This window comes from Meriones unguiculatus, chromosome 16 (assembly GCF_030254825.1).
Source record: "Meriones unguiculatus strain TT.TT164.6M chromosome 16, Bangor_MerUng_6.1, whole genome shotgun sequence".
Lineage (NCBI taxonomy): Eukaryota > Metazoa > Chordata > Mammalia > Rodentia > Muridae > Meriones > Meriones unguiculatus.
This window is the reverse complement of record NC_083363.1, coordinates 30,788,784-30,858,243: the sequence shown is the minus strand read 5'-3', so window position 1 is coordinate 30,858,243 and position 69,460 is coordinate 30,788,784. Positions and strand designations below refer to the sequence as shown.

Genomic DNA, 69,460 nt, shown 5'->3' with positions numbered 1-69,460 from the left:
CCGCTGCTGGCATACTCTGGGCATAAAAGGCAGAGCTACTTGGATGGCTACAGAGAATTCCCCAGGGGTGATCCCAAGAGTCTGTATTAAGGTCTATTATTTAGCTGGGTGGGGTTTGGCTCTTTGCGAGATCCTGAACTGGCTCACGGGGAGTTCCTTCACCCTTGTCCCCTCCCCGGAAGACAACTGTGGCATATGTCACAGGTTTGGAGGACACCAGAACCTTAGGTGGCAGAGAGGGTTGTGGAGGTGGGGCTGGGGGCTTCCCTGGTGGAGGATCAAGAGAAAAGCCCGTGTAGGTGGCGTCAAAGGGAGGTGGCGAGTCGAGCCTCACATACGGTATGTCTGTGGGCAGCCCGGCAGCCAGTCCAGGGTCACTGCTGTGGTGGGCTGCTGAGGAGGGGTCCTGGAAGGAAAGCAGGCGAGTCACACAAAAGCGTGCCTGAGTTTCCGGATCTGCTGTAACAATCCCAGTATGTCAAAGGGACAAGAGGGCATTGCTTTGGCCAGGTATGGTGGCGTGCGCACATGCACGAATACACACACATTTAATCCCTACACTCAAGGGTTCAAGTTCAGCCTGGTCTACGTAGTGAGTTCCAAACTGGCCGATGGTACCTAGTGAGTTCCAGGACTGACTGGTGGTGCACGCCTTTAACAGCAGCACTCAGGGAGGCAAAGGCAGGTGGCTCTCCATGAATTTGAGGCCAGCCTGGTCTACATAGTAAGTTGTAGGCCAGCCAAGTATAAAGAGACCCTGCCTCATTGTCAAAAAAAAAAGTGGCATGGGGGACTTTGAAGAGATCCTAACCCCCATGGTACTCCCCAAATATAAACAGGACAGAGGGTCTGGACCATGATGGGTCTGTAGATTATTTCCACCTACTCAGCAGTGTGACGGGTGAGGAGAGCCTGCAGAGGTCTCTTACCATGCTTGAAACTCCACTGCTCTGGGACCGGCCACAGACACCAAGCTTGCTCCCTGGCAACACAGAACGGCAGTCTAGTTGCTTGCAGAGTAGCTCCAAGCCTTCCAAAGCCTCTAAAACCTTCACTAGCACAGAACTGTTTTCCCCACTCCCATCTCTAAGCCTATACCCCTTCACCTCTGCACCCCACAAGCCTGCCTTGGCTCCCTGACCGTTTTCTGCTTCTCCAGCTGCCTTGACACCTAAACCTGCCACCCGGAACTTGCTCCTTCCTTCCATCCTTTCTCCTCCACTCACCACTCACCACTCTTCACTGTCTCTCCCCAGGGCCTGCCCTAACTGGGTCCCCTCTTCTGCTCTCCCTATCAGCCACTGGAATTCCACTCTATGGAGAACTCATTCATCTAAGGACTAGCAAGGTCTTTCCTGTGGGAAACACGCCTAGACTCCTAGCCTCGTCTCCAAAACTGAGCTGCTGGAGTACATGGACCTACCTTTCTTTCTGGCCATCACAGCAAACAGCACCACAGCCACCACCAGCAGGCCCAGTAGTAGCACAGCACCCCAGACCAGGGAAATACTGGGAGACAGAAAGAGATAGGCTGGTTGAGCCCTGAGCCCTCAGGGAAGCTGCAGATTAAGAGCCCTGGAGTAGTGGAGAAAACTGCCACTTTCTTTAGGAAGCAAAATTGAGAGCAGATGGAATGGAGGGAGGAAGGCAGATCCAGACGGGGGAGAGGAGAGACACATTTTCACGGTGTCTTTGATGGAATCTGCCACAGTGAAGGGACAGTTGCCGAAATGCATGGAGTCTGTCTGCTGAAGAGACGTTCCCCAGCAGTGGAATGAGTTAGCAGGGTACCCCATTTGATTTGAGGTGATTTTTTAAATTTTGTTTGTTTAGGTATGTGAGAACATACATGTACATGCATGCAGGTGACTGCACACTCCTGGGGAGAGCATCAGATCCCCTGGAGCCGGAGTCACAGGCTGCTTCAACCGTTGGGGATGAACTCCATCCTCTGTAGGAGCACGTGCTCATTATCGCTGAGCCACCTCCCCAGCCCTCCACTGGATTCACAACACAGCTCAAAACCAGTGTATGTTTAGTGCCCAGTTCCTTCCACACCGCTGTCTTCACACCTGTTCTCACGCCGTCTGAACTCGGGAGGACTTGCACTCCCAGAAGAGTCCAAGGAAGGGTCCTCGGGCAGACTTCCGTTTCTGTAGGTCTCTTTCTCTTCCTCTTCCTCCACGTCCTGTCCTTCTCCTGGGCTAGGAACTGAGGCAGAAGGAAACATTTAGCAGTGCACAACATTGTGGAGCAGCTTCCACTGCCTGTTAAGATCTGAAGAACTAGGGAAAGGCAGCTAAGGGAAGAGAGGCCCGAGGAAGGCAGACTGACTGGGAACATCCCTTCCTTCACTCTCTGAGTTAGGAAATGGCTTCCACTCTTTACATCTCTGTCTGGTTGTGAGCACAGCCATTTCCCCCTCTGCCACCAGCTCCTATCCACAGCCCCCTGCTTTTCTTCATCTCTGCCAGCTCCATGACCCATATGAGAATCCCTCCAGGTCACTCACAGTATGTCTGACCATCAGTGTATGATCTGTTTGCGTTTCCTTATCATGCCAGAATAGATTTTTTTTCCTAAAGTTATGTGGTAGGGGGGTTGTTTTTATGTTTTGTTTGTTAAAATTATTTTATTTTATGTGCATTAGTGTGTCAGATCCCTTGGAATTGGCATTACAGACAGTTGTGAGCTGCCATGTGGGTGCTGGGGATTGAACCCTGATCCTTTGGAAGAACAGATGGTCCTCTTAACCACGGAGCCATCTCTCCAGCCCTCCCCCCAGGATAGATTCTATTACTGTCACCCTCACAGTACTGTCACAGCTTCATCACCCTCAACACCAACCTTGCTCGTTGACTATCATGGCTCTCCACTGAGGGCCTCCTCCCATGTACCTGTAGCCCTGTGAGCCCGTCTTCAGGCTGATAGGATCTCATCCTGAGCTCTGCCCTCAGATTTAAGGGGATTCTGGCTCAGCACTAATGGGAGGCAAGATTCAGTGACCTTTCTGAAAACCCAGCTATTGCCTGAACTCCAATGTGCTAAGTCCTCTGTCATCCCTACAATGTCATGGACTCTAACTGTCTGGAGCTGTAAGTGCCCCCCCCCCATTTTTTTTTTCCATAAGCCGCTCTCTCATCACACCAATAGAAAACCAGCTGAGCTACTCTCTGAAAGTAAATGCTTGCCTAAGGGACTGGCCATTCTCTCCCTGGACACCATACTCTGCCGACCTGCCTGGGTACCCCTTTCATGCAGTGCCTGCCCCACGGCAATAAGGGGATCTCCAGGTACTTGCCCCCTCCCTCTCTTCCCTCCTCCCCTCTTCTCAGCCAGACTGGTATTATTGCAATCTGTCTTTTAGGGGGTTAGAAGCTGGAGTTACACCAGGCACAGTGGAGTATGCCTGTGATCCTAACATTTGGGAGGCAGTGAGAGAGGGTCTTTCCAGTTTGAGGCCATTGAGGTTGATGTTTCGAGCTTTGGGTTAGTTGGGATTACACAGACCATGTCTTTGAAAGTAAAAAGGGACAGGGGAGATGGCTCAGTGGGTGAAGAGCCTGCCGTCGAAGCACGGAGACCTGAATTTGGATCCCTAGCACCTGTGTACAAGCCAGGTATAAAGCGCATGTCTGTAATCCCAGCCCAGGGACAGGATATAGATGGACACAGGAATGATCCCTGAAACTCATCAATCAGCCAGCCTAGCAGAGTCCCAGGTTCAGTGTCTTCAAAAATAAAGTGGAGAGTGAGACACCCAACATTGACCTTTGTCCTCCACAGGCACCCATGTACACACCCACAAGAACGTGTGTGGAGACCCTAGATGCCCAAAAAAGAGGGAAAAAAAAAGTGAAACAAGACAAAACCCAGAATTACTAGACTGTGTAAAACGACAGCCGTGGGCCAGGAAGATGATGTGGCAAGTACAGGGCCTTACTGCCAAGCCTGATGGTCTGAGTTTGAACCCCAGAATCCACACAGTGAAGGAGAGGATCAGCTCTCACCAGCTGTCCTCTTACCTCACACGTGCACTGTGGCACGCGCACATGCACACACACGTGAGAGAGAAAGAGACAGAGACTGAAACAGAGAGACAGAGAGAACTGCAAATTTTACAGTACTAGTCATGGAGTGAAAGTGAGGGCGAATCCAGTGATCCACTATTCTTACTTGCCCAGCAAAACCAAAGAAAGAAGAATGACTTTATCATCAGGATTAAGACACAAGCCGTAGGTCACAAAAGATGAAAGGCGCCACTATCTAGAAAAACATCAGTCACCTCCAGCCTTCCCCCTCCAGAGCAGGTTTTTGTAGCACTCGATTTCATTTGTTTGTTTGGTTGGTTTTGGTTTGGGATTTTTCTAAGACAGGGTCTCTCTCTGTGTACCCTTGGCTATCCTGCAAACTCCCTCTGTAGGCCAGGCTGACCTCGAACTCACAGAGATCCGCCTGCCTCTGCCTCCCAAGTGCTGGGATTAAAGGCATGCGCCACCACTGCTTGGCTAGCACAGTTTTTAAATTCATTTTTTATTATTTTATGTTATGTGTCCATATAGGTGTACACCATGTGTGTACCCGGTGCCCAAGGAGGCCAGACGAGGACATCAGATCCCCTAGAACTGGAGTTTCCGAAGATTGTGAGCTGCCCTGTGGGTGCTGGGAATCAAATCTTGCTCCTCTGGAAGAGCAGCCAGTGCTTTTGACCACTGAGCCATATCTCCAGACCTCTAGCATCCTACTTTTAAATTACATTTTTATTCTAATAAATACCTAGAAAGATGTGACCTGAAAAGCAATATGCTTTCTATATTAAGATTGCTCCATGAACTTAAACATTAATGTATTTAATATTAATAGATAAATATTAGATTTAAACATTTTTAATTTTTTAAAAAAGTTCCCCCAGTTTTAAAAACTGGATGCAATCAGGCACAGCATTTCACACCTATAATAGTCGCATTCAGGAGGCTGAGGCAGGAGGATCCTGAGTTTGAGGCCAGCTTGGACTACATAAATGGGTCCCATACCAGTCTGGGCTACACAGTGAAACTTCTGAAGACGAAAAACAAATCCTGAATGAGTTGAAGTCCAGTCCCACCTGTAGGTCAGGCCCTTACTAAACTCTGTTAAGATAGACTTTAAGTCATTCAAGGAAGGCAGGGCTGGGGAAATGGCTCAATGGGCAAGCATAAGGTCTTGAGTTCAAATCCCCAATACCCATTAAAAATGCTGACTGTGAAACCCCAGTGCTGGGGGCTAGAGAAAGGCACATCCTTATATGGCTAACCAGTCTTTCCAAAATGGCGGACTTCCGGGTGAGCGACAGATACTGTCTCAAGGTGGAGAGACTTAGAGCAGGACTCATTCTCTGGGGCTGTACAGGTGTTGCATGGGCACATAGACCTACACACACACACACACACACACACACACACACACACACGCTGGAAGGCACAAAAAAGAATTTCTGTTAACACGATCGAACTTCAAATAAAGTAAAGATAATCAGCTTGGGAGAGTTAGAGGAAGACACAAGGACCCCCGAAAGCTGCTGCGAGGGAGAGAGGAAGGGGCTGCTGCCCAGCGGGTTATCTGCTTCCCAAACGCTTCCGCTGCCACTCAGCCCCGCAGAACCCTCAAAAGATAGCTCACCCCAACGCCTTCCTAGTTGGCCCCAGGCCCCAGGGCCCCGCGAGTCCCCGTCACAGGTCACCCTGACCCCAGCTTGAGACAAACTCACCCGGTGGCAGCACCAGCAGGGAGACCCTGTGCAGGGTCTGCGGCCCTGCGGCTCCCTCCACCACGCAGCCGTACTCCCCCGTGTCTTCCTCCTGCAGGGTCACCATCTCCACCTGCAGGAGCCCCCCACCCAGGTCAGTGAGGAATATGCGTCCGCTCCCGGGAGCCCTTCGGTCCACGGCTGATGTCACCAGCGGCTGGCAGGCTTCCTGCGAGAACCGGCACCACACCTTGCGAGCCCTCACGTCCTGGAGCCGGTAGTGGCACTGCACCAGAATGGCCGACCCCACTGGAGCTTGTAGCACCTCGGGATGGCTGTCCGCTGAGCCCTGGCCTGGGGAAGGAAGAGAGGTGGGAGCGAGGGTTGGATGGCAGCAGGCAAGGCCCCTAGCCCACCGTCTGACATAGTGGTGTGGGGCTCCAGAGGGGAAGCTGTGGCGTCTGTGGTACTTCTGGCTGGTGAGGGAGGTGTGGTTCCGTCTGCAGCTTACCTGCCAGTCCCAGGAGCAGCAGCAACAGGTAGCAGCCCATGGCTGGGCAGATGTCAGTTCTGAGGGTGGCCTCCTCACTGATCCTGCAGGCCCCCCGGGGAGCAGGAAACATCTGTGTCACACAGTCACATGGGCTCTCCAGCAGCCAGGGGGGCCGACACGGTTACACTGGGTGGGAATCTCCAGGACTGGGGGCAGGGAGCGTCTCCAAGGCTTGCTTGGCTCAGAGCTCAGAAGATCCTGAGAGACGAGAAGACATGTGGGAGAGAGGTTGGAAGGAGGGGTTTTGACTTCCCCACCGAGGGAATGGGGAGAGGACCCAGCTGTGGGAGGGCAGAAGGATAAATCTTCAGTCTCCCAAACACAGATCTGAAGAAACAGCCACGAAGGAGGAAACTCATCCTTCTATGTGGCCCAAGGCCATCTTATTCTCAAGTCTTCATGGGAGACTCCCTCATCCTGGCTCTACCCAGCTCCCAGGAGACCCTCACTCCCTCACTACAACCTCTTCCCTGGAAACCCACTGGACCTGCCTTTGCCTATGTCTTACCTGGATTCAGTAGACCCTTTCTTTCAAACCCACCCTCCTCAATTCGAGGGAACGTGGTTTTCTTCAGGGTGGGTGCGTCCTATTCTTTCCTCTCTTGCTGTTCTGAAACCCCATCATCCCTTGGCCTGAATCCTTGCTTCCTTAGGTATGCTTCCTGTTTTCCTAACTTTTCTTTCTTAATGTTCATCTCTTTATCCATGGCATTTTGGCTTCTAGGAAACTTCTTCTTCCCTCTCCTCTATTATCTTCATTCTTCATTTTCCTTTTGGAGACAAAGTCTCATGTGGCCCAGGCTGGCCTCAAATTTGTTACCTAGCCAAGGGTGATCTTGAACTTCTAATCCTCTGAGTGCTGGAATTCCAGACTTAGGTCACCACCTGGGTTTATGTGCTGCTGGGATGGAACCCAGGGCTGCATTGCATGCCAAGCAGGCACACTGCCAATGGAGCGGCATCACCAACTTTTTTTTGTCTTTTTTTAATTTTTATTTTTTTATATTAATTACAGTTTATTTACTTTGTATCCCGGCTGTAGCTCCCTCTCTCATTCCCTCCCAATCCCACCCTCCATCCCTCATCTCCTCCCTGCCCCTCTCTAAATCCACTAATAGGGGAGGTCCTTCTCCCCTTCCATCTGACCCTAGCCTATCAGGTCTCATCAATCAGGTTGCAGTGTCCTCCTCCACGGCCCAGGAAGGCCGCTCCTCGCTCGGGAGGATGGCAGGTCAAAGAGCCCACCACTGAGTTCATGTCTTTTCTCTTTTTAAAGGAGATTTATTTATTTTTATTTTATGGGTGTGAGTGTTTCACCTTTATGAGACCAAGAGTGGGTGCCTGGTTCCCTTGTAAACTGTCATGTGGATTCTGGGAACTGAACCTGGGTTCTCTGTAAGAGCAACAAATGCTAACCATTGTGCCATCTCTCCAACCCCATATTCCTGGATATTTTTTTTAATTCACAAGTTCTCTTTTTTTATTCTTCAAGCATTATTTGTTTTTCTTCAATCATACTTTGGATCCATGAATGCTGTGTTCTCCGTAAATATTTTCACCTTTCTACTTGGTTCTAACAGTATGTGCAAAGAGCCCTCGTGCTGAATGTGATTGAGCTATGAACATTCCTCAAAATTGAGAGCCTGGGAAAACACCCAGAAATACCTGTGTCCTTTATTCTCCTTCCTAAAATCATTTATACTCCATAATAATGGTATCTGTCTGTTTCTTTCTTTGTCTTTGTCTCTCTGGATGTCATGGTGCTTGCTTTTAACCCCAGCACTTGGGGAAGCAAAGGCAGGAAGATGGCTGTGAGTTTGAGGCCAGCCTGGTCTACACAGTCCAGGACAAGTCCAGGATAGCCAAGGCTACACAGAGAAACCCTGTCTTCAAAAAGCAAAACAAAGCAAGACAGACAAACGAACAAACAAAAAAGATGAGTCCATGAAACTATGTATTACTTTTCTTATTGCTATGAAAGAATCACCTTAAGGAAGGACAGGTTTATTGGGGTTCACCATTTCAGGGGACTGTTATGACAATGAAGATGTGGCTGCAGAAGGTGAGGTGGCCATACCAGGAGGCAAACAGAAAGCAAAGGCAAATTAGAGGCAGGACCTACTCGCTGTGACGCTTACAGATTCCACCCTCCAGCCCCTGGCACCACCACCATTAGGGGGCGGTTCAAAACCCTAGCAGTCACTTGTTTCTTGAATTGCAAGACTCTTTGAGGTCCTTGAGATTCAGACTCCGAGGAAGCATCTGGTATCAAAATTTCCCTGGGGAGTTGGGCTCTGGGGAACCAGACAGAACACGTGATAAACAGTCTGTCAGAAGCAGAGCCTGAAGGAATGCACACATTGCCCTGGTGTGGAAGATGAGCTCCAGAGAATGGCAATAAGACTTCTTCCTTGTCTCCCTCTCTCCCTTCTTCCTTCCCTTCCCTGCTGTAACTGTTCTGGTAAGAACGAAGGTAATCTAAAGAGACACTCGTGCCCCTTCTTTCAACTATCGGACTCTTGAAACAATAGACCCCGAAGGAATTGGAATTGCTCCTGGAATCTCACAGTGGAGGAAGGGAGTGACAAAAGCCCCAGTGCCATCTCTCAGAGGGAGGATTTGTCTCCCAGGGAGACACCTTACACTGTGAAAGAGACTGAAGCCCAGATGGTGATGGTGGGCAGAATGGCACCTTGGCAGAGACAGACTCATTCATGCCTCTTGTCCTCTATTTAAGCCCAACTTTATGTTAAGATCCCAAAGATGGGTGCTGGGTGGTGATTCAACAGATAAAGCTTTCTGTGTAAGCACAACTGGGGTTTGGATTCCCAAGAACCCATCTTAATGTGCTATAGGTGTGACACCCTACCTGTAACTCCATCCCTGGAAGATACAGACAGGGGCTGCCCAGAGCAAGCTAGCTAGAGAGACTAGCCATATCAGGTTTGATAGAGACCTTGACTCAATAAATAAAGTGAAAGAACCCTCAAGGATGACTCTCTCCCTCTCTATCTCTCTCCCTCCCTCCCTCTCTCCTTCCTTCCTTCCTTCCTTCCTTCCTTCCTTCCTTCCTTCCTTCCTTGTTTCCTTCCTTCCTTCCTTTGTTTCTTTCTTTCTGGAGACTTTGTAGCTCTGGCTGACTTGGAAACTCTCTACATAAACCAAGATGGCCTTGAACTCAGAGAACCTTGAACCTCCTGCCTCTGCCTCTCTAGCGTGGGCCTTAAAGGTATACCTCACCATGCTCAGCAAGGACAGTTATTGACGTCACCCTTGGGCCTCCAACTATACAAACACGCACGCACATATGCATGTGCTCACACACATGCAAAAAAAAAAAAACATGCAGATGCATGAAAAGTAGAGGGAAGAAACCAATATTGAAGATGGTTTGCAGAGGCCACTGGACCTTTTTGATCCTATTCCCACTGTGGCCACCTTGGATACATTTTCTTTCTCTGCTTTCCCCAACATTTGTGTTTTTAGTTGCCTTAACTGAGGACCCAGGCTCTGACCTTAGCAACTGAGTAAAGTGTCTGTCCTCCCTCCCTCCCTCCTCCTACTTCTTTTCTTTCCTTCCAGGCACAGTTTGTTAATAGCTGGAAGTTGCTGAGATCCCACTGTGCATTAAACTGAGCCTAGTAGAAGGGGTGACAGCGTGACCCCCTGCTCCTGTGCGCTGAGGACCAAAGTGTTTCCCAGGACACCGATCTCTAGCAAAGCGGGACTTTCCCCTGTCTGGACAATGCAGGCGAGGCTTTGACGTCTTATGGCCACAGAAGTTTTATGTGCATTGGGATGGTGTCATACATTAAACTGAGATCTTCAGATGAGTATGGTTCAGTGCTGGACCAGAGTAGGCCCCTGGCCTCCAAGGAAGCATGGCGTTGCTGGGTTTTTCAGTGAGGGGGCCAGTACTTCTTGATGACCTATAATGTTCTAGACACCTTGCTAGGGGTGTCCAAAAATGTCTTTTTACTTCACAGAAATTCAGTGAGGATGCAAGATGACTCAGCGGGTAAAGCTGCTTGCTGCCAAAACTAACAACTCGAGTTTGATTCCTGGGACCCATGTGGTGGAAAGAGACTAAGCTGTCCTCTGACCTTCACATATGCACAGTGTGTGTGTGTGTGTGTGTGTGTGTGTGTGTGTGTGTGTGCACGCGTGTATTAGAAGGGTACCCAAGGAGGTCAGGGGAGGAGGTCAGATCCCCTGGAGTTGGAGTTGCAGGAAATCAAGCAGCCTAATTTGGGTACTGTGTCCTCTGTAAGAACACCAACTGCTCTTAATCACTGAGCCTTCTGTGGTGGTTTGGATGAGAATGACCTCTACACATCCATCTATTTGAACGTTTCTTTCCCAGATAGTGGACTGCTTAGAAAGTTACTGTTCTTTTGCTATGGAGAGACATGATGACCAAGGCAATTGTAATAAAAGGAAGCATTTACTTAGGTGGGGGTTGCCTACAGTTTAGAGGGTTAGTCCATGATCATCATGGCAGGAAACAGATAGGCAGAGCACTGGAGCAGTAGCTGAGAGCTTTACATCCTGATCAGCAGGCAGCAGGCCGGGGGTGGGAGGAGGAAAAGGGAGAGGGAGAGACTGGGTCTGGTGTGAGCGTTTGAAAACTCAAAGCCCACCCTTAGTAACACACCTCCTCCAAGAGGCCACACCTTCTAACCCTTCCTAAACAGTTCAGTCCCTGAGGACTAAGCATTCAGATATAAGAGCCTATGTAGGCCATTCTCAGTCACAGGGGGATAGGGAGCTGTGGCCTTGTTGGAGAATGTGTGCCACTTGGGAGTGGGCTCTGAGGTTTCAAAAGTCCATGCCAGGCCTAGACTTGCTCTCTCTCTCTCTCTGCCACTTGCTTGTGAATCAGATGTTAAGTTCTCAGCTACTGCTCTCACCATGCTCCAGCAGCGGGCTTCCCCAGGGTGATCATGGACTAACCCTCTGAAACTGTGGTAAGCCCCAATTAGATGCTTCCTTTTACAAGTTACCTTACTCATGATATCTCTTCACAGCAATAGAGCAACAGTAAGACACCATCTCTCCAGACCCCTAAGAATAATTTTAAAGCCCAGTGAAATTGACAAGGAGAGTGTTGGTTGACTAACTAATTGCTTGCTTGCCTGATCTATTTTTGCAACCACACAACCGCTTCCTTCAAGTTGTCAAGAGGCAGAGATGAAACTGTAGCCCATGAATCTATCCACCTTTCAGTCAATGGTGATCCTTAGCTCAGGGCATCCCAATGGTCACTCTAACCTGGATGCACATTTTGGACATGATAGAGCAGGTAAAGAGTGAAGGGCAAACTCCAAGAGAAGAGTGGGCACCATGCCCCAGCATCTGTCAGGGAGCCTTTCAGGCCCACTTCCCAGCCCAGTGCTCAGGGTGCAGGCCGCTGAATGGGCTTGGCTAGACTGTGGTCTGGATTTGTGGGGCTGAGGCAAGTGCCTCGGGACATAATGAGGCAATCAAAGAGACCCGAAAAGCAGGCTGACCCAGAGCTCCAGGCCAGGGTTAGCGGAGTAACCCAAGTAGGAGTGGACAAGGGAGGGTTGGAACTCAGGAAGGGTCATGTGGAAGAAAGGCTGGAGCATGCGTACCGTGAGGGTTGTTTCCCATAATTCCAAGCTCATGTTAGATGGTAAGGCATGCACATGTCACCGTGGCCACAGGGATTCGTGGATGCCTACATTTGGGGCCTAATAGAAAGCTCGAGTCTCCATTAGGCTAGCTTGATCCCTCTTCATTCTGGTCCATCGGGGACTTTCTGCCCCAGGCTCCCTTACTCTTGCCCAGGGTGTTAGGTGTGTGTTTTGTGTTAACAGTCGACTTGACCCCACCTAGAATCATCTGGGAAAGGAGTCCCAAAGAGGGATTGTCTAGAGGAAGTTGGCCTGTGCGCATGTCTGGGGGCCATTGTCTTGACCGTTAACAGAGGTGGGAAGACTCAGCCTGAATTCAGACAGCACCGTTTCCTGGACTGGGTCTGGAACTGAACAAGGGAAGAAAGCTAGCTGAGTGTGGGCACAAGAAAGCAGGCAGAATGAATGCATTTGCCTCTCTCCACTTTCAATGGAAGATATGATGTAACTTTGCCTGAGTTTGCCTCAACTTCCCCAAATCGATGGGCTTACTTGGAGTTATAAGCTACACAAGCCTCTTTCTTCCTATGTGGCTTTTACCCAAGATGTTTCTTCTCAGCAACAGGAATGAAACTGTTATGCTGACAAGGTCCTCACAGCCCCCCCTTTGCTCTCAACTTCCTGCCCACAGTTACCTCATATATTTCCTTATCTCTTCCAGGTGTCACCTTTGACCACCCTACTCAAAATGGTACATTCCATCTCGGCTTTATTATTGCATCTTCCTCAACACTCTTTTGCCTTTAGACATAACTCCCTTTGTTGTGTTTATTGCCATCCCACCAGCTCCTCTCCCTAGAGAACAAGAGCTCCAAGGGCAGAGTCTGTGCTGTAGCTCAGGCTCAGATCATGCTCAAAACAACCTGGTGAAATGCACTTTTTTACCACTACACTGGCAGGATGGAGCTAGCGAAAGGGGTGCCATGAATTTGAGGGGGAACTTGGATTTCCAGGCTCTCGTAGAGACAGTGAATAAGCCCCTCTCCTTCTCTGAGCCTCCATGTCCTCTCAGTACATCTAGGAATGTAAACTGTTTGCAGCTTAGATACTGGGATTCGATCTTTGTCATTTCTCTGGAGGGAAAGTAGCAGATGAAAGTGCAGCTCTGGGAGGTGAAAGGATGATGACTCAGTGGTTGGATGTCTCTGAGTGGCAGAAGTCTGGGGCTGGGAAGGGAGTGACTGTAGCCCGAGGGTAGCTAGTAAAGAAAATAAGATGAGGGATACGAGATGACCAGCTTTCCCACAAAAGGACTTGATGATCAAATTTAAAGAAGGGAATCAAGGATGAAAACATTGACCTGATTGGAGCCTATGAGATGGAAGACATGGGACTTGTAATGGTTAGTTTTAATTGTCATCTTGTTACAATCCAGAATCACCAAACAAAGTCTCAAAGAGGGGTTGTCTAGATGAAGTTGGCCTACGGGCATGTCTAAGGGGATTGTCTAGATTATAAACTGATTGATGTGGGAAGACCCAGCCCACCATGGGTAACACCATTCCCTAGGCAGGGGCTCCTGGAATTATCTCAGTGGTAAGCTCATGCCTAGCATGCATAAGACCATTAGTCCCATCACTGAGACTATGCTTTATGAGGCACAGAACCATCTAGAAAAAAAAATGGGTATGTGAGAGTGTTTAATGTTCAAAGTGCAGAAGTTGGCCATCTGGAGCTAGATAGTGACCACCTAGCTCTCGTCCCTCCTCAACACATATGTACACACCAGTATTCCTGCTTCCAGGAGATGCGGGCTTTGGGCAGAGTTGGCCTCTGAAGCAAAAGTAGCAGAAACAGAAGTCTTGGTGAGAAGGAGGGGAGAGTGTGAAAGCTGGAATGGCTCCTGGGTGGACTTCAGCTGGGCTTCTCCTCCCACTTGGAGCTCTCTCACGTAGCTCTCAGTCCTGCAACATATATGGTTCAGTCCCTCCCATCCCTTCCCTGTTGGTGCTTAACATCCCCCCTCCCCTCTCCAGCTTGCCCTACTCACCAGTCAAGATCTGAAGCTGGTGCCCAGCAGCATGGCCACAGTCCAGCTCACTGGCCACAGGCGTCTGCAACTTCTGCCTTCTCCTGGCCACAGCCCAGAGAATGCTGGCTGTAAGAAGCTTGCTGAAGAGGATACAAGCCAGGAGGAGAAGAAGGGAAGTAGGTGGGAAGGAGATCTCTCCTGACTGGCTCCTTGGAAAGAGGAAGAAGATGGTAGACCAGAGGTGATCTACAGGACCACCCACGGGGGAAAGGAATAGAGAGAAGCTGGAAGTTCCTAGGGCCTGGGAAGGAACTTCATGGGGCTCAGGGGGACCTGCAGTCAGTTTTAGGATGTACTTTATGTGCAAAACACACCCATTTCTCTGCTGAGCTGTTGATTGTAGGATGGAATGTGAGGCACAGACACACACCTCACATGTGCTCGGGGGTTGCACAGCACATTTCTATAGTATTAAATAGGAATGGACCATCCAGAATAGATTCCGGATCTCCCAAAAAAGCAGGGACCCAGCGCTCCCAGTTTTAAGCAAAAATATTCAGACTTATTGCTGAATTGTGGGGGCTGCCCTTTTAGAATCTTGGAGTGGCACTTCTGTGAACTGTTACAAAGGACTCCAATTTCTTAATTTCTAGCCCCAAAACATCAATACGCTAGCGAGTGGAAAGGGTACTCAGACAAGACAGTATCTGGGCCCTCTTTGTCTGGTCTGTTTGCCCTGGGACCTCCATCCGCAGTCACGGCCAGGAGTCTGAAGAGAGACTGCTACTGTACCTGGAGGTGCTGTGTTCCACTTGGGCACCCTCAAAACTCCCCGCTTCCTCAGGAACCCAGAGATCTCCAGCATCTTGGTCATCTAAAGGGTCTGTGAGAGACAATCCAGGACGTCATATCCCTCTATTCATTTAGGCCACTGCCAGGGGGTACCTGAATGTGGATTGAAGCCCTCAGGGCCTGTGCAAATCTTGTCATTGGCCTTGAGCCAGTTCTCTAGCCTGTAAAGAGGGGGTGTTGGGGGGCTGGGCATATGGCTCAGTTGATAGAGTGCTTGCATAGTATGCACAAACCCCTAGGTTTGAGCCCCAGCATAACATAAGCACTGGGAACCCAGCACTGGGAAAAGGCAGGAGGATCAGAAGGTCAAGGTCACCCTCTTCTGGAGAGTGAATTTGAGGACAGCTTGGGCTACATAAAACCCTATCTCATAAATAAAAGGGCCTACAGGGAGCACCTCCTTAGTGGCAAGGTGTCAAGGTTCAACCTCAGCTGAGTACTAACTACCGCACCAGAGCCAAGGGCCAGCAACTGTCATCCTGTCACCCAGGCTTATGAGTGAATATTGGGAGGCCTGAAAATCTTCTGCAAGCCAGGCATGGTGACATAGCTTATGACCCCAGCGCTAAGGTACTGAGACAAGAGGGTAGATAGTTCTGGGTTAGCTTGTCTCAAAACACACCAAAACTCTACCTCTCCCACCGCTGCCACCAAACCATATGAAAATGTTATGCAAACTATGGGGTACAGGGCTGGGTCATTGCTACTATGCTAGACCCTGAGAGGAAGGTCATGTCTTTTGAACCCCTCTGCAGGAGAGTGATGGGCCTGTGGATTATTGAAGAGCTATTGAGTCTCTCCACCTCAGATGAATACTGAAGCTAGATCAGTTCCACCACAGAGGCCACAGTGCGGGCAGGGACCCAGATCCTGGCAGCAGCTCTCCTGTAGGCCTCTGCTGGTCTGGCAGGTTAGGCAGAAGGCTGGACTCCCTTTTAAGAGGACAGGGACCCAACTCAGTTCAGAGCAGCAAACAGATAACATTATTTCTCTTCAAACCTGTTTTTCTGGGGTGTGTAGGTTTTTCTGTGTATGTTAGGCAAAGGCATGATCTTTTTGGAAAGATGATGAAATGGAGGCCAGCACAACAAGAGGTGTTTTTCTGCACTGGGCTGTCTTATTGAGTGAGTGGATGAGCTGATCCGCTCTCTTTAAGAACCACACACAGTGCTCATACTAATGGATTGCCGACTGGATTAACTACTTCAAAAACAAAAGGCTGGGACCAACTAAATGTTTTGATATAAACTAAAGAAAGATGCCCTTTCTTCAGGTGAGCACAGCTCTGTCCTGGGGAGCATAGCCTGGCATGAAGAATGCACGCTGGATTTTAGCTGCTTTGTCCAGTGAGTATTTTAAGCAACTATCCATGAAATCCAGTTTCCTAAGAGCAAAAAGATAGCCTTGCACATATATGCCTGGACTTGAGTGTTGGAAAGCCTGTTTCCTCTGAACTGAAACATATGCTCATGGAGGAAGGAGGGAGGGCCATATAACTCAGTACATAAAAGACAAACAAACAAACAAACAAACAAAACTTATAAGGCTCAGGAACCTCACGAAACTTACAAGATTTATACACACACCACAAGATTATATAAGCCATTACAGTTGCTGGGGAGAGGAGGCTCTAACTGGGGCCTACAAGTTGTTCAGGGAGCTCCAGAGATGTGGGGAGCACCAGGGATGTGGGAAGCACCAACGATGTGGGGAGCAACAAGGATGAGGGGAGCACCAGGGATGTGGGGAGTTGCTGTTCTTTTATGACTCATCCACTCTGGGAAGGGTGTTTTGGTGATGCATCTGCTCTAGAGTTGCCTCGCCCACAGTCTCACAAGTATCCCCAGTAAACTCACTAGTTCACTAAGCTAGCCCTGGATGGAATCATTTCTTAGATCTATCAGTGGTGGCTAATCCAGCATAGACATTTGTTTATTTCTCTCAGGAAAGGTCACACAACAATGAGACCTGACCCAAGGACGAGCCAAAGGTTCACCCAGCCACTGTGCTCACCTGCCAGCACCTCCACCAGGACCTTCCGTAGGACATCAGCCTCTCCGCCTCTGAGGCTCTGGCACTGGTAGAGCCCCGAGTCACCGGCTTGGAGGTTCCGCAGGGTGATGGTGAGGGTCCCAGCAAGGGTGTCATCTGTGATGACCGTGCTCCCGTTCCGTACCCTCAGGAAGGCCAGCACCCACACACTGTGTGTGCTCACCACACGCTGGCACGGGCCCTCCTCACGCAGCTGGCGACACCAGGCCTTACGTCGCCCCCAGTGCTTAAAGGTGTCATAAGTACATGATATGCGTAGGGACTGGCCGGCCACAGCCTGCAGCACCGTGGTGTTGAGGGCTTGGGACAACTCTGCAGAGGAAACAGCCATTGTCACTTTTGTGAGCCTGCCAAGGGTCCACTGAGCATCTACCAGAAGCAGCAAACCAAACAGATGAGGAGCCGCCCCTAAAGAGCTTAGGGGGAACTAGGCCTCCCTCTACCCGAAGACAAGGTTTTTCTATGTAGCTCTGGCTGTCCTGAAACTTGCTCTGTAGATCAGGCATGCCCTGGAACTCAGAGGCATCCCTCTGCCTCTGCCTCAAGTGCTGAGATTAAAGGTGAGTGCCACTACTGGCCAGCCATCTGGGAACCAGGAATCTGATTTTCTTACTGTGCTTCCGGGCAACCTTTGAAATCGGCTCCCGGGATGCAAGGAGCACAGTGTACACCTGGTCTTCGGGATAAGCTTGGTCCTCAGGCTCCTTCAAACCCTTTGTTTGAAACGGGCTATCTCACCAGCGTGCAAGATCGTTAATGTTGATTATCAACTTGACAGGCTCTAGAATCATCTGGGGGCCAAGCTCCTGAGCTCGCCTGTGAGAGATTTTCTAGATCAGGTTGGCCATGGGAATATCAGTGAGAGAGTATCTGGATTCAGTTAATTGGTGTATGAAGACCCACCCTGAAAATAAACAGCAACATGCCATGGGCTGAAGTCCCCAGCTACAACTAAAAGAGAATGAGGTTCGTCTCTCAGCTTCCTGACTAAGCATTAAATATAACAGTTGCCTTCTGCCACCACATCTTCCCTCCAGGTTGGATTGTGTCCTCTGACACTACATGACAAGATGGACCCTTCCTTTGCTGAGTTCCTTTTGTGGGATGTTTTGTCACAGCAACAAAACAATGACTAATACAGGGCAGAAATTCACGATGTAGACAAGCCAACCCTGTGAGCTTCTAGGGATCTCTCTCTCTTCTCCATTCTTGGGTGACAGGCACATGCCACTGTACCTGGCTTTTCTCACGAGTTCTGTGGGCCCAAACGTAGGTCCTCATGCTTCCAAGGCAAGCACCGTACTGAGTAAGCCATATCTTGTTCTTGAAACCCCTCTGGGCTCTAGTTTAAACATCTTCCCTCCTGTCATGTGGAACCAAGATATCTATTTTCCTTTCTTCATCTCAGGAGAGCAGGGTTATTGGGTTCTCGGAGCTCAGGCTGGTTCCCCAAGAGTCAGGATGGCCCCCTCCCTGCCCCTGCCTCGCTGCCTACTCTTCAGTCAGCCACACTGGATGGCTCTCCCTTCCTAACTTTTAACTCCCAGCTTCCTTATTTCTGCAGCTCTGTTCCTCTTTTAGGAAGGACTTGTCTCAGAGCTATTTTGGGGGGAGACATGAGACTGCTATTTTGGGCATCCTCATGGGGTAGAGGAGATGGCACTGAAGCACCCACCGTGATGTAGCCAGGGCAGGGGCACAAGGGCTCACCCAAACTTTCTGCCTCTTGCATCCTGCCTCGAGCCGTTACTGAGATGGGAACATGAAAGGTGGGATCAGGGAGCTGGTAGCTTGCCTCTAGGAGCTAAAGACCCCAAGTGTGTTCTTTCCACACATCAGCCCCTCCATCCCTCTGCCTGGAGGCAGGTTAAGCTGTCCTACCTCTCCTTCCACTTCCAGCTGAGATGCTGCGGGGGCAAGACAGAGGGCAGCCTCTTCTCTTACCTGGGTTTGCCCATTCCTATTCAGGAACAGAAGGCAGCCAGACCACAGTGGAGGAGGCGGTCCACCACAAGTGAGGGTGCAGTGATAGAGCCTTCAGCATCCTTACCTTCCCCCCAGTGCCGAGGTTGAATATAGGAGGGGCTCCAGGAGGATGCAAATTCCAGCCCAAATCCTCTTTTCTTCCTTCTCTCCCACTCTGCATCTCCACTTATGCTTAAGGGCTTCTTTAGTGTGTTTAAGGGCTCTTAGCAGTGCTTCCACAGGACCCCCACCTCGCAGCTAGTGCCACCCTCACAGCTCCTTCAGCGACCAAGTCTAGCAGCCTTTTAACCCTTCCTACACTTGGGGGGTTAATACTGGGGAGGGTGGTGTGAAGAACATGGGCCAGTGGAGAGGAAAGCAAAGCCAAGCAGGACACCTGAGCGTGCCAGTTCTTCAGCCTCCCTCACAGCTCCCCTCCACGCCATCTGCACTGCGCCCAGACGCCTGCTCAAGAAAGATGAAGAAAAGAAAGCATTGCAGAGAGAGGGTCCCACCTGTGACCAGCAGCAGGAGAAACAGGTGGAGAGGCTCCATGGCACCCTTCCTCAGCCAGCTGGAGGGGACAGACGCCGGTGGGGTCGGGGATGTCCCTTGTGCACGATCTCGCCTTTCCCTTGAAGCGCAGAAAAGAGATGACCAAGCAGGTCAGGCTCAGCCCACAGGAACCATGCTCCTGGATTGAGCAACAGTCAGGACTAGGGTGGCTGCTATGATTCAAGGAGGGAGAGGGCATGAGGGAGGAAGAAAAGGACGCTTCTACAGTGAAGGTCAGCTGCTCTCCTGCCATGCTGGTCAGGGTGGCCCTACATAGCTGGCCCCAGACAGGCTTTTAGGTTGTTCTGTCTCCTCCCAGAGACTCTTCTGTGTTTGCTGTCCTCACACTGGAGCCAGGGTGTCTGCCACCTCCACTGATCCCAGCCTCTCCCGGGATGGAGGACGGCTGCTTCTTAGGAGGTCAGCACGCCACCAGCTCACAGTCCTATTGTGTAAACCAGACTTCCTGTTCGCTGTGTGCACGCTCAGGGCTGTAATCTTCCCATGTCTCATTCCACACATCTGTAAAATGGGACGATCTGTGATTCCCAACAATCAAGGGTCCAGAAGCACAGGAGCCCTCAGCAAGCGCTAACTATGTCTATCACACCAATCAGCAGGGGATGGGGAACTGGGCAATCTCTAGGTGTGTTTCAAGAATCCCCTTCCTGGGAGAGACAGAAGATCTCAGCGACAAACCAAAGTAGGCTCCACCAAAATTCACCCTGGCGAATTGTGGAGGATTGGATGAAAATAGGCCTCTGTCTTAGTCCCCATTGTATTGCTGTGAAGAGACACTATGATCAAGACAACTGTTGTAAGAGAAAACATTTAAATGTGGGTTTGCTTACAGTTTCAGAGATGTAGTCCATTATCAACATGGCAGGAAGCAAGGGAGCATGCAGGCAGGTGCCGGAGCAGCAGCTGAGAGAGAGAGAGGAAGAGAGGGAGAGAGTCTGGGCTTCTTTGAAAAGAAGCTTTTCAAACCTCAAAGCCCACTCCTAGTGACATACCTCTCCAACAAGGCCACACCTAACTCTCCTAATCTTTTCAAATAATGCCACTTCCTGGTGACTAAGCATTCAAATAGATAAGCCCATGGAACCATTCTTATTCGAGGCACCGTACCTTCATAAACTCATGTATTTGAATACTTCATCTCCGGTTGCTGGAATTATTTGGGAAGGATGAGGAGTTATGGCCTTGTTGGAGGAGATGTCACCGGTGGGCTTCAAGTTGTCAAAAGCCCATACCATCCCCAGTGAAAAAAAAATTTTTCTGCCTCCTGGTAATGTCTCAAGATGTGAGCTCTCAGATCCTGCTCCAGCACCATGTCTACCTGCTTCCATTCTCCCACAATGATGGTCATGGATTTTAGCCCTCTGAAACTGTTTAGCCCAATAAACTCCTTCTTTAAGTTGCCTTGGTCATGGTATCTTATCATAGCAATAGAAAAGTAACTAAGACCAAAGTCATTGAGTTTATTTATTTTAGATTCAGTTTTATTTATGTATATGGATGTTTTGTCTGTCTGTCTCTGCCCCATTGTGCATGCAGGGGCCAGGAAAGGATCTGGAGTTATGAGTAGTCATGAGCCTCCATGGGGGTGATGGGAACTGAACCTCTACAGGAAAGGCAAGTGCTCTTAACCACTGACCCTTCTCTTCAGCCCTCAACAGATGAGTTTATTAGGCTTACTTACAGAGCACAAGTGAAGGCTTATTGGTAGGGTCATGAAGGCCCTAAAGCAGCTGCACTGGAAAGTCTTCTTAGAGTGTGAATGATGGCTTCCCTGAGGTTGCATTGGTGGACCCTCCTCCCAAGTTAATCCTCCCCAATCTGTATACTATAATCCACCCTCCCCCCAAAAAAACCCTCCAAGGCCTCATGCGGTAAGGGCTGAACTGAATATAGGAGGCTGGGAGGATGGCTGATGCTCAAGTGGGTCTTCATTGTTTTTCTCAGAGAATAGTTCTCTACAACACACAGAGAGAGACAGAGACAGAGACAGATGGACAGACAGACAGAACCTCTGTTTTCCCCTGAACTTCTTTCTCTGAGGAGCTGAGTGGCCCCAGTGCACACAGGTCCACACATCTCGGTCTTAACTTCTGACCATCCAGTGAGACACTCCCGGCATTTCCTGGCATTCTAAAGGACAGGGATTCCACAGGTGAGGGTCCCCATGAGGGATGGTCCAGGCATAGAGTCCTGAACATATTAAGACACAAGGGTGTCTAGCAAGTCAGGATGGAGCTCAGATGTGAAGGCATTCCCAGCCTGGAAACTGACCTGGGCCAGAGGTCATGAGGAGCCTCAGGTGCATTGGCTTTGCTTCTAGTCTCCGTCTGTTGCCATGATTGTGTCTGCTCATTTCTCTAAATGACAGGCAGTGTACCTGGAGGTAGAAATTCCCGGGGAATAAAGGACAGTACATCAGAACAGGACAAAGTCCAGTGTGGGTCTAATGCATGGAGTGGTCATTCTTGGGTCGTGTGTGTGTGTGTGTGTGCGTGTGTGTGTGTGTGTGTGTGTGTTTGTGTGTGTGTGTGTGCATGCATAAGTAAGTGTGAGGAGGCCAGAGGTATAGCAATAATTAATTTTTAGGGAGATTGCTATGCCCCCTTCTGTTCCTAAATATGTGTTTGGGTTTTCTACCTCACTTTAGACCCTTTAGTTCCTAAATAAAAAAAAAATCCAAAAACCACAGAGACCTTTTGGATTTATAAAAGCTTTGAGGTACAAGAACTGGGCAGATATCAATTCTCTAAGCTGGTTTGCTATTTTCCAGCCCTGTACCCCAAGCTGCTTGCCATAATTGTTCCTGCCTATGCTGCTTCTGTTCCATCAGGCCAGTTCTCATGGCCACAAGCTCGTGGTCCATGCTGCCCCACTGTGACCTCCTTCCCCAGCTTCTCCTCCTGCTCCATCTTCTCCTTCCTCTCTTTCCTCCTACCCACCTCATGGTCCCTCTCAGACCCCAAGCCTGGAAACCGAAACTCTGCCTACCTCTCTTCTTCCTAGCTATAGGGTCTCAGCAACTCTATTTAACCAGCCAGAGAATCTTGGGGAGCAAATTTACACAACATCACTTGGTGTATGTGAAAATGTGCTCCTCTGGGCTGCAATCTTGGGAGGCAGTAAGTTAGCATTTGAATACATAGCGCTAGACTAACTGCCAAAACAGAGGTGGCTTCCTCAGCCACCATCTACCTCATCTTTTGAGTCAGGGTCTCTCACTTGGCATGGAATTCACACTGTCTGGTCAGTGAGCCCCAGGGATTCACCTATCTCCACCTGCCAAGAGCTGGGTTGTATGTACACACCACCATGCCTGGGTCTTTTTTTCTCCAATGACTGCATCCAACTTTAATGGTTAAAGAGTTATGTTATATAACTTTATATACAATGAATAACAATTGTTAGTCTTGGAATTCACTGGAGAAAAAAACCTAATTCCACCATTTGGGGCCAAATTTGAAGCAAGCTTTATTAAATATGAAATACTGACCAAGTGATGGACTTTGGTCAGGGCCATTCCCTAGCATTTCCCAGCTGAATGGCCGGGAGACATGTGTTGTAGATGTTTGTAAGGGCAAACCTATAGCCCACCATACTTTCCCATGAGGCTTTGTTATTTTTCCAAGAACTACAACTCCCAGCATTCCACGAAGTCACCTAATTCTTGGGCAGGAGGAGCTTATAGCTAAATTTAGGGCATTACATGCCATGCTTAATAATATATCCATTCTGACCTAAGAATATGAGGAGCTGTTTTCTGAGTTTTGCTGTCAAGACCCACCCACCGCTTGTTGCACATTTTGGTTAGGTGTGTCCCTCACCAAACATCTTAGGAAACACTGAGAAAGCATGCAGGGTTTACACCTGGCTCCTTATGTGGGTTCCAGAGGTTGAGCTCAAGTCCTCACGCTTGCAAAGCAAGCACTTCATGACCGGAGCCATCCTCCAGCCCTCACAATGCCATACGCATTCTATAGGTTTAAGAAAACAGGAATACAAACTAGTCAGCACACAGAGTTGGCAAAGTCCTCTGTGCCTATTTTAGTCTCTAGTTCCCTCTATTTCTTCTTCTTCTTCTTCTTCTTTTCCCCCCTTCCCTTGTACTTTATTTGCTAAGGAAACCAGATGGTTTATCCTGCAGGGTTCCTACAGTGTGTGGTCTGCTGATTCACCCCCGCCCCCAATGTTGCTTCCCTTTCCCTTCTGGGCCCTGCATTTCTTTAAGTTGACTGTAGTGGGTGGGGCTTTTAAACACGGGTGGGGTGTGCTCCCAGAGGGCCTCAGCTGAGGGGCTGGAGCTTCTTTTCTGTGGCAGTAGCAGTTTGTGCTCAATTCATCTGAGGCTGTGGAAGCAAATGCTCCTTCTTCAGGGCTCACTCATCACTTCTGTGAGACACGACTTGCTCAGAAAGGCAGGAGATGGGGCAGGTGAGATGGCTCAATGGTTAAGGCAGTTGCTTCGTGAGTCCAATGACCTGAGTTCAATCCGTGGGACCCACCCAAGGGAGGAAGGAGACACAGAATTGTCCTCTGACCTCACACACATGCCCACACATACACATTAATATGTTTATTAATAATAAGTAATTGTAATAATAGGTAACTTTTTAGGTGACAAAAAAGAAGAGTAGGCTTTGGTGCACACCCATAATCCCACCACTGGGGAGGAGGAGACTGTGAGGTTCCATCCCAAAAGACAGAAGGAATGCTTCATTCTCTCATTTATAAACTATTTTTGTTGTTGCTGTTGGTTGGTTGTGCTTGATTTTGTATGAAAGTGTTCTTTTATTGGAACTTGAGTTGCCATTAATATCTTTTAATTTTTCACATAGGTATAAAAGAACAATGTAAATGGATTTGATGCATTTAAGATTTGACACATTAAATAGATTTGATACATTTACATGTAATAGATCTTAACATTAAGTTACATAAGTTTGCTGGGGGCAGATCCGTGTCTGTCTCTCAAGGGCTGGGATTAAAGGCACTACCATGCCCGGTGGTGTGGTGTGGTGGTAGTTGGTCCTTTTGTTGCCATGGAAATCACTCGGCCTTTGACCCCGGGTTAGTTACCGAGTCCTGCCAGCTGATGTAAGCCCACCAGCTTCCTTGCCGTCTGGCATGACAAGATGTCTCAGGCCTGTTTTGGTCACTTCTTGCTGGACTTGGGTCAGTCCATTTCAGGGAATGCTGCTTCCATTTTTAGTGAAAATTGGTATTTTAACGCCAGGCTTGTGTCCTAGTTTCTTCTCGCGTGGCTATGGTAAAACAGACAAAAGCAGCCTAAAGGAGAGAAGAGTTGTTTTGCTTACAGTTGTGGGTATCGTGGTGGCATCAGGGGCTTGAGGTGTTTCGTCACATCCAGGATACAAAAACTGACAAATCCAGAGCACGGGATGTCAGTCTTCGGGTCGTGACATTAGTGGTGTCGACCATCCAGGAGCGAATTAAAAAAACGGGTGATGCTGAGAAAGGCAAGAAGAGTTTTGTTCAAAAGTGTGCCCAGGGCTGCAGTGTGGAAAAGGGCGGTAAACATAAGACTGGGCCCAATCTCCACGGTCGTTTGGGGTGAGAGCGAGGTCAGGCTGCCGGATTCTCCTACACAGATGCCACCAAGAACAAAGGTCTCACCGGGGGAGAGGAAACCCTGATGGGGTATTTGGAGAATCCCAAAAAAGTACATCCCTGGAACAAAAAATGATCTTCGCTGGAACTGAGAAGGGAGAAAGGGCAGACCTAATAGCTTGTCTTAACAAGGCTACTGAGGAGTAATTCCACTGCCTTATTTACTACAAAACAAATGCCTCGTGACTTTCAACGTGTACCGTAACTTGCTTCATACATCAAAATTCAGATCATCAAAGGCTAACAGTGTTTTGCTGGACAGTCCCAATTTAAGTAAAACTGACTTGGAGTCAAGTGGACATGATCTCAACCAGTTGCATAGATACCATGACTGCTCTTCCTTTCTCAAGATAAGATTGGACTTAATTAGGAATGTCTACTTTCCACAAAGATGGGGGTGTCGCCTCAAACCTATTAAGTGGTTTTATACTTAGATTTATAAAACTGGATGTGTAAATATGTTTAAACTCCGGGAAAACTGTCTCAGAAACAAGAAGACTCACCTGTGTTCAGTTTGTGTTCACTGGCCTGTTAGAGGCAGTGGTTAAAAACCAGGGGGGCAAGTTTATATTCCTGACAATGCCATTTTAATTAGAATTCCCTATGTCAAGGATACTGCCTTTTACCATTGAAAGGCACTTACTACGTCTTGTGAATGATATGAAATAATGAGTACTTAATAATATACATATTATATAGAAGACATGGATTTGTAATATATATTATATATTACATATATATGTATATAATATATATTATTATATATAATAATATATTGTTATGCATATAATATATATTATATGTATATAATATATTATTATATATAATATATAAATAATATATAATATATTATATATTACATATATATGTATATAATATATATATATATATATTACAAATCCATGTCTTCTAGTGCCTAACTCTCTTTCTCTATTTTTTTTAAGTACAGGACCACAGCTCTCTAAGTCCAGGAAACTGTTCTGCCCATAATTAAATATAATTAAGATGATCTCCTTCGGCCAGGTTGCATGCATCTCCCAGGCAATTCTAGATTCTATCACGTTGACAACACTATCACACGTCGTAGCAGAGGCCTGTAATCCCAGCAGCTGGAAAGCCAAGGCAGGAAGACTGCAAGTACAAAGCCAGCCTGGGATACATAGGGAGAACTCGCCCCCTGAGATGACAGTCTCCTTTGGCTTTCAGGCATGCCCGTGGGAGAATGATTGATCATCTTCACTGTGTTAATTTGATGGAGTAAGACCCGGCTCCAAACCGTGGGTGGCCCCATCCCCTAGGTAGGGGATCTTGGATTGTGTGAGTAAAGGAAGGTGGCTGAGGACAAGAAGCATGCATTTATTTGTTCTCTGTCTGCCTTTGGCCCTGGATGTGATTAGCTGCATCAAGTTCCTACCTTGACTTCCTCACGACGATGATCTGTTACCTGGAATTATAAACTGAATAAATCCCTTTTCTCCTAAGGCTGCCTTTGTCAGGGTGTTTTATCCCAGCAGCAGAAATAAAACTATGGCCACCACAATCTCCATACTTATCGCTACTATTTTTGCTTGTTTGTTTGTTTGCTTTAGAACTCTTTTCAATTCTTTATTTTTTCAAGATGGGGTCTTACATAGACCAAGCTAGCCTCAGACTTGCTTGATAGCTTAGGATAACTGCCATCTCCTGATCCTACTGCCCCCACATCTGTATTCTGGGATTACAGAATTACACCCAACCATTGACTAATTGTTTGTAAAGATACTTCCAATAGAAGACCAGGAATAAAACCATTGAGATGGCTCAGCAGGTAAGGCTCTTGCTACCCCTTCGTGAGAGCTGAATTCAATTCCTGGAACCCCCATAAAAGTGGACAGAAGTAATCAGTGCTACAAAGATGTCACCTTATCACTATGAATATATTGCGTCAATTGTGGTCCCCACAATAACACATTAATTCATAAAAAAAGAAACTCAGAACTGTAGGTGGAGTTAATGCCTTTATCTTGTGTCTCTGTCTCCTTTCTCTCACACAGAGAACTCCACCCCTGAACATGAGAATTAGAGCCTCATTTGCTTTACCTCACATCATGGCACAAAAGTCACAGAATAGTGACACCTGTGCTTTTGCCAACAGTACACTTTCTGAAGCTATTATCACTTTAAGTGTTCTTTTTATTCTTGGGGCTTATTACACCTCGAGAAAATAGACAAATTACTATGCAAAGTTGGTACTCAGCCAGCTTCACTGTATTTCTTTGCCTGTCTGGCTGCCTTCTTCCTCCCTCCTTCCTCTGCTTCTTACTCTTGTGCTCTCTCTCTCTCTCTCTCTCTCTCTCTCTCTCTCTCTCTCTCTGTGTCTGTCTGTCTGTCTCTGTCTCTCTCTTTATAAGGAGCTTTTGTGACACTATGATATAATAGACATTCTATATAATATAATAAATTAATAATAAATTATAATAAAATATACTAAATATTATTATAAATAATATTAATATTATAAATAAATAATATAATATAGTAATAAAAATAATAAATAAATATAATAAATACAATATAATAAACATTCTCCCTACACTCCCTGCAGATATTTGGGGGTTTCCAGGAAAGTACCTTGTTCGGTATCTAGGGGTTTTCACCCTGGATTCCTGCCTCTGATCTTCTAAGGCATTTGTAGTTCCCTGAATGGGGAACAGCTGACATGGTGGAAGCCCCTTGGTAGCTCTGAGGTAGCCTCAAGATGGGAGCTGGTTGTCAGGGGAACCAGCGGTGGGCTGAGAGGGCTGCGAATTTCAGCTCTACTTTCAAATTTCAGGAAAAGGACAGGGGCTGAAGAGCTGGTAGTCCACCGTGGCCAATGATGTCCTGGTGATGCTGAAGCTTCTGTAACAAGACAGAATTCCGACAGCTCAACATGTCCATTGCTGGACATGTGGAGGTGCCTGGCTGTGGCATCCCCGTGGATGCGCTGCCCAGAGCTCTGCCGCCTAAAGGCTTGTTCTGACTTGATGGGGGCATAATGCCTTCGTGAGAGGGAGTTATTAAACAATGATTTCCCCAAGGACCGATTCTCACTGCCAGCCCCAGCGGACTCCGGCACAGTGGCTGTTTCCCAGCCACAGCCACAGCCCTGTCATGCCCAGTCCAGCGCCGCCGCCCCACGCTGCCTCACGGTGGCGCTGTTTCCCCACGATGCCCTGTCTGTGCTGGGCCACAACCCTGGTAAGTGGCAACAGATACAGCCTGAGCCAAAGCCATCCTGACCTTGTCTAACCCGCAAACCTCCTAAAGCTATTTTTAAAGTTTTTGGAACATCTACCCTGAGATTATCAGGTGACTCTGAATTCGAGTAGCAAGCAAAATTCATCCTTAAATTGCATGACGGAAATTGAGTCTTGAAGACTTCTAAGGGGAGATTTTTAGAACAGCACCTTAGAAAAATTAAAATTTGAAGACCTATGTGTAGAAATTATAACTTATATAACTTATGACAGCACTTACGAAGTAGCCAACACACGCAGGCGTTACCAATAATTACAGTAAACTCTTCTCTTTGGTTTTGTTTTCTGTTTGTTTATTTTAAGACAGTCTTTTGACATAGTCCAAGCTGTCCTAGAACTCACAGAGACCCTCTCACCTCTGCCTCCAGAGTGCTGGAATTAGAGTCGTGGGCCACCACACTCAGCTTGGTAAATTCTGAGGCGGTCAGATTATCAGATCTGCAATCACAGGTAATGATCCCAGGCTATCTGCTATGCTTAAGTGGGGCATGATTTTAAGAAGGGATTAGATAGACAGACAGGCAGGCAGGTAGATAGATAGATTGATCCATCGATAGCTAGCTAGCTAACTAAATGATAGATGATAGATATATAGAGAGATACACATAGAATATGTGTGTTTTTAAAAGCTCACAAAGATAATATTTAATAACTTTGTGTAAAAACACATTTAAAAACCACTCTAAAAAGCAAAACACAGTCCTGAGTGTTACCACTTAGAGCAGTATCACTAACGAAACACATGTGCTCTGTGGCATTGTAAGACCTTGACCCAAACATGTGTAGGGCCGTCAGGAGAAAGGACCAGCTGACTATCTTTTAGAACTATTTTTAAACAACCTAACTCTTTGAAGCAAGGATAGATTTATTTAGTTTGCTCCTAAGAAAACAGCTAGCCGAAGTCTTCCAAATTCTTTTGCAGCCGGAGCTGGCCACACACTGTGTTCTAGAAGAAATGAAATTTGTCAGCTCCAAGCCTGGCCCATATAATTTCTGGTTCAATCCCTCATGTTCCCTCCTGTTCCTCGCCCACATGGAGAGGGTCCCACGGAAGCCCGAGGTTCTGAAGGTGACAGACACACTTGTGGGAAGGAGCTTAGATGCCTAAATGGCTGTGTGGAGCAGACACTGTGGCTGGAGAGAGAGAGGGAGAGAGAGAGAAGGAGGGAGGGAGGGAAAGAGAGGGAGGGAGGGGGAGAGAGAGAGAGAGAGAGAGAGAGAGAGAGAGAGAGAGAGAGAGAGACTGTGTTGAGGTCTTGATTTCCCACAGCTAGCTCATTTGTGGCACACCAATGCTTCTCCCGTGTCTATGGAAGCTTCTGCCTTCTTCCAATTCTCTCCTTTCATTAACTCAACAGAAGGGTCAGGACTTTTCAGGCTACTTGCTTGCGGCCACCAAGCCACCCTCACATTGCTCTCTCTTGGGAGCTGTACTCTTCCTCAGCTTTTTCAGACTTAGCTCCCTCCCCAGAAAGGCCACCTCCTCAGACTTCTCCTCCTCAGAGGCTACGTGCATGTGTTGGTTAGCCTTGCGTCAACGTGACGCAAGCTGGGGTCATCTGGGAAGAGGAAATTGAGACAGTATCACCGTAAGATTGGCCTGTAGGAAACTCTATGGGACATTGTGTCTTGGTGAATGATTGATGTGAGAGGGGCACAGCTCACTGAGAGTGGTGGCACCTCTGGGTAGGTGGTCGCCATGGGGAGTAAGCCAGTAATCAGCATTCCTCCATAGTGTCTGTTTCAGTTCTTGCCTTTCAGGTTCCTTGTAGAAGAATTTTAATTCAGCAACATGGCTGCTCTGGCTGGAATACAGACAGGTCTTTAATCTCAGGAGACAGAGGCATGTTTATCTCTGAGTTCTAGTCAGTGCTGGTTAGGCAATTCACTTGAAGGTGAGTTGAGACACACTGCAGTGGAATTGAGTTTGTGGTAGTTCAGTTTGTGGAATTCAGAGGCAGTTTTACTGGGAGAGTTTTACAGGGACCAGTTGAAAAGAGAACAAGCTAGACACAGATGAAGACAGATCAAGCCAGAGAATGAGAACGAGACAGAAAATTAGAACATATTGCCAAAGTTAGTATGAGGCCAAGCAGAGAAATTCAGTCAGAAGCTGAGAGAAGCCAATTTGAATCAGTCAGTTTGGAGAAGAGTTTGGGCCAGAACAGTTGAGTTGAACCAGCAAGCCAGAGTTCAGAAAGATCTAGAAGGGTGAGTTTACTCAACAGTAAATCTCAGAAGCTGAAAATATTCTAGGCCTAGATTAGGTTGTGTGGAGGCTAGGAGCTTCTGGGAGTAGGCCAAGGTTAGCAGATGGAGACAGTACGCCTCAGAGAGAGTTACCTCAGGGGAATAAAAGATACTTTTAAGATACTTGTTTCCTTGAGTTCCTGCCCTGACTCCCCTCAATGATGGATTGGGATGGGAAACTGTAAGCCAGTTTACTCTGTTCTTCCTCAGATTGCTTTTGGCTGTGGCATTTATCACAGTGATAGAAAGCTAACTAGAAAAATACTTCGGTGTTTTCTCAAGTCCTTCCCCTCAGCATCCATAACCCAAAGAAACCATCATCACTCATTCTCATCACTCATCTTCTGCCTCCTGCGTCACACGTCCCCAAGCCTCTGTTATCCCCGTGGCTACCCCCTGTCCTCCAGCTGGGTGGTGACAGATCACATGCTCTCCTCAGGATCCCCTCCCCCTCCAAGTACAGCTTCCAGGGCCTTGTGACCACATCAGCTCTTGCACAAACTGTTGAAGCAACTCTGTCTTAAAAAGTGAACATGAGTTGTCAATCCCATGAAATGAGAGTAAAGATCATTACCCGAATTCTTTGGTCAAATGAAGCAACAGGGTTGTCTCCCTAAAGTGGGGTTTGAGGAAATAGCATTGAACATAGGAAAGAGTGGGGCTGATATAGCCTCCCAAAACTTCAAGGCCAGGAGGGTTTTGTTTGTTTATTTGAATTTCCAGATGAATTTTGGTTACATATGAACGTGGCTGAACATCTCAAAATTATTTGGCAGAATATCCTACCAGGGTGGAGGTCAGGGTATAGCGTGTGGGGCATGTCAAATTCCAGAAGATGGATCAAGTCCTGGTCAAATCCAACTTTTACAGAAAACAGGAATGAAATTATTTTGACTTTGTAACAAGATGGCTTTTAATCTTAATATGGAGTCAGGCTGGTCCATTATTCTACCCCCCCCCCCCGGTCTAACATGTCCCTTTCAAATCCATGATAGAAAGTGGTCATTTATATTTATTGTATGAAATGATAATGCCAGGAGACAGCAAGTGTCCTAGCATTTTCTATTTGGCAATAGAGATAAAACTTGTATCATGGCTAGGGTCTCTTTTAAAGTATGCCTGATTGGTTAACATAGAAAGAATAAGTTTTCCTTAAAGTCATCTGTTTTGTTCTGCATAGAGCAGATCAAGGGCCTTCTCATAACATAGAACTGTTTTAGCTAATGAATCTACCTGTTAATAAACCTGGTTAACCGACGTGGTTTCAAGGGGTACCTTTTTGACAAGAAGGAAGCCTTGTATGCCAATAGGCAAAACACTGAGTCATTTTGTTCCCCTTGAAAGGAGTTTCTTTGGATCTAACATTTGAGCCTTTGTTGAGGATGAGGGGCAATGTTTTCTCCTAACTTACTTCTTCATGCTTAAATTAGGTTGTTGTCAGGGCCCTGGAAGGCTGGATTGTTAGTGAAAGCCTATGAGGGCATAAGGGATTGGGGGAATGGTGCATTCATCAGAGGCAGCAAGTGGTTTACCATCCCAGCGGAAGAGACAGGTAGCAATCACATCATCTGGAATGGGTCCCACTTGTTTCCAGCAGGTCCAGGGCTTTCCAATTTTGTAGGGCTACAATGGTATAGCTTACCTTTGGGGCAGTTTGTAGTTTGTAACTGATTTCTGGGTGCTGTCAACCAGGTAGGTGGGACTCTGCAGACACAGACATAAACTACAGACTGAAAATAAAGTTAAGGAACTTGAAGAACAATGGTCTTACATTTAGAGATTTCCCTTTGGGAGTAGGCAGTAGATAGGAAAGCTGTTGATTGACGTGACAGGAATACTTGTCTGGAGACCATTTGCCCTGTGACAGGTGAATCCAAGTTGGGATTTCCGGAAGCTTCTGTAGATCTTTAATGAAAAAGATCAAAGTTCTAGCTACACTAGCATTACTATTGTTTGTAATCTGTACTGAAATCCACACTGCAGAAAAAGCAGCTAACAGGCATCTGTAAAACAGTTGAAGTAGACTGTGGTTTTGAGCACAGCAAAGGCTTTGGTTTGGGGTTAAAAGGCATAAACATTTTTTTTTTCTGTCCAGAGGGCTGGATACCAATTAGACAGAGATGTTTTTAGCATTATAAGAAGCATATTCAAGTCTATAGTTAGAAGATAACGAAAAGAAATGTCAGATTTTGAGCTTGTGACTGATAATAGCAGTCAGAGCTTTACCAGCTTTTCAGAACTCCCTTGATCAACATTAAAACTCTCACTCCTTGAAGTCTTAAAATATATAATATATATTCTATATTATACTTATATATAATATACTTATATAATACTTATATAATATATAAGTATAATAATAGTATAAGTAACTTGTATTTATATATCATCTTAAATAGTTTTTAGAACTTTATAATTTAAGTTTTCATATCCTCAGAACTTTTAAACTTGCATTGCTTTAGAATATTTTCTTAGACCTTCAGAGCTTAGGTAAATTTAAAACCTTTTTTTATTCCAATCATTTAACATGCTATGTAGGAGGTTAGTTACTGAGAGCAGTCATTACAAAGCAAGTTCCTTTAAACAAAGGGAGGGTAAAATATTAGATATGATGCCGATTTGTCCTTTAATATGAAGCCTGTTAGTAAGGCGAACCTGCCTGAGGCTTTGCCTTTCTCATTAGGAGACCTAATGGCAAGGCTGGATTCTTATATATGAAATGTACTTACTAGGCATCTGTTGTTAAATTCATAAAGCTGCAGGCAGCTGTTGACCCCATGAGAGATCTGAGAAGGATAAACTCTAGCGGGAGGTATAATCCAAATGGCTTCTCCATCAACTAAAATGACAGAGAGTTACCTGGAGAGTCACCCTAGGCTCCAGGGCTAGTTTCCATAGGGGCAGAGGACCGTCTTTGATTATCACATAGGACAGCATTGAAGCTTCCACTGCTGCACAGGAGGGCGTAGGCCTTTGGCAGGCAGACCTGGAAGGCCCGAGAGATTTTCCCATGGATGAGGAACTTGGGAAAATTGGCCCACTCTGACTTAGGCAAAGTCGGGTGGTCGACCCAACAGTATCCAGTTTGTGCAGGGCCCTGGCAGCAGGCGAGGCATTGTGGCAGGTTTTCCCAGTGGCTAACATCGTCACACTCCAGGTCTGTCCCCGCCTGTCTTCTTTGGAGACCACAGAGTGACCACTAGGCTCTGGCATTTCTGTCTGTTATAGGAAGACTTTTCCATGAAACATTTTTTGTTTAGTTTGGTTTCGTTTTTTGAAACAGGGTTTCTCTGTGTAACAGAGTCCTGGCTGTCCTTGACTCACTTTATAGACCAGGCTGGCCTCGAACTCCCGGAGATCTGCCTGCCTCTGTCTCCTGAGTGCTGGAATTAAAGTCATGCGCCACCATGCCCAGCTACCATTAAATGTTGAAAATATCAAATTCAGCAGATCTCTGAAAAGCATTGACAGCCATTATTAAGTACACCTGATTTTAATTAAACTTTACCTGTTTTCAGTTATTTCCTTTAGGCTTAACCCTGAAAACATACAAAGGAGACTAAATAAAGCTTATTCCTGTAAATAAATTGCATTTTTATACAGCATGACTACAGGCATAGTTCTGAACAAATTAAAGAATCGGTCACTTAGAAGGTGACTAACTACCAGCCTGTATGTCTTAATTTTTTTATAATAGCAACTTAGTAGCTTTTATAAGATTAGGATTCAAACTTAGTCCTAAACTGGTTAGCACCTTCATTTTAACATTAGTCTTTAGAGACACTGGACTTGTAGTCGGGGTTAAGACTGGGTGTGCTCTAGGACCCATAGAATTTAACAGGAAACACAGCAGCCATTGACAGCCCACCTCCACTCAGCAGGAAGAGCCAGTATTTAGCATTGCAGAGTTTGCACCTGCATACTAAAGTGTCTGGACTTTCATGCGATCGTACAGTCCTGGGGAGCCAGCAACTGGAGCGCATCACCGAAGTCAGCATCTCTGTTTCGAGGCAAGGCAGACTTTAAGATGCCATCCTTGCACTAGAGCTCCCTGTGGGACCAGAACTTAATGGAATCCTTTTAGGTGTAGTCCTCTCTGTGAACTAGAAGTGGCAAAGTTATTAGAAGAATGTTGGCACATAGCAAACGACAGCGTCTCTGGTTTGATAAATACAGATACAATGAATTTGAGAACATTTAAGGCTAAACGTTTTGGTTCAATGAATGACATTTGAGATCAAGTTGACATCCAGAAATTCCGTTATTTAGTTTCTTTTTAAGAGCGAATAGCTATAGTCCATAGCGAACATTTATGTTACTTTGATTGAGGAATAAAACTTATTACAGGTTTTTATTTATTTTGGTTTTGGTCACTCTGTAGACCAGGCTGACCTCGAATGCAAAGATTCTCCTGCTGTGGTTTTTTTTTTTTTTTTTTTTTTTTTTTTTTTGGAGTACTTTATACCAGCCACGACCTAGTGCAGACCTAGAGAAGGTACAAGCCTCTGCCGAGGCCGATCAGGCCCCTGCAGCAGCAGATTTAAAGAGATGGACGCAGTAAAGCAAGCAAACAAAAATAATAAACACACAACGCAGACCATTAAAGTAGTCAAAAGAGACTGGTCAAAACCAAAACATGCAGTGGCCATCTTCACTCACATATTTAACTTGCCTTGACTGGTTTCCATCTTGGTCCCTAGCATCCAAGAACCAGGCGGGCAAAGGGGCTTTCCTTTAGTGCTCTGGGTAGGAGGCGAGCAAAACACAGAACAAAGCACAAGGGACCTGAGAGCCAGGTGGAAGGTCTTGCTAGTGCCCAGGACAGGAGTACATGGACCTCCTTGGGTACCTCTCTGCCCCCAGACAGGATCCTACCACAAACAGAACCAAAAGTCATGGAAGGAGACACCCTCTATGGCTTACGGATAGATGCCTCCTCAGACATGTGCCTGCTGGTTTCCCTTCAGTGCAGGCGTTTGCTCCAACAATCTGCCAAATCGAAGGCTTGCCTCCGAGCCTTGGGACATTCTTCAAGATGTGCACTGCCTCCGGAGGCAGCATCTCCACCTAGAGTACTAGCTTCCGGATTTGGTCGGGATTTTTATCTCATGGGGACCTCCCAATCGTTAATCCCACCAAACAAGAGTAAAGATCGTTAGCCGCATTCTTTGGTCAAATTAAGCGAGGCTTATATAAACCCCAAATACTGCAAGACTAGGGGGTTTTCATGGGTTGGGGGATTTCCAGAGGAATTTTGGCTATGTAGGAACTTTGCTGAATATCTCAAAATTATTTAGCAGCACCCCCAAGGTGGAGGTCAGGGTATAGGGTGTAGGACATGACAAATTCTACAATATGGCTCAATGCCTGGTCAAATCCAAGTTTACAGAAAACAGAAATGAACTTATTTTGACCTTGTAACAAGATGGCTTTTAATCTTAAGATGGAGTCAAGCTGGTCATCAGAGTGTCTTAATTAAGCATACAGAAACCCACAGAGAATATGCACCTTACATGTGCCCCAGCTTTTTCAAACCCCGTGTTTGAAAATGAAGAGTGTGAAGGAGAAAAAAGATGGCTCAAATCCATGAAATGAAAAACCCATGCTCGCTCTCACATGGTATAAAGGGGAATTTTACACTGACCTTTCTTCACACTGAAGTTTATTTATGACATTATATTTGAGGTGTTTTTTTTTATTCCATGCCCATATTTAAATGTCGTTTTCTCTGTTGTATAAATATTAATATACTAGAAACTTGATAACCACACAGACTCAAAGTGATTTTGCAGGAAAGACCATTTGGGTCTCCATATTTGGGAGAGCTACATATTTTCCAGTAATGATTACTAGGACTCTTCAGAACTAAAAATCGTAAAGTCAGGGCTCAGGATATAGCTTAGTGATTGAACACCTGCCTAAGGCAAGGCTAGGCAAGGTCTTGGGTTGGATTCCCCAGAGACAAGGTGTGGGGCAGGAAAGGAGGAGAGAAGAGAAGGGAAGAAAAGAAAATCGGAGGAAAGGGATGGGAAGAAATAGAAAGAGAATGGAGGAGAGGACAGGGAGAAAGTGAGCACCATTTATGTCTATCTCTGTGGACCTGCTATCTACGTATGTGTGTGTATGAATATATATTATGGGTATAAGGATTGAATCCAGGGCTTTTAACATAACAGCCTGCCACGGAACCACACTCCCAGCCCAATGCCTAAAGGCTCCAGGCGGTCTGGTGGACATCTGTGAGAGTCCTTCTGATAGCTGGTGCTGGTTAAATCAGCGGTATGCTGTTCCTCTATGGTCCACTCTCTTATGATTGCCCTGCAGGTTTATTCTCTCCTAGGTTGCAGTTGAAAATTGTCCTTTCTTCAGTGAGAAGAAATACGTGATTTTACCATGCACATACATGCCATAGCACACATATTCCGGTCAGGGGATGGTCTATGGAAGTCAGTTCTCTCCTTTGACGAGGTGACTTTGTGGGACCAAATGGAGGTTATCAGGATTGGCAGCAGGTGCCTGTGTCTGCTGAGACATCTTGCCTGGTCCCAAATTATTAGTGCGGAGGTTTGGGGTGGGGGTGAGTGCCGAGGCACACATGTGGAGGTGAGAGGACAGAGGAGTCATTCAGCACCGTGTAGGTTTCAGGGTGCCAGGCTTGCCCTCTAAACCCACTCATCCTCCTTTTGGTGAATTTGGAAGCCACATCTGTTCGCCAGCTTTATGCACTGTGGGGCCTGATTTTGTCCGTAGGTCATAACTTACTGAAACCTCCTATGGCACCAACATTTTCAACTTTAGTAAGGTCAGACATGTGACTTTTTAAAAACCACTATGGTTTATACATTTGTTGACTTGTAGGAAATCTTTTTTTTTAAACTCTGAAATCATAGAAACCTTTATTTATTTATTTATTTATTTATTTATTTATTTATTTTTCAGACAGGTTCTCACTATGTAGCCCTGACTATCCTGGAGCTCTGTGTAAATCAGGCTGGCCCCAAACTCACAGAGATCCACCTGCCTCCCTCGTGCTGGCATTAAAGGCGTGTGTCACTACACCCAGCTCATATAAATGCTTATATTTTATTTCTAAAGGTTTTATTGTGCAGCTCTTCACATTTAGCTTCTTCTCCATCAAAAATGTATTTTTGTATAAGACATAAGGTAGGAATCTAATTTTGCTTTTTCCCCATATGGGAGAGGATGGCTGTGTCAGCCTCCCCCACCCACCCCCGACTGGGAATGTCTGTTCCGTCAAATCCCACACCTCCCTCACGCCTCTGCGTGCCCCACTCTGTTTCTCTCTTCTCAGCTCGGTTGCCTCAGACAGTTTTCTTTTTTTTTTTTTTTTTTCTTTTTCATTCCAAATACAGTGGTAAATATTAACAGCTTTGGAGTGAATTTTGGCTTCTGGCAGGGTAAGGCCATCCCTTCTCCCCAGAGCCTGTTCTCCAAATTCATCTGTAGCTATGTTTTTGTTATTGCTGTTGTTTTGAGACAAGGCCTGGCTGTGTAGCCCTGGTTGACCTGCTTGCAGACCAGGCTGGTCTTGAACTCACAGCGATTCACCTTCCTCTGCTTCAGGAACGCTGAGATTAAAAGGCAAGGGACGCCACTCCCAGCCTCTCCCGTTTATTTTTATTTTGTTGTTATTGCCGGGGCTGCTGAAACCTAACGAAGTGCCTCCCGTGAGGAGACTTGAAACAAGCCCTGAGGAGTAAAGGGGAGAGGCTGGTTATGCAATCTGTAGCTATCCCCTGTGGCTTCCTGAGCAAGAACTCGGGAAAGTGAAGGACGACGTGTGAATAGGCCTCCCTGGGATGGTCAATACAAGATCTAGAATCACCAAGGTGGTAGGCCTCTGGCCAGGCCCGGGAGCGATTACCTAGGTGATAATCAGCGAATATCGCCAGAAAGGAAGCAAATCATGCCTTAGGTTTGGGTCCTGGACTACAAAAAAGTGTAAAAAGCAATATACCTGACTGAAAATTTCAAAGCGCGAGTTAAAAATATTAAGGAGAGAGGCCTGCAGAGATTATGGGTGCTCAGAGAGTAAGGGTGCTTCTTGCTTTTCCAGAGGAATTGGGCTCAGTTTCCAGTACCCAGGTTGGGGCCATGGGGGTGCTCACAACCACCTGTAATTCCAGCTCCAGGGAATCTGACGCCCTCTTCTGGCTTCTTTGGGCACCTGTATGCATGTGGCACCTGTACACACGCATATACACAAACACAGACACACCCCCCCCCCCACAGAGATAAATCAAAATGAAAGAATAGAGAAATAAGAAGGAGAAAGCCAGCTGAACACCAGCCATCACTGTTGCCTGTTTACTGACTGTAAACCCAGCACGGTGGGCTGCCTCCAGTTCCTGCTGCTGGGCCTTCCAGGAACATGCGCTCCAACTAACCCTTTGCTTCCTTTTTCAGGGTGCTTCACCACAGAAACAGGAAGTGAAACCAAGATGTCTCTTTTCTCCTCAAACAACCCTGGCACAGGGTGCTTGCGTGCTGAGGTAAGGCAAGGTGAGCCCACCCTCCCGAGGGTGCAGCTCTGGAAAGGCCTCCAGGCCTTCAGTGATAGCAGGTGTGGAGAGCAGGAAGGACGAACTCAAGCTGTCTTCTGTGGAATTGCTCACCTCAGACCTTTCAGCAGAGCAAGCTCTGCCACTGCGCCTTGAGGTGTCGGTCACGAAGGTCTTGCTCCTGCAGCTAAGCCATGATTGTGATTGCTATTTTTTTTTTTTGGCATGTCTCCCTCCCAATACCTACACAAAGAGATCCTTGAGGGAGCAGGAACCAGAGGCACAATGGAAAGAACAAGAGCATCTGCAATCTACCATTTATTATCTGTGGAACCCAGGCTCTCTGTGACTCAGTATATCTCTGGCTGCAAAATGGAGGAATGTATGTAAATAGGGATGGTTGGGCTCTTCATGCATACAGAGGCACGAGGCACTTTGTAAGTGTTCCTGACCACATCCCAGACTCTGTCTCTCTATCCTCAAGCTTGAGTGTAGAGTCCCAAGTATCCATCAATACTGGTCCAGCGAATACAGGTTAGTCAGCTCTAGGAGCTCCAGTCTGAGGAAATCTTTTCGGTCTTGACAGATCACGAGGAGATCAACCCTTAGGATGATCCATAGGCAAGAAGAGCCTCGGGCTGGGGTGCTAGGATCCTTGAAGGTGGCTCTTAAATGGTACAGTTAGACAACAGGTGGCAGAGTAAATGGACCCCTCGAAGGCAGAGGAGCCCAGATGTGTTCTGATAGATGTGTGTGTGGTTGGATATGGTTAAAAAAAAAAAAAGCTCCCCAGTTTTGTTGTGGTTGGAAATGCAGAAGACAGGTCAGTGACAGGCACTGCCCACATCTTAGCACGCTTCCCGGCAAGGTCACCAGAGTTTAGATAGAAACAGAGCCAGTTGGTGTGGGGAGGAGCGGGGTGGTGGTGGGCAGAACTCCCCAGTCGACTTATGCAATCTGCCTGGGTTTCAAAAGCCAGTGGGGAAGGAAGGAAGTGACGGCCACAAAAGGAAGGGAGGCAAGGACCATTCAGAGGCACTGGCCCACGTCCCTTCTACGTAGACTGCATCCTAGCAGCATCGGTCCTAGGCCCCCAGAGGGGAGAGAACAGGGTTCATCGGTCCTCTCCATTGCACTTTCAGTAACCTCCCTTGAAGAAAGCGTGGCTCCAACCATCTGAGGCCATCTTGGCTGGAGGCAGTTGCCCCTCCGCTGGAACACTAGCGTTATGCTCCATGCCCTGCGAATCCAGCCCTCAGCTTCTGGTCTCCACCTCTAGCGCAGCTGACTTGGAAGACAAGAGTCTGTTTCTAGAGATGCTGGCATACTCCACAGACAGAAGGGGTTCAGGCGAGGGCTTCGGGTAGGGTTGGGTGTTGCCATTGTTGGAATCCTGAGGGCTTGTATGGTTTAGGTGGATGAGAGATGCATACAAGATGCTCCTGGTGTCTTCATTGGAGAGGATCTGCTGGTCCTGAGAGTCGAAGGAAACAGGTGTTTGCTGAAAGAAAAACAACCCGAGTGCTCAATGCCCTGTGAGGAGCCAGGACTGGGTGGGGGGACAGGGACAGAGTTTAAGATGTAGAACACGGACTGGAGTGATTCCTAGCTGGTTGAGAGCATGGACTACTCTTTCAGGGGACCTGGGTTCAGCTCCTGGCACCCACGTAGGAGTCTGTTAACTCTAGTTCCAGAGGATTTGACTCCCTTTTCTAGCCACCTCAGTCACTGCATACCCTTGGTGCACATACATACATGTAGACAAGACACTCATGCACATAAAATAAAAATAAATAAATCTTCTCTTAAAAATATATGAGGCTAGGTGTGGTGGCACACACCTTTAATCCCAGCACTCAGGAGGCAGAGGTAGGCAGATTTCTGTGAGCCTGAGGCCAGCCTGGTCTGCAAAGCAAGTTGCAGGACAGTCAGGACTGGTACACAGATCCTGTCTCAAAACCCCCAAATAAATAAATAAATATTAAAAATGAATAAATAAAAAGATACGGGATGTGACATCGGGCCTGTAGATCCTCTGGGAAGGGGTGGCTGGAAAGTTGCCTTTCCTGTCACTGAGCTGAGAAGCACTGACCTCCCCAGGCTCCTGTGCTTGACTCCAGATCCATGAGAGCAAAGGCCCAGTGGGTGGGGGCTAAGAACGCATTAATTTGCATGTTTTTCATGGTTAAGGATGGGATGCAGGGTTTTGCACATGCATGACAAAGACTGTACCATTGAGCTACAGTCCCCAGGCCTTGTGCTTTTGAGACTGGCTCTCATCTTGTTGCCCAGGCTGGCTTGAAATTGGAGACCATTCTGCCTCAGCCTCGTAAATGCTGGGATTACCAGCCGGTGCCACCGCACCCTTCAAGAAACTTTTTATGGAGTTCTCCACGTGCATCTTACGCACATTCAAGCTTGACTAGGGCTGAGTTAGAAAGGGCTTTGCTAGGGATGCATTTCATGGAATCAGTTCTAGCATCATACAGAGGGCTGGGTTAGATGACCTTGGAGCCCCCTAATTCTGTGGGTCTTCAGTACCAGTGTCTCGGGTCTGACAGAACAACCCAAACCACCCGGTCCTCAGGAGGACTTAGAGAACCATGGTTAATCACAGTTTTTCTACACTGACTGGGCCAATGGCAGCTAGTCTGTAGGAGGTCTGGCGACATAAGGCACAGGAAAAGCTGTCTCCTATGGAGCTGAAGGCCAGGAGTTGGTTCTGCCAATCTCTCTCTCCCTCCCTCTCTCTTTCTCTCTGCTCTATCTCTCTGTCTCTCTTCTCTCTCTGTCTATCATGTCTCTCTCTCTCTCTCTCTAGTTTGAGTTGGGGAACACGAGGAAAAAACATTGCATAAAAGGGGAATACAAACGGGTCATGATGACACAAGCAGTCATGAGTATGTGTCACCATTTAGAGTAAATAGAAACCAAATGCAGGCCCAAGTTCACAACAGCAGATATACACCAGAAGCTAGGGTTCCCTAGGTCCTGGAGGAGAGTGTTTCCTACTTACAGTTGTCTCCTTCTGTCCCGGTAAGTCTTCATAGATATGGTGACATTCATTCTCAACTGTGAGGAAACAAGCAAAGTTAGCGGAGGGACTTGCCCTGTGCCACTTCACCCACTTTCTATGGCAATAACAGCTTGGGCAAAGGAACCCTGATGGAAGAGAGGCCAGCACTTGGGCAACAGAATAGTTTCTGCCAAGGGAGCTCCCAAATACCCAGCACCAACTACTGTCCAGAGATTCTAAGAAGCCAGATATCCTGGTTGCCTGTGTTTAATATAAACCCAGTCAACTTCGTGATCAGTTTCAGGTGACTACCTGTAAATTCCATATTTAAACACCAGATTTAAGTATAATCTCTTCACCGGTGGGGTTATATGTAGTAAGAGGTTGGATTTCTAGTTTGTAATATCAAAAGCCCTCAGTGTGAAACATAGCCTTTCCTGTGAACACGCCCTCCCACACTCACACCTGTATGCACCCTCACGCATACTCCTAAATGAAAACTCATTCAGAGTTTTCAGAGTCCGGGCATTTTGCTGTTTCTATGTTGTTTTCCAAAAATGTCAACAGTGACCCCCACTAAACTGATTGCATAACATTTAGAAAATAAGCTTATAGAATTTTAAAATTCTCTCTTCCCTAAGGATTTTTTATTTTTTTATTTTATTTTATTATTTATTTTTTTTTCTTTTAGAGCTTGAAAAAAAAATGATATTCACAAGCTCCAGGAGCATTCTGATCCACTCAAACGCATTCTAATCTTGTTCACAGAACTATCTGGAAGGCATGTGGAGAATAAATACTTAAGACACAGAGGCCAAAACAAAGCAAGAAAGAATGCACAAGTCCTCTGAAGGCTGCAGAGTTCTTAGGACTAATGCTAAAACCTTAGAAGTTTAAACATTAAAATGTCGTTGAAGAACCCGAAGAAAAATGTTCTTTCCCCTTGTGCCACATTCGCTTTTGGGGGCTGTAAGTGTGTATGTGTGTGTGGAGGCATGTGTGCATGTGTGTTCAGGTGTTCACGTGTGTCTAGAAGACAGAGAACGACCTCGTCTTGTTCCTCAGGAACTGTCCACCTTGTTTTCTGAGACAGAGAGACAGTGTCTCTCTTTGGGACCTGGGGCTTGCCGATTCGATGAGGCTCAAGGATCCACCTGACTCCAACTTCCCAATGGTAGGATCACAAGTGTGCGCCCTGATTTCTAAACAGGTGCTGGAGATCGAGTTCAGGTCCTCATGTTTCCACAGTGAGCGCTTTACCAACTGAGCCAGAACCCCATACCCCTGTCTCTGCTGTGGAGGCTCAGTGGGTGAATGTGTATTTAACATGCCAGGGGCATGAGTTCCCTCTTTAGTACTACCAAATAGTACTAAATACTAAATAGTGTGTATACTTTAAAATGTGTATATGAAATATACATCACATGTTGCATAATGTTGAATATCTATAGTAAAATGGTTAGCAGAGTAGAGCAAAAGGGTAGGTCTGTCCTCTCGTAATTACCCTTCGGTCTGGTTTTATTCCTGTTGCTATGACAAACGCCCTGACCGAAATAAGTCAACACAGGAAAGGACAGGGTTCATGTGCTCACAACTGCAAGTTACGGTCCGTCACTTTGAGAAGCTGAAGCAAGAACTCCAGCAGCTAGACACACCGCATCCACGGCCAAGAGCAAAGAGAATAACACATCCTGCTTGTGTGCTCTCTCCTACTGTCCCCAAGCCCCTGCCTGGAGAATGGTTCCGCCTACATTGGCTAGGTCTACCTACATCAGCTGACAATCATAATACCCTCCCACCCCTGCAGACACGCTCACAGACTAACCCGACCTGGTGCATTCTTCATTAAGACTCTCTTCCGGGGTGAGTCTAGATATGTTGAGCTGACAATTCAAAACTAACAAGCCACCCATATCCCTTCTTGGCAAGAGCAGTTACAAGCTACTTGCTTGTCAAAAGTATAAGGTATGGTATATTAGTCTCACCCATCATCTTCATGTTATACATTAAATCTTTCGACTCATTCATTTTACATATTTGCTACTTGGTGATTTTTGACCTACATACATCTCTGCACTTCCTTCATATTGAGAAAAACAAAATTTAAAAATGATAGCAAGATACATTTCAAGATCTATATAAACTTATTAATAAGTCCCTACTCATAAAGTTGAAAAAAGAAGTGCGGGCCGGAGAGGTGGACCAGTGGTTCAGAGCACTGCCACTGCTTGTTCTTCGAGATAACCCAGGTTTGATCCCTCGCAGCCACATGGAGGCTCAAAATCTTTAACTCTAGTTCCAGAGTTGCCAGGGGATCCAATAAGTACCAGGCACACATGCACAGGGTCCCTAGAAATACGTGCAAGCAAAACACCCGTACTCAAGAAATAAAACAATAGAAAAATTAAGATGAAAAAAGTACGATCCAGAATCCTAGCACTCCTTGTCTTCAGCAAATAGGTGGGGAGTTGGGGTGCCTGGAGGTAAGCTGAGTGGAACCAATGTGTGTCATCCCCACTCACCCCCAGTGTCCACCCCACCCCCAACACTTCCCTAGGCACCTGGTCACCAGGGCTGCCACCTTGTAAAGTGGAAGAAAGCCACTTGGGCACCTGGCCTTTCAAGCAAAACAAACAACATGGGCTTACCTTTCTGGGCTGGTCCTCGGGATTTCCTGAGGTACAGGACCACAAGGACGACAAGTCCGAGCAGTAGCAGGATGGCCACAGCCACTCCAGCAATGATGGCCTTCCCCATCCCGTTACCTAGAAAGCTTTGGAACAAGGATTAGCCAGGTGAGGAAAGTCAGAATCCAACACACGTCCTGCGGGAAAACCTTCCTTCCTCACGCCTGCAATTCCCACAGGTCCTTCCCCTACCCAGCCTCTTCTGAGGTACCCTGCTCAGCTGGGCAAGGGACCGCTTTCGTATGCAGTAGACCTGCCTCACAGGCCCTGCGGTCTCCATAACAGGGTAATGTTGATGATGTCACCAGCCATTGTTCCCTTTCCTGTTCCTCTCTCCTGTCCTTTAACTTTGTTTGGGACGCCAGCTCTAGCCTCCTTCATTCAGGTGTCTTTGTCTCTGTCTTGAAGCTTTACGTCAGCCCTTCTCTGTGAGACGCAGTCAGCTCCCAGGAGAACCAGAGAACTTGACAAACAGCCCTGCCAGCTAAGTGCATTCCAGTATGTCCTACTTTGTGTCAAAAGAGGGACTCGGAGGTAGATAAGAATACACCTGTAGCAGCCTCTAGGATTGGGGTCTGAGTGGCAAGGCCATAGAGAACGGGGAAGCACATCCGGGGACATCTCAGCTCAGCTGGTGTCTGGTTTAATTTTTAGACAAGTAGTGGCCTGCAAGAGCCTGGGGTCCACTGTCTTCAGGGATGCTGGGTTCAGAGAGAAGTAGATGGCAGAGGCCAAGGGCCTAGGGCCTGGGGCCTGGGAGCCCATTAGCAGGCATCAAAGGTTCCAGTCCATGAGATCGGGAACTGCACACTCAACACAGCTCGCTGACCACAGCCCTGCTCCTGCCTGTTGGAAGGTCCCTGCTGTTTGAGGTTGCAGTCCTCCCAGGCAGATAGCCATTCTGAGCTCGGTGCTAGAGAGTGGAATCCCTCTCCCCAGCAGGGCCTCCTACTCTCTGCCTGACTTCATCTGGAGAGTGTCTTTAGACATAATGCCGCCGACCACACTTGATATATGGCCTTTGATACAGCTTCCTGCTAGCTCTCCCCTCCCTGCGCCTATAGGATAATTAGGTTCTGTGTTCCCATCCGTATGATAGGGGCATGCTGTTTAATGCAAACCAAGCATCCTTGAAGGGCCTAGTTCTACCCAGTTATGTTCACCTATCCTGGGAACCTCCCATCTACTCCCCAATGGGTAGATAGCCTTTGTTCTCCCGAATCAAAGTTGAACTATCTCCCTGAAGTGGTTCATTCTCTGTCGTGCTCATGGCCTTCCAAGCCCTGTGTCTCACCTTCTGTTCCGCCTGCCTTCGTGAGCTGGTGGCCAACAGCCCCCCAGGGAGGAGGAGAACCACAATGCCGAAGAACAAGAGAGGGCTGGAAGAGGGGTGGAGGTAAAGACAGCAATGCCGTCGCATGTTGCCTGTCCCAAGAGGGAAAGAGTAGGCAAGTGGGGATCCTTGCTATCCACACCCCAGTCCACCCTCACTGTACTCCAGGAGACGGTGCGACTGAATGGAGGGTAGCCGTGTTCTTCATGACCCAGCCAGTAACATCTGGTGACATTTTCAGTGGCCACATGTGTGTTCAGAACAACACTTGTGCTACTGCCCATGAAAGGTCAAAGACATCTTGAAAGGCACAGAACAGCCTCCTGGGACAAAGAATTAGCCAGCTGCAAAGGCCAAGAGCCTGGGCTGGAGGCACAGGCCCACGGTCCGAGATACTCAGGAGGCAGAAGCAGGAGGACCAAAAGTTCAAGGTCAGCTTGTGTGATAGAGTGGATCAAAGACCAGCTTGAGTTTCTTAGTGAGATCACAATCTCAAAGTGAAAAGCAGAAGGCTGAGACTGCAGCACAGTCATTGAACTCCTGCCCAGAAAATGTGAGGCCTCGGGTACAGTCTGCAGCATAAAAGATAAATAGATGGTAGATAGATAGATAGATAGATAGATAGATAGATAGATAGATAGATAGACAGATAGATGATAGATGGTAAATATATGTACAGATGAATAAATTGTAGATAGGTAGATGATAGATGATATAAATATATGCTAAATAGATGATAGATATATGGTAGATAGATATAAATAGATCACAGATATGTAGATGATAGATAGATACATACATACACACATACATGTGGGAATATTATTGTGATCTCAATTTGCAGATGAGAAAAACTGAGCCTATATAAAATGATCAGAAGTGGCCGTCTGACTCCATCCATCCTGCGAGAGTTGGTATCTGTCAGAGTGACAGTTGGGGTCCTATAGTTGGGAGAGTGGGAGGAAACACAAGACTAAGAGGACAGGCCAGGGAGCAGGTTGTACCTGTCAGTGTCAGGGCTGTCGGTAGAGGCCAGGGTGGTTGTCATCCGGGAGGTTGTCATCCGGGAGGTTGTCATCCGGGAGGTTGTCACCCGGGAGGTTGTGGGTGCGACTGTAGCTTTAAGAGACTACACTGAGTACTACATCTATCTTTTCCCCCCCTCAACCCCCGACTCTCCAGCCCTGGAAGAGGAGGAGCCCACACAGGGCCCTGGAGCCAGCAGGAGAGGGCTCAGCAGCACCCGTCCACCCGGCACGGAAGGGCGGTGTTCAGCGGGGAATGGGGCTAGAGGCACTTCCTGAGAAAAGCCTCCGTGCACGTGGCTGCAAGTGAGGTCTCACATGTTCCAGGGCCACTCCTGTCTCCTGCGTTATTTCATTTTATGATTTCTGTTATTTTTAACTACGTGTATGTGGTGATGGTCGGGGTGAAATGTTCATGTGAGTTCAGAGCCCATGGAGACCAGAGGTGTCAGAGCTCGGGACCTGGAGTTAAAAGCTGCTATGAGCCACCTGATGAGGGTCCTGGGAAACTCATTCCTCTGTAACAACAGCAAGCACCCCTTGCTTGTCATCTGACTAGCCCCTGATGTTCTTTTGAAAATGTGTGTCTTTGTAATTGCATGTGTGTGTGTGCAGGGGCATATGTATGAATGTGCATGCATGCTAAAAGATAATTTCAGCTGTCCTCCTGTCTTCATCTCCCTGGTGCAGGCATTACAAGCCAAGTGCCTCCGTGTCCAGCCTTTTCTTTAACGTGTCTCTGGGGACTAGAGCTGGGGTCCTCATACTTGCACAGCGTCTCAGATGCCTTTTTCATTACTGTGACAAAACACTCTGTCCAAAGCAACTTGTGAGAAAAAGAATGCACAGTTCAGGATACTGTCTGTCCGTAGCGAGGAAGTCAAGGCTACGGGAGCTTGAAGGGCCGGTTGCAGCGCATCCACTGTCAAGGAGCAGTAAGCACACTCAGCTCACACTCCCCTCTTCATTGAGTCCAGGACCCCAAGCTTAGGGAATGGTGCCACCAACTTTCAGAGTGGGACTTCCCAGCTCAAGCCAAGATGAGCTCTCACAGATGTGGCCAGAGCCTTGTCTCCCTGCTGAGTCTAGGGCCTGCCACACTGGCAGCTAAGATTAATCATCACACACATGGCAAACATTTTACTCTTTGGGTCACCCCCACCCCAGTCCTGTGTCCACCATGTTTGAACATGAAGGAGAGTCAACACCTGTTGTGTCTCCTACATAGAATGTGCCTGGGCGAAAGCTTTCAGAAAAATAACCTCCAGGCACCCATTGAAACAGAGGGCTGGGCATGCTCTACAGCGGGGAAGTGCTGGGACAGGCCTTTCAGATTATGAGCATATTAACATCAAGTTCAAATTCAGAAAGTTTTAGGTCACCGCAGTCTTCAGCATGAAATATACAGGAGACACAAGATCGTCACCAGAGGCCTCTGGACCACCATCCCAGAGCTCAGAGGCTTGCCAAGGGCAGATCCGTGAAGAGGACCCACATCTCCCAGCCTTCTCCACTAAGCATCAAGTCCGCCTCGCTGTCTAGCTCTCCCCTCCCAGTCCACACCTCTCAGTGCCCCCTCCGTTTGCTGTGAGCTCTCTGTGTGCCGGAGCCCACTCCCCTGGAGAGAAGGTTTCTGATGGGATTACAGGCCAGGGATGTTCAGAAATGGAAGGCTGTGACAGCTTGGGAGAACTTTTAAGATTCTTCCAAATGAATGGAACTGGGGGATAGCTCAGCTGATAAGTTTCTTGCTGCCAAGCCTGATGGCCTCATTCAGGCCACATGGTGGAGAGAGAGAAAATCAAGTCCCAAAAGCTGCCCTCTGACCTATGCATGCACTCTAAGCATTGGCATTATAGCATGCAATTATAGTTAAATACATATTTAAGAAATAAATGGAAGATTTCTGTTAGCAACAGCAGCAAAAGTGTTCAGAGAAGCCAGTAAGAACCATCCAGTGGCCAGCAAGCCTGGGTGCTAGGGTGGGCTGAGCTTTTAACCAGCCTGTGGTCTCAGGGGAGGGGCCTCTCTTCTCTGCCCCAGTTTTCAGCTGCTAGAGCACTGGTTCTCAACCTTTCCCGGTGCTGTGACCCTTTATACAGTTCCCCGGGTTGTGGTGACCCCAACCATAAAATTACTTTGTTAATACTCCATAGCTGCAATTTTGCTGCTGTTCTGAATCGTAAGGTAAACATCTGATCCGCAGGGTTCTGTGGCCCACAGGCTGAGGACCTCTGCTGGAGGAAGCAGTTTCTAGAGTCCTCTCCAGCTCTGCAGCCAGGTGACTGAGGAAGGCTGAGAGGCACATGGAGGGGGAAGCTCACCTTTTGCCACCGACAGGCGGATGGCTCTGAGAGTAGTGATCCGCACGAAAGTAGAGTCAGTTCTGCGATTTTCAGCGATCGCACAGTAATAGGTGCCTGAGTCACTCCGCTTGAGCGCAGTCATTTTGACAGTGAAGAAGTGAGACTCAGGATGGTCCTGGATGGTGTATCGTAGTCCTGCAGCCCCTGTGTTCACACTTGACACTAGGATTTTACAAGTTTCTGCTGATGTTTTCTGACACCAGACTTTCTCCTTCCATCGTTGGCTGGAACCATACTGGCATGTCACAAAAACAGTCTGGCCCTCCATTCTTTGAAGGACCTCTCTGTCCTGTGCCCAGGAACCTGGGAATACATTCTTCATGTCAGAGAGCCCCCAGCCTCCACAGCAGGACGAGGAGATGGGTTCCCCTCTCAGAGAGTGACCCTCTTTGTGGCCCAGGATTGGCCTAGAGCCAGCCGCTGGCCACAACCCCCCACGTATTCTGCCTTTCCAATCACAGAGCCCCACTCCTGCAGGCCCCCACCCCCTTCCCTTTCCTCAACCTGCTTCCTTCCCTCCATCCTTGACCCTGTCCTCACCTGGGGCCAGAAGCACCAGCAAGAAGCAGAATAGCAGGGATGTGGCTTGCCAGGCCATGGGTCCTCTTCTTGAAATGGGATGGGGAGTAAAAAGGAAGAGGCTAGGGATGCTCTGAAGAGAGGAGGCAGCTCTGGGTAGGATTCAGGCAGCTGCTGCAGCCAGTCCAGTCCTGCATGGATTGCGGAGGAAGGCAGAGACCTCTGTGGACAAGAGGAAAGCTGAGCAAGGCCCGTGTGGCTGAGGATCCTCCAGCTACAGGCTTTGAATCGAGACCCCTGAACTACACTAGAGGAAGGCTCTCAGAGACTCTGTAATCTCCTGTCTCATAAGGCCAGGGGTGAGGAGAGCTGAGAAAGCCCAAGAGGAAACCATGGTGAAGTAAGAGCATGCGCATTTCCCTTACACCCGCTCTCAACTTCCCACTTCCTCTTTAGCTTAAAGGTTTTGTTCTCTACCCAAGTATGGCACCCACTGAAGGGAGGTGACATGACAGACCCAGAGGCCCTTTGGGGCCCTGGCTAGAGCTCTAAGCCCACTTTGCCCTCAGGGTCAGAGCCTTGCCGACTAGCCCAGGTGGGAACTAGAAACTTCCATGTGGACTAGAGGGAAGGAGAAGAAAGGAGAGGGACATTTATTCTCAGAAATGAAAGAGCAATGGGGGAGGGGTTCTGGTTAGGGTGGGGAACAGCAAAATTGGGTTTGAAGAAAGGATTTAGAAGGAGAGAAAAGAAAGGGGCACCCCAGGTCCCATGTTACCACCCTGTACCCAAAGCCACACTCACTGCTAAGCATTTCATGAAAGACTGCATTCATCAAACCCATTTTGAAATAAGTGTCACCACACAGCAAGATGACCCAGCAGGTAAGGATACTTGCTGCCAAGACTGAGAACCTGAGTTTGACCCCATGACCCACATGGTGGAAGGAGAGAACCGACTCTCAAAAGCTGTCCTCTGACTTCTCCCTGTGTGAAAAACTTAGTAAGTAAATATAACTGCCATTCTGTGAGCTGTGAAAAATCAGTAGCTACAGGCTGCTCATACTTAACAGGAGAAAACCAGGCATGGGGGTGCATGACTGTAACCCTAGAACTTAGAAAATAGGGGCAGGGGCATGTGGAGATCAAGTTCATCCTTAGCTACACAGCAAGTTCAGCCAGGGCTACATGAGACCCTGCCCCCAAATCAACAATAAAATTATCTACATGAGACCCTGCCCTCAAATCAACAATAAAATTATCTACATGAGACCCTGCCCCCAAATCAACCACAAAATTAACTACATGAGACCCTGTCTTCAAATCAACAACAAAATTAAAAATTTAAAAACCTGTAAGAATGGGAATCTCTCTAAATGAAAAATGTGGTGTAGCAGGTAGGATGTAGGGAACAAGGGCTGATCCAGGTTGGTCTGGGACTTGGGAAGGCTCTGGGGAAGAAAGGGCCCGAGGAGTCGCAGTACTACAGGCTCTGAGGAAGCACAGGCAGCTTGTGAGGAGGTAAGAGAGACAGGGTAAGCCTGGATCAAGTTGGCAAAGGGGTGCTAAGCCTTTGGATGTCTGTGGCAAGGCAGGGTGTCTGGGGGGGGAAGTGGGGACTTGGTCAAGTGATGCTCAGCAGCTGACAGGAGTACTGAGGTGACTTCTCACCACTGCCACATGGAACAGGAAGTCCAAGGATGCTCACGGCAGACCTGGCAGCACCCATCCCTGCAAGCAGAGCGAGGCATGCATTCTGCAGCCACTTTGTAAACCTCTATGGGAGGATGCACAGCTGTGGCCACAGGGTTAGTTCACCTGCCCCTTCTGGCCAAACAGAGAGCCTGTGCAGGGGTGTTCAGTCCCTACAGCCTGTAGCTGAGGGGGCTGTTTCCTCTCCAAGGACTGGCTGGTTCTCCTGGTGGCTCTGCCCCTCCCAGCCCTTGCCCTACTTTGGTTCTGGGTCCTCTGGAGCTCAAGAAGGAAAGGAAGGAGGAGGAGACTGGCCTGGGGTTTGAGAAAAGAGAAGCCATGCAGGCCACCGGCATTGAGGAAAGGAAATGGGTGTCTACAGCAACTCCTCAGTTCCCAGTGTCCCTACCATGGAATTCTCACATGGGGAGAGACTGAACAGCTCTCATGCATTGCTGGCTTACAGAAACCCCTCATCTGCACACACAAGTGGGGAATCCCTCTCACGCTCTCCTATCTAACCTCTTTTTCACTGAAGACCTCTAAGCACCCTCCAGTTGGGGGTGGTCCTTAGCCTCCTCTGTCCACACAGCTCCTTTTGGGGCAGCCTTCCCAAGGTCTAGCCTGTGCAGTCTCTGCACCCACATCGCTAGGACCTCCTGCAGACATCGCCCCTGCTCTGGGCTATATAGAGCAAACACCCCCATGAAGCCTGAGCATCCTGAGCTCGCAGGATCTCCAAGGCTCCCCTCCCTGAAGGGCTCAAGCTAGTCCTGCCTCCTGCCCCATTAGTATCTGATCCTGTGTGAGGGTCTAATGGGAACAGAATTGCACAATGCTTTTTCTTCCCTCGGTTGCTATCAGACTGAGGCCAGAGCTGGCTGACTTCCTTTTCCTGCCTGCCCTGCCCCTCTAGATACTGAGTTGTGCTCGTGCAATTGACAGGCACATGTCCTTGCCTTGAAGATGGTATACAGGGACTTGAGCTTTCTCCATCCTCCTGTTCTTAAGAGGACACAGTATCAGAGAGGGACAGTGACTCATTGCAGTCACACTGACACAAAAGGCTGCCCTGAGGATTTGAACTCAGGCCTTGATTTCATACCATTGCCCTACGGTGTATCTTAACTACTCACAAAAAAGGTCTCACTAAAGAGGCCACTGCAGTGGTCTGGATGAGATGTCCCCCATAGGCTCAGGCATTTGAGCATTTGGTACCCAGTTGTTAGGGCTGTTTGGAACATATTTGGATTTGTGGCTTTGCTGGAGGAACTATGCCACAGGAACCCTACCATGAGTTTCCTCTGTCTGCTTCCTGCTTGTCTACCAAAATGTGTGTTCGGAGCATGCTCCTCCTGCCTGCTACCTGCTGCCTGCTGCCAGCTGCCTGCTGCCAGGCTACTCTGTCACTGGAGTCTTACCCCCTTAAAACGGTAAGCCTAAATAAACCCTTTTCTTTTATAAGTTGCTTTGGTCACACTGTGACCTGGACCAACAGGCTTCAGTGCAGGTTCCTGAGACAGTGGGCCAGGAAAGAGAAAAATGAAAAAGACAGGAAAGCTGGGATCAGGAGGTCTCACAGAAGCCGATGTCTTATGCCAAGCAAATTTATCGACAAGAAGAGCAGTTTTTATACGGTTTGCAGAGGGGAAATGAGGCAGAGTCGGGAGAAAGCTGTCATACAATGGGATAAAGCCAGCAGGAAGATAAGCAGCGCTGCACAGCAGTCCACAGCATCTCTCAACCGTCACAGACTGAGCACATACTGGCCTTGGGATTGGTAACCACAGCTCCCTGTGTATGGTTGGGGGAGAGTTGGCTCTCAGGGTTGGAATCATAGCTTCCCCAAGGTCCTGTCCCAAGACTATTCCTGGCTTTTTCAAGGGTGTTCTTGGTGTCAGACAAGAAACGCATTCCTTCTCCATACTTCAGGGCCTCAGGGAAAGGCTTGGATTAGCCACAGCTCCTAACCATAATGCTTTATCGTAGAAACTGAAAAGTAAATGATCCAGCCACCATCAGTGTAGCTGGACTTTGCTACATTGTGGGTTCTCCTTTCTTTTTCTCTTTCACCTCATTTATCCTCCCTGTTCACCCCCTAACACTAGATGAAAGAGAAAGAAGGATAGAGGGGAGAGAGAGAGAGACAGAAAGAGATCCTGAATAAAGTACGGGGTCGGAAAGGGGGTAACCTTATTGTTAGACTATTTCCTGCTGATTACAGGTGCCAAGTCCCTTGGGGCAAGTTTGACCTTTGCCATCAGAATATGTAATTTCTTCTTGTTGTTTCTTCTTTGCACACGGCTACTTAACAAACTGAGACCAACAACCACCACCAAGTGAAATGGTGCATGCCTGTGATCCCAGCACTCTGGGAAGCAGAGGCTGGTGGATGGCTCTGAGTTCAAGGACAGCCTGGTCTATAAAGCAAATCCAGGACAGCCAAGGCTACACAGAGAAACCATGTCTCAAAAAAGACACAAAAAAAGAAAGAAAGAAAGAAAGAAAGAAAGAAAGAAAGAAAGAAAGAAAGAAGGAAAGGAAAGAAGGAAGGAAGGAAGGAAGGAAGGAAGGAAGGAAGGAAGGAAGGAAGGAAGGAAAAGAAAGAGAAAAAAAAAACACCACCACAACCACCAACAAAAACCCAACAACCAACAACAATGACTTCTCTTCTCAGGACCTTAGTATTTATGTACCCTCTGAAAAGTCCCCAGAATTTCAGACATCACATAATCGCAGAAACTATCTGCAGCCGGAAAAACCACACCTCTGCTAGAACATGAGCCAAGTCATAGTCAGGTGCTTTGGACAATCCGAAGCAGCCCCACATCCCCACACCTGGGGTTAAAATGAAGGCACAATCTTACAATATTTCTGTGTTTTTTCAAAGAAACTCACTACCCATCACACAGTCACACCATCCATGTGGTGAGGATAGAAGAGGAGGAGACAAGATAAGATCAAGGAGGTTGACATTCAGCTTTAACTGTCGACTTGACACAGCCTAGAGAAGGCAGGCTCAGTTGAAGGATAACCCTGAGCAGACTGGGGACATGTCTCTGGGGCATTGTCTTGGTTGTTAGTTGCTATAGAAGGGTCCAGTCCACCATGGGGGACACCATCCCCTGGGCAAGTGGTCCTGAGCTGTATAAGAAAGCCAGCTAAGCAGGGTCCTGAAAGCAAGCAAGCAAGCAAGCCAGCAGACAGCACTCCTCCATGGCCTCTGCTCCAGTCACTGCTTGAGTTTGTGTCCTGATTTCCTTCAAAGATGGCTTGTGACCCGGAAGCATTGGCCAAATAAACCCTTTCCTCCATAGGTTGCTTTTGGTCAGAGTGGTTGGTTTTTGTTGTTGTTTTTAAAGATTTTAAAAATATGTTTTGTGTGTATTTGTGTGTAGCTGTAACAGTTTATATGCACCATGTGTGTGAAGTGCCTGCGGAGGCCAGAGAGGGGCATCATATACCTTGGATCTGGAGTGACAGGACGAGCTGCCCAATGTGGATGCCGGAAAATGAACCTGGGTCCTCACAGGAGCAATAAGCATGTTAAGTATCGAGCCATCTTTGAAGCCCCTGGGCAGAGCATTTTAGTCACCAGCAGCAGAAAGAACACTGACATGCCCCTCAGTACTGAATGAACAACAGGGCACAAAAGAACTCCAGGGAAGTAATCACAAGATGATTGCAAGATGGCACAGTATTTATGTCATTTCATCACATCCCCCAGACAATCTTTAGAGGTAGGAATTATTGTCCCCTTTCATAAGAGAGAGAAAACTGAGGCCCAGATAGGGTTCATTGCTTGGTTAGGGTCACACAGGGACAATGGCACATTGGTCCTTATGCCTTATGACTGCCTCTCCATCTTCTGTGCAGGAAACAGGGTTGTCAGGGCCAATGAAAGGACAACGGAGGTAGGGACCTTAGAGGTGCTGTGACTTAATCTACCCTAGTTCCTCACTGTGGTGTTGGCTCTCCACAGACTGCTTGTTATCCAGAGATGTGCATGTCTGTGTGGATCTGTCTGTGTGTCTATTCTTCTAGAACTTGTTTGTCAGTTGTTGAGTCCAAGTCTTACCTGTCACTCTCTTCTGGAAGCAGAGAGGAGATGCCCGCTCCCTTCTCTTCCCCAAGTTTACACTTCTGGCCCTTCCTTTCTCTTCAAAGCCATCCTGGAGTGCTCCTCAAGGCCCAGCTGCGTCACCCACCTGCCTGTGGTGCTTGTTTTTTCTTCAGGAGGTCCCTGGCTGAGGCTTGAGGGTGTCAATGTTGCACTTGGCCCCAGGGGTCTTTCCAGGCTCCATGAGCTAGTAGGCATCCATAGTAAGGAGACAGTTCAGCCCATAGCTATTCCTGCTCAACTCTGGACCAATGATCTAGACACTAAAGGCGTAGTCTGAGCTCTGTATAAGGAATGAGGCAGAGTCAGTAGGCTATCAGTGCCCTGAGCTCTGTTGTCTCCACTCCTGCCTGGAGAAGTGGCCCTGTTGCTCAACTAGGAGGGATGGATCCAAGCAGGATTTTTGCTGCCCAAAGACAGATATCTCCTCTTTCTCTCTTCTTCTTTTTCTTCTTCTACTTCTTCTCTTTTTCCTTCTCCCTCTCCTCCTCTTTCCCTTCCTCCTTCTTCCCACTCCTCTGTGTGCATGTGTCTGTCCATGTCTGTGTGTCCATGTGTCTGAACTTCTAGCCTAGAATCTGGTTTGCCATTCTCCAGCCCTGTGCTGTTCTCTCTACTGTTTTGAGCAGAGCAGTTCCATGTGGTCTTCTCTCAGAAGTGGCTTTTCTTTGGTCCATGCCAACCCATCTCTAGAGGAGGGGCCCTCCAGATGGGACTACAGACACCCCATGGCTTAGTCTGTGCCCTCAGTCTCCTCCATGAGCTCACCAGTGTAGCATGGGAGCGGGAACTGGAGAGGGAAAGCCCAGATTTAGCCTTTGCGTCCCTCAGTGGGAGAGCCTGGCCTTCACTGACCTGAAGGGGCCAGCAGGCAGGAAACAAGTGGAAAGGTGCTATCTGTAGGCTTCCAGGACAGAAGGGACCAGCAGCCACAGTCAGGGAACATCAGAAGACATGCAGCCTTGGTCATCTACCAACCCCTCTGTGGCCCCAGGTCTTAGTCACTGTTCCTTCTCAAGCAGAACAGGACTCTGAAAACTTTGGCCATCCAAGGGGCTCCCGGGACCTGGCTCTTGTCTCCAAACATATAGCAGGGTTTGAAGGGAACAGAAGGAAGCTGAGGACACAGTGGCCCTGGGTGAAGGAAAGGCAGCTCTGCTGTCCTTGTGCCTCAGGGCCATTGTCTGGTCTTTAGTCCTCTTCTGACCTTCTGAGTCCACTGGAAACGGCTTCTCAGCTCACTGAGTTATCTTAGACCAAGCAGGCTTCCACAGTGTCTCTGATCCTTCAGGAGGGTCTAACCAAGGTTTAGCAGAGCTGCTGCCCAAGTTGTATGCTACAACAAACAGAGAAGAGAAGTGAAGAAGGGCCAAGCCCGGCTCTCAGAGCCCTGATACCCCTGGGTGATCTTTGACAGTCTCTGGACTCTGCTTTATTCTTTCATCCCATTAAGGGACATGTGGGGTCATTTTGCCTGGCCACTCTCCTCCTCACTGGATGTCGCTGGTCCTCTTGACTGGACACAGAGACTTAGTACCATAGTCCTTAGATACCCAGAGTTTGGCCCCGGGAGACCAGGGCTGGATCTACTTACTTCCCATGTGTCTCTTCTTCCAAAACCCATAGACCACGACCAACACCATGGGTGCTGGAAGGAATGTTAATAGCACCACAATCGCAGTGAGGTAAGTCTCCTGGGACCTGAGAAGGCAGGACGGAGGGGAAGAGTTAGCACTATGATCTCCACCTTGGTCACAGCTTCCTTTGGCAGCGTGAAACACTGATCAGGCAGGCGGCCTTGCAGCACTCCCCACCCCACCCCAGGTAGATGGCCTTTCTCTCTGTCTCTCTGTCTCTGTCTGTCTCTCTCTCTTCCCTCTTCTCCTTGGATCTAGACATGGGAAGAGAAAAGGAGACGTCAGAGTCCCAGGAAGCATGTCACCAAGGAGAAGGGAGCATCGCCACCCCATACCTCTCCTCCAGGTCGTCCTCCCACCCATTTGCCAGCAAAGACAAGGACACTACAAAATGCCCATTCGGGACTGAAAAGATGAAGATTTTTGCCTCCCCAGTGACTGGGTTCCCTCTTGCCCCCTTTGTCTTCTGTAGCAGAAGCACCCTATTTACGTGTTACTAGGGCCTGCACAGTCCTTTGTCACTGGAGCCCTTTTTGCTGCCCCCTACTGATTGAGAACAGGAGTTGGCCTATCACTGTCCTTCGCTCCATTGGCCTTGAGTGGGCATCGAGCAAAATGGGGCGGTGTTCTTGTGTGCACAGTAGAGGCTGCCTCTAGCACGGTTCGCCACTTGCATTCTGCGTCCCACTTCCAAAATGCTGCTCCTCACCTCAGGGTCTGAGGGAACCCAAATAAAGCATCCCCATTTCCCATTTCCCAACCCCCTGGCCAGCCCTCCCTTCTCCTCTGTGCCCATGGTCCTGACCCTCATCCCCATCGCTTTCCATCATGGCCCTTCCTGTTTCCCATAATTCTATTCGGCATCTGGCTACCCTGAGATCCCAGGGAGCAATAGAAGGGTTGGATACGAGGGTGGCCTCTTCAGATCTGTGGGGCTCCAGGTGCTAGGGTCACACTCAACAAAACATCAGGTAACCTGCTGGGGGTTAGCTGGTGGCACATCCCTGTGGTGGACAGGCTGCTCATCAGGTGCCCGGTGGAGGTGGTCCCTGGATCAGCAGAGAAGGGTCTTGAGTTGCTAGGAGACAAGGTCACTGGCTGGAACTCCGTGCTCCTCCCGTGCTCTGTAACAGTGTCACTGACGTCGGTGAGATGGTGGTGTGTCACGGGGGTTGGTGCAGCGGTCCCTGAGGCCAAGGTGAGGAGTCCAGATGTGAACACAGTCACGTCAGAGGCGAAAGGGGTATGAGGGTCTGAACTAGGGGTTTGGCCCGTTGTGACAAATCCACTCTTGAGGGTGTTGGTTAGATGTGTGGGAGGAATGTTTCTCTCAGTTGTGAGGGCTGAGGGACCAGAGAGGGAAAAAAAAATGTATTAGATTAAGGCAGAGGCTTGCATGCAAGGAACAGGATTCACAGCCCCCTCAGCTGTCAGGGACAATGGCAAGAGCCTGACCCTCTGTGACGTTGGGCGTGGCTTCTAAGGGTCAAGTGTGTGTTCTTTCAAGAGTGACTTGAAGGAGGGGACACTTAAGAGGAGGAGACATTGGAAAAATCTCTTTAGCCTCCCCTATCGGGCCTGCTTTCAGAGCGGTTTCATCCTCCTTCCTCGCTCCCTGTCCTTTACCAGGCTCTCCTCAATCACAAGCACCAGAGAGAGTCCCTCTTCAAATTCCGTTCATTCACTGTGTGTTTGTGTGTCAGTGTGCATGCCACAGCACGCGTGTAGAGGTTGGAGGACAACGTGTCATTCCATCATATGGGTCTTGGGGTTTGAACCTGGGTCATCAGGCTTGATGACAAGAGCTTTGACCCACTGAGCCATCTTGCTGCCCTTTTTAGAGTTTAAGAAATATTTCTATAATATGATGCTACCCAAAGTGCCCCATAATTGTCAGAAGGGAACAAGAAATGGAGACAGAGATGGGCCTGGGGTCCCAAATTCTGGAGGAAACTGCAATAAGCTGGATTCAAACACCTTCCTCGGGATGCACTGAGACACAGATGCAGGCCTTGCCCCTTCAGAAGCTCATGCCAACCCTTTCTGCCAAGAAGTTTGGGGTCTGCATGCAGGAACTGCAATCAGGAGTTCTGACTCTCTGCAGGAGCAAGACAGGGAAAGGCTTCCAGCCCCTCCACTGGGCATAGAAAAGACACATTCCTGAGGCCAGCCGTCACTGTTCAGGGAGGCCCAGCCCTTGTTCTGAGCAAGTGAAGCCTGAACATCAGTGTAGGTGAGGGGAGAGGTGGAGGACGAGGTCAACGTTTGCCTAGACTCCCATTGTAAGGACACCTGGAGAAACCTCCAAAGGGGTACCTCAGGAGAGCACGCGTTTAGACATACGCATCAGAGACTTTCAAAGCATTGGCAGGAAAGAACTCTGTCAGCAGAGGGGACCCCCACACCCATTAGCTAAGCCAGGCCACTAATGGTCTTCCGTCATTTCTGTTCAACACATCAGTGGGGGAGAAGGAGCGTCAGGAGAGTGATCAAAAGGAAACAATCCCACCTCCAAAAGTGAAGGAGCTGGGCAGGAGAGCCACTGCTTCCTCAGCTCAGCTGTCCTGAGCTACAGAGCCTGGCTGATGCGGGTGAGACACAGACTTCTATTAGAATTGTAATTGACTGAGGCTTACATTTTTTTCCATATTTATTTATTTGGGGGTGGACACACACATTCCTGGCATGAGTAGGGAGATCAGTTCTCTCCTTTCAGGAGTCATTTCTCTCCTTCTACCATATGAGTCCCAGGGATCAAACTCAGATCATCAGAACTGGCATCAAGTGTCTTTTCCCACTGAGCCATCTCACCACTGGCAGGAGATTTTTTTTTTTTCTCTTAACTGAAAACACTGGCAAAGTTGAAAATTCCCCAAGATTATTCTTAAGAAGCAGAAAATGAAGATCTGGAGAGGAAGCTCAGTCAGCAAAGTGCTTTTCCATGCAAACATGAGGCCCCGGAGCCCAAGCATGGTGGTGCATGCTTACAATCCCTGTGCTGGAGAGGCAGAGACAGGTGATCCCTGGGGTCACTGGCCAGGTAGCCTGACCTACTTGGCAAGTTCTAGACCAGCGACAGACCCTGTCTCAATGAAAATTCAAAATAAAATGAAATAAAATAAAAGAGTGGGTGGCACCTGGGTGTGGCACCTGAGTTTGTTCACTGGCCTCTGTATGCACATGTAAATACATGCACACGTACACAAACATACTTGGACAGACATATACACACAAACACACACACACAGAAATAATAAGAGAAATGACGGGAAAAACGATGATAAAAAGTAAGTCCATTTCATGACGGCACCACATCCTTCCAAATGAAGACCCCAGAGCCAGTGACCTCACCTGCTTCTTGGGTTGAACTAGACAGAAAAGAAATGAGATTCGGTCCCACAACCGAGAAATAAAGCTCTTCCTGGTTCAGCCCAGGGAGGGTAGAGATGGACTCAGGTGAGAGGAACAGGAGATGACTGGTGGCTTTCCCCGGAACTTGATGGCTCCTCACCCTTTCCTGTCTATACATCTCCATTCTGACTTTTCTCTCTTATTTTCTGTGCATGAGAGAGTTTTTCTACCCCCTTGGTTTGAGATGAACAGTTTTACTGAAATATGCTGAAGGAGAGCTCTTGTCTTTAGCTCACACCCAGCCCTAAGCAGTGGTCTTCAAGTGCCCTTGACTGTCTTTATAGAGACACTTTCAAGTGCACATCCCAGTTCTGCCCTGTCACTAACACTTCAGCTGCCTGGGTCACCTCGCCACTGGATCCTGCAAAGTGCTTCCCATGAAAACAGGGCGCCTGATTTCCCCTCGTAAGAAGCTCTCTTTGGAGTTTCCCCACTTGGCAAATGCTACCATCTAGCTACTGATGGGTCCATAGTCTCTTCCAATCTCCCACTTGAGCAAATCCTGCCCTCACTCCAAAATACACAGAAAGTCTGAAAAAAAGCATAGAGGTGAGTCCATCTAACACCCCCCCTCCCCACCTGTACTGCCCAAGTCCCACTTGTCCAAGCCGCTGCTTTTGCCAGTCAGGCATCTACCTTGGTCTCTTTGCCTCTTCTCATAGTCCTGCCTTTTGAAAGAAAGCCATGACTGTTGCCTCGCAAAGAAGAGACTGAAGTCATGGCTCAGTCAGTAAAGTGCTTGCCTTGAATCAAGCATGGGCCTGGGCACGTTGGTGTGTGCTTTTAATCTACACAGAACTTGCTAAGACTCATTTTCCTTGTTTGCAAAGTGGTGACAGGAAACGTACGTAGTGAAGAGCCATAATTACACTAGCCACCAAGGCAGGCTCTGGGCGGGTCTGCTCACCTGGATACACCTCCAGCTGGAAGCCCACCAACGGGTAGAGATTCCCAGCCGTGTTGCGCATACACCAGTATCGCCCGGAGTCCTGCACTCTGAGGGCCTCCATGGTGATGTGGACCACTTTGGCCTTGGCATCATCCCGCATCAAGTAGCTGGGCCCCTTCACCCAGCTCCGGATGAAGCCGACCTCGCACTTCTTCCTCTTCACCTTGCACCAAGCCTTGTCCTCCATGCGGTTCCGGCGGTTCTTGTAAGAGCACTGCACAGACAGAGACTGCCCTTCTCGAAGCTGCACTTTCTTGTACAGGTGCTCATTGGAGGGACCTGGGGAGACAGGACTTGGTCAGCAAGGGCTGCGGAGGAAGAAGAGGACAGCTTGAAACTTGCCCTGACATTCCTGGACCAAGGTGGGAGCACAGCCCTGCCCTCAGAGAAAGGGCAGAGAAGCACAGGCACCTGTCCTCAGGTGGGGAGAGAAACACAGGACCATAAGCAAAAGATTATTGTGTAATTCAAATGCTGATTTCTGTAACCCCCATATCTGGCTGCCATCCTTGTTCTGAGGATCTCCTGCCTCACTGTTGTATAAACACTGCTCCCCAATTGTCCCCTGATAGGCCAATAAAGCAGCTTACAGCCAATCACTGAGCCAAGGACTTCCTGACAGCCAGGGGAGGAGGGGTTAGAGGAAAAAATTAGGGGATTCAGCCACAGGAGAGGTCCAAGAGACAGCAAGAGAGAAGAGGCTGGAGCAGGAAAGCTACAAAGCACAAGTGTCCCTGGGATGTGAGCTGGGAGGAAGCCAAGTTAGCCTAGAGGGTTAAGAATAGAGTAATAGCTGCTCAGTTACTGTGCTGTAAACCTTATTATTCAATAAATATAGAGTCTCACTTATTTGTGTGACAGTCAGGTTAAGAGAGAAACTGAGAAACAAACACATTTTTATAAAAATAGCATTAACACAGGACCCTCTAGCAGGAAGGAAGGAGACCCCAGTCCAACGAGGAAACACGACCCTAGCACCAGACCTCCATCAGATACAGTCTCTTTTCCTCTGGATATTTTTCAGTCCTCAGGGATGCCCAGTATTTCAGGACAGACCCACCTCAGGGAGGCAGATATGAAGACACAAAGAGGTCACCAAACTCTGGAACCCGAGAGCACGAACTCCTGAGGTGACGAAATGATACCATTTCCCGGAAAATGATGGTTTGTTTTTCCCAATAATAACCCTTCCTCCTCCTCTTTCTCTCTGCCTTCTTCATGCTCTACTTCCTGTTTTGAATGGAGTGGTGGCGGCGGCGTGGGGGGGAGGAATCACACCCATGCTGGGCAAGCACTCTACGCTAGGCCACACCCCTGTTCCCTGTTGAATATTATTTAAATAGCACTCTCCATGGTGCTTAATTTTTAGATATTGCAGTTTAACACAGATTAGCCATGCTGCACAAGCTTAAGCTCCCACTGATGAGCCAGCCAATGGATTCTACAGTATCCACTGCTCATCCATCTTTTGACTTTGGAACTTGACTTTTGCCAGGATGCTTGGGGCCTGCAGACTACTGGCTGGATATGCAAGGTAGAGTATCTGGTGTCTATATCTAAGAATGAGATGAGGCATAAGCCTAAAACATCACAAGGGAGACTGAGGTTGAAAGATTAGAGTTTAAGACTAATTTGAGATACCTAATGAGTTCAAGCTAGCCCAGGACAAAACCCCATCTCTAAACAGAAAAAAAGGGCTGAGGAGATGGCTTCATGCTAAGCATGAGAGCCTGAGTTCAAACCCCAGGGCTCATGTAAAAAGCCAGACACCATCACTCATGTACCTGTAACCCCAGTGATGGGCTGGGGCCAAGAGCATGGGCTGGGCTGCACACACACACACACACACACACACACACACATATACACACGCACACTCTCATGTGAAAAGGAGGGAGAGAGAGAATAAATATGAATGAATGTATGAATGTTCTCTGTGCCCTTCATAATCCCAATCTGTTCCAGAAAGAATAGAGCTAGAGTTGGCAGGGCAATTCAAGAGACAGAGAGAGGGAGAAGGTACAGTCAAGACCAGAAGCCCAGGCATCTGCCCCTGTCTCCAGAACTCATCACTATAGCTGAAGCTCTGAAGTCTCTTCTTTCCTTGCCAAGTAAACAGAACAGAACAGGCCTCTCAAATCCACCACAGCCCACCCCAGTGTTTTGAGAACCTTCTCTCTGCAGGGTGGGCAGAGATCACCTGAAAGAAGCCTCTTGGGGTCCTGGGTTCATTTGAGCCTTCACTTTTGTCAAATGGTGAGGAGTGGGTTTCCCAGCCCTACCCAGAACAGAACAGAACAGAACAGGAAGTGGTAAGTGGTTGCCTTGGCAGCCAGAAAGAAGGAATGGGTGAGTCCCCTGCAGATTAGCCTTGAGTAGGAAAAGCCCTTTGGGGATTGGTTCCCTTCGGGTCAGAGCAGAAGGACCGGATGTGGCGTCAGCATTTCAAGAAATAACGGAATTTAAAGTGTGCAGACAGGATACAAGGACTCACACCAGTACCAGCCAGACTAAGGCCAAATGGGTCATTTCTGTGAGGAAATGAAGTGTTTAGTCTCCAAACCAAGGAAACCCAGAAGATAAAGGCCAATTAAATAAAAGACACAGCTATATCTGTCTTGTGAGACTTGGCTAAGTCTGCCTGGGGCCAGATAGGGAGCGTGAGACATTCTCACTGGTCTTTGGTAAAGATCTGCCAGTGGGCCCAACCTCCTTCCCCAACCCACAAAACGTTAAGATGGCGGAGCAAGAAAAGGCAGTGGAGGACAGGCAGGAGGAAGCTGTCTTTCCCTTCTAGCAGCCCCCACCTCTCACCTGAGACACAGCTCTGTAGCCACAGGAGCAGCAGCAGCAGCAGCAGGAACACGAGAGGCCATGGCTCCATCCAGAGGCACTGTCACAGTCACCCGGGGAATCTAAGGTCACGGCCCACACTGACCCCGGGCATGCTACCTGGACCTACCAGGGAGGGATGTCAGGTTCTAAAAACTACAGTAGCCGATTTTGGGAAGTGAGGCTGCGTGGCACCCAGCGCCCAGCAGAGCCTATCGCAAGCTTGGGGTGAGCGAGTGAGGGCGGGGGCGCTGTCTGTTTCCGCCCTCTTCCTCAGAACTTCAGGCAGGTGTGGCTGTTCCACCCCGTCTTGGGGCCCCTGGGCCAGGGAAAGCTCCGGAACCCCACAAACTCTGTGATTCTCTACGGAAAACCTGATCCATCCGGGGGTGTCTCCTCATCCAAAGCAGCTGGTCCAGCCAGGGGACTGGAGGAAGGCTTCTGGAACATTCTGTAGAGACTTGACGGGATCTTCTGGGTTCAGGGCCTCAGGAGCAGGTGCTCTCCGGCCGGCTGTGGCCCTCCTCTACAGGGAAGGCCTTACAGCCAGTAAAAATGCATTTCTTCAGCCACCCTGAGCCTCTCTGAGCCCTGGCCTGCTTACTTCAGTCACTTCTGCTCGCTGGTGCAAAAAAAAAAAAAAAAAAAAAAAAAAAACACCTCACGTGCGTGCGATCCTATTTTTGTCATGGGGGGAAAATATGCAAATTTTAAAGCACACACACACACACTCATACACTCATACTCCCTTTTCCTATCCCTAGCTCAACCGCTGTTTGTGGCTCCTCCTGCTGTCTAACTCACCCAGCCGCTTGCTCTAGCCTTCTACTCCTTGAAGTACACAAAGCTCCCCCTCCCCCACCTCCTCTCAAATTACCTCGCCCTCAGAGCCCCTCCCTCCCCTCTTGCCACGGGCTTCACCAGAGACACAGCCCTGTCCCTCTGACTTCCTTCCCGCAGCCATATCTCTCTTCCACAGCCACCCAGTTCCAGTTGAAATGACCCAGCATTTGGCCCAAGGCTCCACCCTTCCCTCAGTCCCCAAAGAATCAAAAGACTCTGCTGATGTCCAACAGCTCTTTCGTGGGCTCAGGGGAGCCCTCCATTATATGTGTCTCCTCTAGGCTTTCAGGCCACTGCACAGCCACAGTCTTAACCTGAACTTGAACGTCCAAATCCCAGACCGAAGGAGTTTTAGCTTTGCTTACTTCAGACTTCTCACATTTTAAACTCATTCATTCATTCATTAGTTCTTACAGCCTCCTTGCCATGCATGGCCCTGGACACTGTGGGTTAACGGAAGGAAACACATTAGTCGCAGAAAGGGTTCTGACAAAACACTGAAAGGGGACACTGTGACACGTTATCTTTTGGGGTGAGGAGTTTATTTAATGCTGTGAGCAGACGTTCCTGGAAGGATCTGCACTGGCTCCTGAGCCTTCTACAAAGCTGACTGACTGACTAGAGTATCAATTAACACACTAGGGACTTTCTGCATTCTGACTGTTGATCCCATGGTGCTTCAAGCTCCCACCACTGTCCCTTCCTCACCAAGATGGATCATCTCCTTAAACCACACTCCCAAACCGGTGATGGCAAGATGGCTCCGCAGGTAAAGGAGCTTGCTGATGAGCCTGAAGACCTGAGTTCCATCCTCAGAGCCACATGGTGGAAGGAAGAACTGAGTCCAGAGAAGTGTCCTCACAAAAATCACTAAATGTCCCCCCACACACACACACGCACACGCACAGGCACGCACACACATGTTGATAAGGTCAATATCCTGAGGGAAGGCTAGCTTTGCAAAATTCAATTCAATGAACAAGAGAAAGAATTGTTTCTTATTAAGATAATGTAGGTACAACTATAAGGTTAAATAAATCATATTTTATGATGATGATGATGTCGTTACTTTTTATTCTCATTGTTTTGAGACAGGATTTCCTGTAACCCAGGCTTGTACTCTTTATGTTGACAAGGATGACCTTATGCTATAAGCAATAAAGGTTTTTGCCAGCTGTGACAGCGTACACGTTTAATCTCAGCAGAGGCAAGCAGATCTCTATGAGTTCGAGGTCGGCCTGGTCTACACAGTGAGACCCAAGTTCCAGCCAGGCTTACATAGTGAGACCCTGCCTAAAAAATAAGTGAGTATTCGCTCTGGGTTCTGTTTTTTTTTTTTTTTTTTAATTTTTTAAAGTATTTTTGTTTGATGTGTATGATTTTTTGCCAGGATGTATGTATGCATACTACATGTGTGCTTGTGGAGGTCAAAAGAGAGCTTTAGATCCCCTGGAAGTGGAGTTACAGACGGTTGTGAGCTGTCCTGTGGGTGCTGGGAATTGAACTCAGGTCCTTTACTGAGCCCTGTCTCTAAGCCCCTAACTTCAATTTTTAAAAGAAGAAAACTGCTTTAATGGCTGTGGAGAGTTTAATGAAGACAGTACGCAGCCAAGTTATCTTGGGCTATCTTTAGCTCTTCCTGATAGCCGCCTCCTGCCCTTCTCAGTATGTGACCTAATATCTCTGTGACCAATGCTCCCCACCATTGAAAAGGCTGGGAATCCGGTCAGATAACATCTGGGGCCTGGAGCTGAGATTTCCACACTTGGCGGTGACCCACCTACCTGAAGAGTCCACCAGTGTGTTAGAAGCGTCTTGAGGAACAGTTTTGCTTGTTACATTACTGTAGAACTGCACGGAGGTGCCAGCAGGTGGCTCAGCTGCCAAGAGCACTCTTCGTTCTTGCAGAGGACCTGGATTTGGTTCCCAGCACCCACGTGACAACCTACAACCCTCCTGAACTCCGGTTCCAGGAGATCTGGTTCCCTCTTTCTGGCTTCTGAAGGCAGTAGGTACACATACAGTGCACATACATGCATGAAGGCAAAACATCCGTACACACAATCAATCAATCAATCAATCAATCAATCAATCAATAAATCTCTTTCAGAACTGTATGGAGGGGCTGGAGAGATGGCTCAGCAGTTAAGAGCACTGGCTGCTCTTCCAGAGGACCCAAGTTCAATTCCCAGCACCCACATGGCAGCTCACAACTGTCTGTAACTCCAGTTCCAGAGGATATGGTATCCTCGCACAGACATGCCAACAGACCACCAATGCACATAAAAATAAATAAATCTTTTTTTCAAAACTGCAGTGGAAACACTGATACTTTAAAATTTGAAATTTGGGGTAAGCTAGTATGGGCTCTGAGATGGTGGCCACTCTTGGCTCCCAAGTAAACTCAGTTTTGTACCCACTGAGGTGAAAGTTGTGTTTTTGCACACCATATGCCCTTGACATACAGGCAGACAGCAGCATGGCCAGAGATGGGAAAACTCACAGGAAGTGGGAAGTTCCAAGTCACACGCATGGTTGCTGAGTGCCCGCAGTACCTGCTGGCCACCTGCTATGTCTGAGCCAGCTCCAAGTGTGGGAGGGCACAAATCGACAAAGCAAGCCACAGTTCAACCAACATGGAGGAGCTTCAGAAACCGGTGTGGCGCTGGCTAACAGTCTCTTCAAGTCTTTCCGCTCACTGAAGACGTGTTGTCTTGCTCACTCGCTCTTTTCCAACACTCTTCTCCCATGCTCACACCCCTGAGTTCAGGGCCTCCCTCCTCCCTAACACACCAGCACCTTCCTCCCCCTCCCCCGCTAAAGCAGAGGCTTCAGGCAGGGGCTTCACACTCACCCCTGTGAGGACACAGTGAGCTAGAGTCATGCCATCTACGAGACAGGATGATAAGTGAGGTCATGGCGATGGAGATCCTGGTGTTAGGAGCCATCCAACTTGGGCACTGGGAACCGAACTCTGGTCCTCTGCAAGGGACTCGTTCTTAACTGCTGAGCTATTCCTCAAGCTCCCATTTTTTTTCTTTATGCTTATTTTTTCCCCACTTAAAAACTAAGTAAACTTCACCCTCTTCAATGCACAATCCAGAGAGTTTTGCATCTACTACGGGAATTGAATCTACCACTCCCCCAAACTTCACCCTTGCTAGCCCCTCGGCCCCTGGCTAACCCTGATGCGGTGAGATCTTTTTTATCGTGTTCCCTTTAGGAAGTGAAAATGATATAGGATAGGATGGACCATTTTGTGTTGGTTTTGTTTGTTTGTTTGTTTGTTTGTTTTTCAACACAGGGTTCTCTGTGTAGCCGTGGCTATCCTGGACTCACTCGCTTTGTAGACCAGGCTGGCCTTGAACTCACAGCTATCCACCTGCCTCTGCCTCTGCTGGGATTACAGGTGTGCACCACTGCACCCGGCTTGTGTTGATTTCTCTTGGTCCAATCCTACATATATAATTGTAATGGCTCTTATTTTTGTTATATCCAAGAAACCTCTGCTTAACCTAAGTTCACAGACTTTTAACGGCCTTGTGAGATATAATTCACATGAAATTAACCCACTGAAAAATATGTTTTGCTGGCAGCTAGAGAAATAACTCAGTTGTACAGTGCTTGCCTGGCATTTGTGAAGCCTTGGGTTCAATCCCCAGCACTCCACAAACAGGGTGTGGGGGTATGCAAATGTAATCCTGGCACTCGGGAGGAGAGGCATACTCCTCTCAAGATCATCATCAGCCACACTGGGAGTCTGAGGCTAGCTTGGGATACGGGAGACCCTGCCTAAAGAAATAAAATATACAATCCTGACGTCTTCAGGGACTTCTGACAAGATGGCTTCCTGGAAGTTCTAAACAGGCTTCTCTCAGGCAAAGAAGGACCAAAGCAAAGAACAAGTAGGGACTGTCTAAAGCCTTGAGGGTGTCAGGCTGGGGGTAATGGCTTAGACTGTATCAGGCTCACCACCCAAGCACTAGGACCTGAGTTTGCATCCC

At 48.0% G+C, this 69,460-nt stretch overlaps 3 protein-coding genes, 1 long non-coding RNA gene and 2 pseudogenes across 10 annotated transcripts in view; 2 read left to right on the top strand and 4 right to left on the bottom strand.

The window, feature by feature from the left end:
* Treml1 (triggering receptor expressed on myeloid cells like 1) overlaps positions 1 to 6,405 on the bottom strand; it is a 6,547-nt gene extending 142 nt beyond the window's left edge. The window contains exons 1-6 of the mRNA XM_060369610.1: positions 6,237 to 6,405; positions 5,747 to 6,079; positions 2,073 to 2,211; positions 1,424 to 1,509; positions 930 to 982; positions 1 to 406 (exon numbers count right to left, since the gene is read on the bottom strand). The exon at positions 1 to 406 is cut by the window's left edge and continues 142 nt beyond it. Of these exons, the coding sequence (XP_060225593.1) occupies positions 101 to 406; positions 930 to 982; positions 1,424 to 1,509; positions 2,073 to 2,211; positions 5,747 to 6,079; positions 6,237 to 6,348 (1,029 nt within the window). The 5' untranslated portion in view covers positions 6,349 to 6,405 and the 3' untranslated portion in view covers positions 1 to 100. The remainder of the gene's footprint in view (positions 407 to 929; positions 983 to 1,423; positions 1,510 to 2,072; positions 2,212 to 5,746; positions 6,080 to 6,236) is intronic.
* Positions 6,406 to 13,269: 6,864 nt separating this feature from the next.
* On the bottom strand, positions 13,270 to 19,712 carry Trem2 (triggering receptor expressed on myeloid cells 2). Of its 2 annotated transcripts, XM_021637300.2 has the most exons (5): positions 19,292 to 19,659; positions 16,773 to 17,123; positions 14,700 to 14,790; positions 13,926 to 14,116; positions 13,270 to 13,839 (listed from the first exon to the last, which is right to left on the bottom strand). In XM_021637300.2, exons 1-5 carry the CDS (start codon positions 19,329 to 19,331, stop codon positions 13,823 to 13,825), a joined length of 690 nt encoding a protein of 229 aa, XP_021492975.1. In that variant the 5' UTR covers positions 19,332 to 19,659; the 3' UTR covers positions 13,270 to 13,822. The 2 variants fall into 2 exon arrangements, with proteins under 2 accessions (XP_021492975.1, XP_060225592.1); XM_060369609.1 differs by lacking the exon at positions 13,270 to 13,839 and having other exon boundaries at positions 13,973 to 14,161; positions 14,690 to 14,790; positions 19,292 to 19,712.
* Positions 19,713 to 23,656: 3,944 nt separating this feature from the next.
* LOC132648374 (uncharacterized) lies at positions 23,657 to 43,075 on the top strand. Its single transcript, XR_009586779.1, has 3 exons — positions 23,657 to 23,780; positions 38,933 to 39,018; positions 42,812 to 43,075. It is a non-coding gene; the product is annotated as an uncharacterized LOC132648374 (long non-coding RNA).
* Positions 24,482 to 25,673, top strand: LOC110548732 (cytochrome c, somatic-like; annotated as a pseudogene).
* LOC110548733 (natural cytotoxicity triggering receptor 2-like) lies at positions 39,333 to 50,474 on the bottom strand (annotated as a pseudogene).
* Treml2 (triggering receptor expressed on myeloid cells like 2) lies at positions 50,081 to 65,767 on the bottom strand. 6 transcript variants are annotated; one of them, XM_021637287.2, is made up of 6 exons: positions 64,596 to 65,761; positions 61,740 to 62,060; positions 58,398 to 58,764; positions 57,379 to 57,485; positions 56,992 to 57,120; positions 50,081 to 50,195 (listed from the first exon to the last, which is right to left on the bottom strand). In XM_021637287.2, the coding sequence occupies exons 1-5, from the start codon at positions 64,663 to 64,665 to the stop codon at positions 57,023 to 57,025; spliced, it is 963 nt and encodes a 320-aa protein (XP_021492962.1). In that variant the 5' UTR covers positions 64,666 to 65,761; the 3' UTR covers positions 50,081 to 50,195; positions 56,992 to 57,022. The 6 variants fall into 6 exon arrangements, with proteins under 6 accessions (XP_021492962.1, XP_021492963.1, XP_060225589.1 ...); XM_021637288.2 differs by lacking the exon at positions 56,992 to 57,120 and having other exon boundaries at positions 50,109 to 50,195; positions 64,596 to 65,767; XM_060369606.1 differs by lacking the exon at positions 50,081 to 50,195 and having other exon boundaries at positions 53,871 to 57,120; positions 58,398 to 58,608; positions 64,596 to 65,766.
* Positions 65,768 to 69,460: the final 3,693 nt, after the last annotated feature.

Excerpts from the sequence above, each read along its gene's own strand:
- Treml2 (XM_021637287.2), bottom strand. The coding sequence starts at position 64,665 with ATGGAGCCATGGCCTCTCGTGTTCCTGCTGCTGCTGCTGCTGCTCCTG. Across the intron at positions 62,061-64,595 it reads GCTACAGAGCTGTGTCTCAG|GTCCCTCCAATGAGCACCTG; the intron begins GTGAGAGGTGGG and ends CTGTCTCCCCAG. Across the intron at positions 58,765-61,739 it reads CCAGCTGGAGGTGTATCCAG|CCCTCACAACTGAGAGAAAC; the intron begins GTGAGCAGACCC and ends CTGGTCCCTCAG.
- Trem2 (XM_021637300.2), bottom strand. The coding sequence starts at position 19,331 with ATGGAGCCTCTCCACCTGTTTCTCCTGCTGCTGGTCACAG. Across the intron at positions 14,791-16,772 it reads CCTGGTGGAGGTGCTGGCAG|ACCCTTTAGATGACCAAGAT; the intron begins GTGAGCACAGTG and ends TGTCTCTCACAG. Across the intron at positions 14,117-14,699 it reads GTGGAACACAGCACCTCCAG|GAGCCAGTCAGGAGAGATCT; the intron begins GTACAGTAGCAG and ends CCTCTTTCCAAG.